Raw genomic sequence first — 72,089 nt, 5'->3', positions numbered from 1 at the left:
AGGCATCCCTAGATTAGACTAATTTGGGAACCCTCATTTTTAAATGCATTTCTGCATGTTGTTGTTCATTTGGAATGTACCACTGTAAGTTATCTTTAGTAAGATTTTTCCTTTTCTGTGAGACTTCATTGCTTCCTGGGCCTAACATATAAGATAGAAGGAACTCGGTTTTCCAGAAATTAAGGATCCCATTTTTACCTAAAATATTGGCTTTACTCTCAGGTGCCTTTGATTAACTTAGCCAATGATTTTTTTTTCTACCTAAGTGTGCAAGAAAATTAAACAAAGGGGTGGAACTCAAAAATCCCTGTGAATTTTCAAAAGCCATATTTTATAATCCCTGCAATATTACCATTTGCTACCAGTTTCTTTCTGACCCAGTCAGATGTAAGAGGCCTCTAACTGGATCCAAACCAGTTAATTCCCAGATCAAATCCATTCCTGGACCCATTCCATTTTCTATTACGACTTCGAAACCCAGTTTGGATCAGAAACTTGCTCAAAGAAACTCAGATAGCTCAAAACACAAATCTGTGGAGCTCTGAAATCCAAGAGAGGAGTTATCATGATCCCCAGCTGCTCTGAGAGAGATCAAGGGACACAAGTGGGTCCTGCAGGTACCTTGCTTGTTCACTCAGTGCTCCTGGGGGTCATTAGAAGCTCTACTTTGAATCCTGCTTCTGACACCATTTGATAAAATAAAAATTTCAGCTGAATTAAACTTAAAAGAGTTTAAACACTGTCGTATGTGAGTTTTTAAAGATTTTTTATCTTAATTGGGTCATATTATGAATGTGTGTGTGTGTCTGTGTATGTCTGTAATTTGGTAAATTCTTTTGTACATGTCAAAGCATCTTCAGATGCCAATAGGTACCAATCAACGCTATTGTTTTAAGGGCTACATAGCATTCCAATGTATAGAAAAAGAAAGTTTTTTGATTGAAATACAAATTGATGTTAAATTACTGTTATAAATAATACAGCAAGAAACATTCTTGTACATGCATTTTCACCACCTATTTCAATATTTCCTAGTGAAAAATATGAAGAAATAGAATTATTGGGCCAAGTAAATTTTTTTGTCTATTAATACATATTGCCTATTTGACCACAAAAAAAGACAGCAGTTCTTAACCCAATCAGAAGTACATGAGAACTCTCACTTCTTTCTTTTCATCTTAATGCTGGATACTATCAATATTTGAACTGTGCCAATTAGATGAGGAAAATGTTTTTTAATATTATTAAACGCTACATTGAGATTATTTAACACATACAGGCACATATTCATGCAGACATTTTCTCCAAAAACTTTTGTTTTAAGTAAACCTGTACTTCTGGTTAGTATGTTTTGTTTAACTTTTTAATAGTTTCCTTTAATATAAATTTATTTTTCTGTATGTCTTGATGTAAAACTGAATTTAGTTTGTTCAGGTTGTTAATTATGGGCTCTAGTGTTATTTATTCAAAAATTATTTTCTCTCAACTAATGTGAAGTGGTATTATTCTCATAACTCTCCCATAAGAGATTAGCCTACACTTCTTAAATCTATACTCAGTTACAGTGACTTCTCTATTTCTGTATAAGTTAAGAAATGTAAAAATTTCAATAACCCAGGGAATTAATTGGTGTAACTTTTCTCACATTTTACTTTATATACAAATGTCCTTTATGCAAATTAAATGTATATTGCATTTATTCACATAAAAAAGTAGGGCTTTAAAATAATGTAATCTTTCAAAGTGGATATAATTTCTAATTTTATAATATCTGAGAAAATAACTTTAGCCCAGATAACTTATTCAATTTAATTTTTAAAATATAAATTCCTAGACTAGAAGGCACTTAAGTATTGGTACTAGCAATGATAGCAGAAGTGATCATTGGAAATAGTAAATAAAAATTAATGAAATTAAATTAGGCAAGATTATTTAAAAACTATTATAATATCTAAAAGTATACAAATTACATAATAATTGTGAGCTAAGATAGTTTCCTAAAAAGAACAGAATTAATACACTATAAGAAAAGTCTCATTTAAATTTTGACAATGCCTGGGATATAGAGAAAAATAATATGATGTGGGTTATGAGTCCTTAGAAGCACAGTATTTCTCTCTTGACTGATACTATTATGACTGTAGTCAATGTAGTGATTAAACAAAGTCTGACATCAGGGCAAGAGAGCCTTTCCTGGGTACAGAAAACTTTGATGTGACATTGACTAGCATTACAGAGAAGAGCCTCTCACTAGATCCAACCTATAAAGACCTGATGGGATCTGCAGGAGGTGGGAAGTTTTTTCCTGTCAGCTTTTTATGTTCAGGAAATAGAAGAACATAAAATATATACAAGTTGTGAATACACAGAGCCCACTAAGAAACGTACCCTGGAGTGTTCGTGAAAAGTATAACACACAGATTGACATGCCTCTGCCATCTTATAAATGAATGGACAAATATCTCCCCATGACTTAAATTTTCACCAGGCCTTTATGTTGACTTGTCATTACTCAATAAGTAATACATTTCTTAAAGTTCTAAGAAATGGAATACTATTTCTGCATATTTGTTTCTGAAAGATGATTAAATCTAGTGGCATGCTAGACAGCTGACATGGACTAATGAGAATAGACTATTAAATATTCAAGAATTCTGCAAATCAGTGGTTAAACCATTGGTTGTTGAAAATCAGCCATTGTAGAAGTATTTATGCCAGAGATATCAGCAGATACTACAAACAAGCACCCCACTTCCACTCGTTAATTTACTAGAACACAACTAACAATTATGTTCTATTGGCCTACGATATGCTTTCTTTTAAAGTTATCTTATTTTTAGGCTTTAATTCAACACATAAGAGAGCAGACTAATTTGCCTGTGTAGAGAATATATTGTGTGGAATTGATGCTATGTTCTAGCTCAGTGTCTTCCAAATGTGTATCTGCTGGTCTGAGTCTGTCTGTGAATAAGACAATGAGATAATGAAGAAATAAGAAAACTGAATACGGAGGAAGTTGGACATTCTCCAGGCAAGTTATGGCTAACAGACCTCCACGTGTTTAAAATATAACCTCTTGTCTATTCTGAACAGTAGCCAACTATGTTAGGAGTACAATTCTGGTCTTGTAGTAAATTTTCTTAAAGTCTCTTTGAAGCTATGTACTAAACTTTTATTACATGTCATGAGAATAAGTAAATATGAATTCGCATCAAAGTTCTAGAAAGTATTGGAGAGATTACAGATTCGGAAGTAAAAATGCTGTTAAAAGTGGAGGAAGAAGGCTGGGTGTGGTGGCTCAAACCTGTAATCCCAGCACTTTGGGAGGCCGAGGCAGGCGGATCACGAGGTCAGAAGATTGAGACCATCCTGGCCAAAATGGTGAAACCCCGTCTCTACCAAAAATAGAAAAATTACCTGGGTGTGGTGGCGCGTGCCTGTAATCTCAGCTACTCAGGAGGCTGAGGCAGGAGAATCGCTTGAACCAGGGAGTCGGAAGCTATAGTGAGCCGACATCACACCACTGCATTCCAGCTTGGCGACAGAAGGAGACTCCGTCTCAAAAAAAAAAAAAAAAAAAAAAGGGAAGAAGAACAAGGACATCCTTAGTGATTTGCTTAATTCTTAATGCAGCTGTTCTTTAGCATGCATGAAAATCACCAGGGTGCCTTGTTAAGAAAAAGTTTCTGATTCAGTAGGTCAGGAATGGAGCCTGGGTTATTTGCATTTCTAACAACTTTATACATTATGCCGGTGCTGCTCGTTAAGATACAATACTTTGAGAACCACTGCCCTAAGGAGAGAAGCTGTTTCTTTCTAATCTTGTATTCTTATCTATCCTAATTAATTAACAAATGTTTGTTGAATTGGGTTTCTCTTGTAAGCCAGGGAATAGAGAAGCTAATGTACTGTACTGAATAAGAAAAAAAACAGGAACAAAAAATAGAATATGCTTAGTTTTTATTGTACAAACGATCAATTACATGTTAGCATATAAATTATCCCAGAACACATTAATATCGATATTTTCATATCCCATAAATGTATGACATAAATATCTTCATATGAAATATAGAATATGTGTTTTTTTCATTTAAGGCTATCAACTGATGAAATATTTAGAATCCAAAGAATGATTCTAATGTATAAGCTGAAAAAGAGACAGATATTTCTACTCAGGAGGCTGAGGCAGGAGAATCACTTGAACTTGGAAGATGGAAGTTGCAGCAGTGAGACGAGATCATGCTACTGCACTCCAGTCTGGGTGACAGAGCAAGACTCCATCTCAAAAAAAAAAAAATCTTATTTACAGAATGATAAATTAAATATTTAATAAAATAAATACTTGTAAACTTGTATAATAAATGAGGGTAATATTAACATGAAAATTCTTTAAAAGGAATGATATAAGAATGCTCAGAGAAAATACTACTAAGGCATCAACATCAAAAATAAGAAAAGATGAAAGGGAAAAGAGGCCAAGAAAAGTGAGATTAATATTTTACAGTAAATTATACCTATATCTGTTGCAATTTTTATTTTTTAAATTTTTAAAGTAATTTTGGGTTTACAGAAGAGTTGTAAGAATAATTCGTTGTTATATGTTTCACTAGCTTCCCTTAATGTTAATATTTTACATAATCATAATACAGTTATCGAAACTAAGCAATTACTATAGATACAACACTATTAACTAAGCAGCAAATTTACTCAAATATCATCAGTTTTTTTGTTAATGACCTTTTTTGTTGTTGTTCCAAAATCCAATCCAGGTTTTCAACACTGTCATACCTCATTAGTTTTCCTCAGTCTGTGACAATTTCTCTGTGTTTTCTGTTTCATTACCTTGATACCTTAGAAGCATACTAGTAACTAATTTTTAGAATGCCCTTCATTATGGACTTGTTTGATACTTTCTCACATTATACTGAGGTTATATATCTTAGGGAAGAATAACTTAGAAGAGATGGTGTGTTTCTTAGCACATTATTTTGGGGATTCATAATCTCAGTATGTGTTATTACTGGTGATTGTAACACTGATCAGTTGATTAAAGTGATGACTGCCAAGTTTCTTCACTAGAAAGCTTTTATTCTTCCCTTAGTATTTTTTAAATTATTGCAGGAGTTATTTTTAGACCATGTAATATCCAATTTTTCTTAAACTTTTGACCATTATTTTAAAACTATCTATCTGTGGATCTTGCCTTTAGCAAATATTACTGTGGTCTTCTAATGATGATTTCCTATTTCTCTCACTTCTGTCATACTTATGAATTTGAAATCTTTCTGTTGGAAAGAATTACGCCCTCATATTTACTTATTCAGTCATTAACATATATAAGTATGGACTCAGGCGTATTGTTTTATTTGGGGGGTGGTTTATAATTTAACACTGTAATTATGTATTTTGTTGTTCAAGTTGTTCCAGTTTTGGCCCTTAGGAGTTCTTCTGAGTGAGCACTGATATTCTTTCTTCATGCACCTACTTTTTGTTTGTTTGTTTTGTTTTTAATTGACAACTTCTTCAGTGAGGCATGTTTTGTTTTGTCCTTGATCCAGCTCTGGATCAACCACTTCTCTAAGGGTTTCTGGATCCTTTTATTAAAAAACTAAGGTCTTTAGAAGCTGACATCTGGGTCCTAGATATGCTCATTGCTTCTGGCATGACACAACTGACAGAGTTAGGAAATATACACATATATGTATCCTCATACATGTATGAAGAGATAATCTATATTGATTTTTGCATCTCTCTGTATGTATATATAAATAAGTTCATACTGAAACCTGCAACATCAAAAGCCCAAGGTTCATTCTAGACTCATCCCTTTGCTCACTTGTAATTTCTTTCTCCAGAAACTTAGCTCTCATTATCTATTACGTATTTTCATGTTCTTCAACCCTAACATATATACATATATCAACTAGTTATAGAACTGCTATCCCATATTGCTGTGGAAAAATTTACTCATTGCTAAATAACAAATGGGATAAAGAAACATAAAAAATGTTTTTTAAAATTGAAGTGAATAAAATGTAACATACAACATAAAATTTGTGGGATGTGCTAAAGGGATGCTTAACATTTTAGCACTAACTGTTTATGTTAGAAAAGAACAAAGGTATAAAATCAATAATCTGGCCAGGTGTGGTGGCTCACACCTGTAAACCCAGCACTTTGAGAGGCCGAGGCAGGCAGATCACCTGAGATCAGGAGTTTGAGACCAGCCTGACCAACATGGAGAAACCCTATCTCTAATAAAAATACAAAATTAGCTGAGCATGGTGACATATGCCTGTAATCCCACCTACTCAGGAGGCTTAGGCAGGAAAATCACTTGAACCTGGGAGACAGAGGTTGTGGTGAGCCAAGATCACGCCATTGCACTCCAACCTGGGCAACAAGAGCAAACATTTCAGGAAAAAAAAAAAAAATCAGTAATTTAAGCTTAAGAAACTAGTAAAAGGGAAGAAAATGAAAAGCAAAGCAAACAGTAAAAATAAATAAAACCAATTCAATTTGAGTGATTTTTATATAACCATCTTCAAGATCACCAATATTTTCCTTGTATGCATCTTATCTATTGATAATCTGTCTGTATCACAGTTCTCTAAAAACAAAACAAAACAAAGCAAAACAAAACAAAAACCCAGAATCAATAGGATACCCATATTGCTATATAGAGAGATATTTCTTATAAGGGATTGGCTGAAGTGATTATGGATGCTAAGAAGTCCCACAGTCTTCAGTCTGCAAGCTGGAGGTCCAGGAAAATTGTTGGAGTAGTTTTAGTCCAAATCTAAGGACCAGAGGAGCCAATTATGTAAGTCCTTGTCAAAGTCCAAAAGCCGGAGAACCAAAAGCAGCAAGGTCCACAGTCAAGCACACGGCAAATTTCTCCTTCCTCTTTCTCTCTCTTTTTTTTTTCAGTTCAGATGATCAATGGTTTGAATGATGCCTACTCACATTAGTAAGGTTAATCTTCTTTACTCAGTCTACCAATTCAAATACTAATCTCTTGGATGTAGCTTTAGAGACACACCCAGAAATAATGTTTTACCCGCTATCTGGGTATCCTTTAGTTCAATCAAGTTCAATTTAGTTCAATCACAAATTATATGTGTCAGGTTGACACATATAATTGACCATAATGCTGTCCAAGACATTCTTCATTTCTACAACTATGTTTTTTCTTTGTAGCATTTCCACTGGATTATTTTTTATAGATGAAAACTATAACTTTGCTCAAATTACTCATCTGGTCTTGCATGCTGTCTGCCTTTTCTACTTGAGCATTTTAAATATTTGGTATGCTTTAAAAACAAAGCAAAAACCTGTCATATATTTCTGTCATGCCTAAGCCTATTTCTCACGATTGTTTTTTCTTGAGGGGCTGATTTATCTTTCCTTTTCATATACTTTATAATGTTTTGGTTGAAAACCAGACGTGTGCAAGGCTGAAGAGACTGAGATAAATAGCTTGCACATGAATACATTATTTTTCTAATGTTAGTTCTTTAGTGAGAGGTTCTGAGTTATTACAATTAGGAGTTGGGTTGGTCTTGGGGTTTTGTTTGTTTGTATGTTATTGTTACCCTTAGCACATCACATGCTTCAAATTCTACTAGCAAAATATTGTATTTATAATGGAAGCTGGTTTGCCAGAGTTGTTTTGTTTGTTTTTAAATACTTCAGTGTTTGACACCCTGTCACCTTTAGTGCTCTTTTTGCACTATGTCACAGAGATGCTTTGTCTCTTGCAATTAACTGTCTACACAATTCTTATTAACCTTGGTTTTTAACTGGCTGGTAGTTGGTCTGTTGATACGAATGGGAGTAGGAGATATTGTCTTTTATTTTATTAAGCCTCACTATCTGGCAGGCAGAGTGTCTCTGGATCTAAGAAGTGTGGCCTTTTCAACGTTCTAGCCCTTCACAGGGTGGTAGCCTGAGTCCAGGATAAATTCTCTCTCTCTCTCTCTCTTTTTTAATTATTATACTTTAAGTTCTGGGATACATGTGCAGAATGTTCAGGTTTGTTACATAGCTATACACGTGTCATGATGGTTTGCTGCATCCATCAACCCATCATCTACAATTAGGTATTTCTCCTAATGCTATCCCTACCCTAGCCCCATAACCCCCATCAGGCCCCAGTGTGTGATGTTTCCCTCCCTGTGTCAATGTATTCTCATTGTTCAACTTCCATTTATCAGTGAGAAAATGTGGTGTTTGGCTTTCTGTTCTTGTGTTAGTTTGCTGAGAATGATGGTTTCCAACTTCATCCATGTCCCTGCAAAGGACAAGAACTCATCCTTCTTTATGGCTGCATAGTATTCCATAGTGTATATGTGCCACATTTCCTTTATCCAGTCTATGACTGATGGGTGTTTGGGTTGGTTCCAAGTTTTTGCTATTGTGAGCAGTGCTGCAGTAAACATATGTGTGCATGTGTCTTTATAGTAGAATGATTTATAATCCTTTGGGTACATACCCAGTAATGGGATTGCTGGGTCAAATAGTATTTCTGGTTCTAGATCCTTGAGGAATCATCACACTGTCTTCCACAATGGTTGAACTAATTTACACTCACACCAACAGTGTAAAAGCGTTCCTGTTTCTCCACATCCTTTCCAGCATCTGTGGCTTCCTGACTTTTAAATGATTGCCATTCTAATTGGCGTGAGATGGTCTCTCATTGTGGTTTTGATTTGCATTTCTCTAATAACCAGTGATGATGAGCTTTTTTTCATATGTTTGTTGGCTGCATAAAAGTCTTATTTTTAGAAGTGTAGGTTCATATCCTTTGCCCAATTATTGATAGGGTAGTTTGTTTTTTTCTTGTTAATTTCTTTAAGTTCTTTGTAAATTCTGGGTATTAGCCCTTTGTCAGTTGGATAGATTGCACAAGTTTTCTTCCATTCTGTAGGTTGCCTGTTCACTCTGATTATAGTTCCTTTTGCTGTGCAGAAAGAAGCCCATTAGTTTAATTAGATCCCATTTGTCAATTTTGGCTTTTGTTGCCACTGCTTTTGGTATTTCAGTTATGAAGTATTTGCCCATGCCTATGTCCTGAATGATATTGCCTAGGTTTGCTTCCAGGGTTTTTATGGTTTTAGGTCTTACGCATTCTTATTTCTCCCTCAAAATCAGACTTTTCTGTTTGTTTATATGATCCCTTACTCTAGCTAAAATAGATACTTATTAGTGCACTAAGTATGACAGTGTTTATTGCCTTTCTTTCCACAGATTAGAGCTTTTCTTTATTAAGAAAACAATCAGTTTGTCAATATCTAAATAAGAGCTTATGAGATAGTAACTGGAATTCCTTTGAATCTATAGATCAACTGAGAAAGAATTGACATGTAAAAAATCTTGAATCTTCCAATTCATGAATGCTAAATATCTATTCATGTATTTACATGTTTGATTTATTTCATCAGAGTTTTGTGTTTTTCTGCATATAGATTCTAAATACATTTTGATAGACTTAAGTTTTTTTCAGTACTAATGTAAACCCTATTTTTTAAATTTAAAATTTCAATTGTTCATTACTGGTATATAGGAATGCATTTGACATTTGGATATCACATTAACACTTTATCTTGGGATGTTGCTATACTCATTTATTAGTTCCCAACATTTTTTTGGAAATTCTTTAGGATTTTCTACATAGATAATAATGTCATCTGTAAAGAAGAACATTTATTTCTTACTCTCTAATTTGTATACTTTTTTATTAGTCTTTCTTGTCTTATTGCACTAGATATGACTTCTAGTGTGGTGATTAATAGAAAATAGTGACAGAAAACATTTTTTCCTTGCTTTCTAAAGGGAGAAGTTACCTATTTTCTCCCTATTAAACGTAATGTTACATGAAGAGTTTTTTCTAGATGTTCTTTTTCTATTTTAAATGTTTATACCTAATTTCCATGAAATTTTTGTTATAAATGAGTGTTGGATTTTGTCAAATGCCTTTGACATCATTTAACATGATCATAAATTTTTTTTTCCTTAGCCTACTGATTTGATGGATTACATTGCTTTATTTTTAAATGTTGAACTAGACTTGTTTATCTAAAATTAATCCTACTTGGCCATCATGTTTACTTCATTTTAGACACTGTCAGATTTTATTTACTAACGTTTTGTTGCAGAATTTTGCATCTGTGTTGATGAGCAATATTCATCTCTGGTTTCCTTTCTTGCAATATCCTTATGGATTTTGGTATTAGGGGAATTCTGGTTTCACAAATGGAATTAGACATTCTTTACTCTGCTGCTATTTTCTAAAAAAATATTGTGGAGAAGATATTTTCGTTCCTTAAATGTTTGGTAAAACTCATGAGTCAATGCATTCAGGCCAGGTGCTTCCTTTTTTTCTTGAAAGTTATTAATAATTGATTTAATATCTTTAGTAGGTGTAAGCCTATTGAATCTATCTATTTCTCCTCATGTATGTTTTGCCAGCTTGTGTCTTTCAAGAAATAGATCCATTTTATCTAAGTTTTCAAATGAGTGGGAAGATATTTTTTGTAGTATACTTTATGATACTAATATTATCAATAATAGTAGTAGCTATCATCTCTGTATCACAAAAGATTTTGTTTTCTTCTCCTTTTTTTTTTTTTGTTGCTCAGCCTGGCTAGATATTAATCAATTGTGATGATCTTTTAAAGAACCGACTTTTAGTTTTGCTGACTTTTAAATTTTTTATTTTCATTTTTCTTGACTTTTGCTAAAATTTTTCATATTCTTCTTTTTACTTTATGCTTGTATCACTCTTCTTTCCCTAGTTTCCTAAGGTGAAATCTTAAGATTGTTGTTTTAGATCTTTCTGGTTATTCGTAATTGTTTTTAATGCTCTACATTTTCCTCTGAGCACTGTTTTTACTATCATCTCTCAAATTTTGATATTTTATTTTGATGTTTATTTAGTTCAAAATATTTTAAAATTTATCTTGAGAGTTTATCTTTGTGTGTTATTTGGGGATATGTTGTTTAATCTTCAAATATTTGAGTATTTTCTATTTTTCTCTTATTGATTTAAAGTTTAGTTCCATTGTGTTTTCAAAATATACTGTCTAAGTTCTATTATTTTGAATTTAAGATCTGTTTTATTTTGTCTAAACTATTATCTCTATTGGTAAATGTTCCAAGTGAGCTTGAGAAAAATGTGTATTATGCCATTTTTGCATGAAGTATCCAATAAATGTCAATTAAATCATGTTGATTCATAATGTTGCTTAGATCAACTTTATCCTTACTGATTTTCTGCCTCCTTAATCTATCAATTGCTGAAAGAAGGATGCTAAAGTCTCCAACTATAATGGTTTATGTCTATTTTTCTTGATGTTCTATTAGAGTTTTTGTTTATATATTTCGTCTATTTTGTTCTTTTTTGCATATTTTGATGATCCATTTTTAGCAGTATAACCAGTAATTGATAGTCTGAAGATTGACCTCTTAATCACTATATAATGCTTCCCTTTGTCCTTCATAACTTTACTTTTCTTACATCTGCTTTGTATGAATTTAATATAGCCACTATGTGTTTATTTTGATTAGTGTAGCATAGTATATCATTCTCTCTTCCTTTATTATTAAAACAGCTTTATTGAGATATAACTCAATATCACTTTACTTTTAACCTATCTTGGCCTTAAAAAAAAAAAAAAACTTTTATTTTAGATTCAGTGGTAAAAATGCAGGTTTTTTATATAGGTAAACTCGTGTCACAGGGATTTGTTGTACAGGTTATTTCATCACCCAGGTACTAAACCTAGTACCCAATAGTTATTATTTTTTTTTTCTGCTCCATTCTGTCCTCCTACCTTCTACTTTTAGGTAGGCCCCAGTGTCAGTTGCCCCCCTCACTGTGTCCATTTATTCATCATTTAGCTCCCAATTATAAGTGAGAACATGTGGCTTTTGTTTTTTTGTCCTTGTGTTAGTTTGCTAAGGATAATAACCTCCAGCTCCATCCATGTTTTGCAAAGGACATGATCTCATTCTGTTTTATGGCCACATAGTATTCCATGGTATATATGTACCACATTTTATGTTTTCACTCTATATCTCAGTCTTTATATTTAAAATGAGTTTCTTACAGACAATATATTATTTGTCTTTCTAAAAATGCTTTATGACAATCTATATTCTTAAATTGGTCTATTTCAAAATTCTTGTTTAAAGTAAGTATTGATAAAGTTGGGTTAGTATTACCATATTTGTAACTGTTTTCTTCTTCCTTTTTTTTTTTTTTGAGACGGAGTCTTGCTCTGTCACCAGGCTGGAGTGCAGTGGCGTGATCTCGACTCACTGCAACCTCTGCCTCCCAGCTTCAAGTGATTATCCTGCCTCCACCTCCCGAGCAGCTGGGACTGCAGACACATGCCACCATACCCAGCTAATTTTTGTATTTTTAGTAGAGATGGGGTTTCACCATGTTGGCCAGAATGGTCTCGATCTCTTGACCTCGTGATCCCAATGCCTTGGCCTCCCATGATGGGATTACAGGCTTGAGCCACCACGCCCAGCCTTCTTCTTTTTTTTTCACATCACTTGTTTTTACTTTTTCTACTGTCTTTGAATTGGGCATTTTCTTCTATTCCATTTTCTTCTATTCTTTTATCACATGAATTGTATTTGCATTTTTCATTTTGAAGAATTCCCTAGAGGTCATAATGTGCTTTTTTACCTAATCCATACAAACCTTCAATTAATACTATGACACTTCATGTGTAGTAAAGATGGCTGATATTGGTGCATTGTCAATTTTTTTCCATTTCTTTTGTCATTGCTTTCATTTATTTTATCTATGCAACTTTACAATCACCTAATATATTACTAGTATTATTACTTTAAATACAGTTATTTTTAGATCAATTAAAAATAAATTTTTTTTTCGTTTCAATTTGAGTTATTTATTCTCAATGATCTTCCTTGAAAGGTGGATATGCTGTCAACACACTCCTATTTTTTTTTTTTTTGTCTCAGAAATTATTTCCCTGCACTTGATAAAGATAATTTCACTGGATATAAAATTCTAGGTTGGCAATTTTTCTTTCAATACTTTAAATATTTCCTTCTATTCTCTCATGATGATATGCTTTTTAATGAAAAGTTCAGTGTAATTCTTAACTTTATTATTTCCTTGTAAGTAAGGTGTTGGACTTTCCTCTGGGTTCTTTAAGATCTTCTCTTTATCTATCTTTGGTTTATTGACATTTGAATATGATATGCCTAGGTTTAGTTTTTTTTTTTTTTTTTTGCATTCATCCTGCTTAGTATTATCTGAGCTTCTTGGACTGTGGTTTGGTATTTGTGATTACATTTGGAAAGTTCTCAGCTATTATTGCTCAAATGGTTCTTCTGCTTGATTCCTTCCTTATGCTCCTTTCAATATTCCAATAAAGCAAATGTTATGCTTTTTGAAATTATCCCACAGTTCTGGATATTTTGTTTGGTTTTGTTGCTGCAGTTTTTGTTTCCATTATTATTCTTTCTTCACTTTGCCTTTTAGTTTGAGAAGTTTGTACTGAAATATCATCAAGCTCAATAATTCTTTTCAAATCCATTTGCTATCTATCTATCTATTTAAGGCATTCTTCATTTCTGTTACAGTGTTTCTGATTTCCTACATTTATTTTGATTGCTTCTTGGAGTTTTTATCTTTTTACTTCATTTCCCATATGTTCTTGAATCTATTTTTTCATTAGACTCCTCAATATATCAATCATAGTTATTATAAATCCCTCTCTGATATTTTCAAAACCTGTGCCATAAGTCATGTTCTGATAGTTAGTTAGTTGTTTTGACCACTCACTCATAATATTTATTTTATTGGTTTTTTTTCCTTCTAATTTTTTATTGAAAAAGGTAATGTAACTAGTAATAGAAATTGAGATCAGTATGCCTTTGCTGTGAGGTTTTATGTTAATATGTATGGTAAGGAGTCTGACTCAAATGTTGATGTTTGACTACTGGCAGCTTTTGTGCCTCATTCTTCCCTGTACCCTGGTGCCATCCATCTGGTCAATCTGATAAGAAATCTTGGATTCTGCTTCTTTTGACACTGATGAGGAACCCATGATTGTGCCCAGGAAGCCTCACCCAGTGTCCACCCACTAGCTGTAATAAAAACCCTGAACCAGTCTCATTTTCTTGCTCTCTTAAGTCATTTCAGACCTCTTTCAGAGTGAAGCATACCAAAATATTTCAAGCCCCAAAATGGCTCCCTGTTATAATGGGTATTTTGAATTAAAGGCCCTTAAACATCAGTAGACACTGGAAAAAATATTTCCTTCATTTACATAGAGACTAGACGGACACCCCAGGGAGAACAATTGTTTTTCCTTCTCGTCTCTGTTATCTGATTATCTATCACAGAGCAGAAGACTGAAGAATGTAACAAGACCTGAATTGACCCTTTCACAAGACAGTGTCTGTCTCTCAGGCTCATTCATTTTCTAAGGAGAACCATTTACAGGTTAATCTCTGTTCCCTGCTTTATTAATTTTTCCTAATAATCATTTATTGCCTCTCAACAGAATTATAAATATTCCCCACCTCCCTTCTCCCTCTAAAACAAGAAATATACAAACTTCTATACCCCACTGGGGATTTGGGGATAATAACTTTGTGGTTCTCCCCCAAACAAACACACGAATAAATTGTATGCCATTTCTCCTATAAATCTCCCTTTTGTCCATTGATTTTTTTTAGCAAATCTTCAGAAGGTGAAGGGAAAGTTTTCCCTTGACCCTTAAAAGAAGTCTATTCTGTTCTCTCCAGAAAACCTCCACCATAAAAGTAATAAATATTTCATATCCTCTTAATGTTTTTATGCTGTCACTCGTTGCGATGTCTGAAGCAAATCTGGGTCAGGTACCATTATACCTATGCAGAGTATCTAAAATAATCATCCTAGGAATTAAACAGCATTTAATGTTTTCTGTATTTGTAGGTCATGGAGGCTTAAAATTTCCCCAGTGTCTTGTTTTGTCTTCTCTGTTGTTTTTAAGCTTCAATAACAACTTTTACAAGAAAACATATATTAAAAATAAAATATATATCTTGCAGATCTTATATCTGTAATCAACTGTTATTATCCTGGAGTACTATTGATACAGAGAATTGTGGAGGATGGAATGTAATTGTCCAATAGGTTCTTCTTGTCCTCTGCACAGATACAGCTGATTTACTAACACAGTCGTATTGCAATACGAAAGAGTTTAATAAACACAGAGTCAGTCAAACAACAGACAGGAGTCCATTACACAATTCAAATTTGGAGGCTAATTTTTTTAAGAATAATAGGATAGGCAGGGGGCTAGAGGATAGGGAATATTCACTGGGTTGGTGATGAAATTATAGGGGATCAAAGTTGTCCTCTTGCACCGAGTCAGTTTCTGGGTGGGATTACAAGACAAGTTGAACCAGTTTAACAGTCTAGTTGGCACCAGCTGGTGTATCAGAATGCAGTTCTTGTTTTTTTTTTTGTTTTTTTTTTGAGATGGAGTCTCGCTCTGTCACCCAGACTAGAGTGCAGTGGCGCGATCTCGGCTCACTGCAAGCTCCGCCTCCTAGGTTCACACCATTCTCCTGCCTCAGCCTCCCGAGTAGCTGGGACTACAGGCGCCCACCACCATGCCTGGTTAATTTTTTTTTTTCATTTTTTTTATTTTTAGTAGAGACGGGGTTTACATGTTAGCCAGGATGGTCTTGATCTCCTGACCCTGTGATTCCTCCTGCCTCGGCCTCCCAAAGTGCTGGGATTACAGGCATGAGCCACCATGCCCAGCCCACATTTCAAGCATGGTGTGGGTGCCCTATTGAGGGAAGGCCATTCTCTCTTTCCTATGAGCCCCTTGTTCTTCACCAAGCAGGGCCCTGGCTAGGGCCTGCAGCACAACTGCCCCACTCCAGGCTGAACCTCCCCATAGGCAGCAGCTTTGTGTCACTCTGGAGTGGAGTTTCCAGAGGCAACTGACAGTCTGTATGTCATTGCCACTGCACCAGTACTTGCCCTTGCTGCTACGGGCCTGAGGAAGGAACAAATAGCCTTAGTTCTTTACTTGCATCTCCAGCATGCCACAGTCACCCTATGGGGAAGAGGCCACATTGCCTGACATCCTCTGCTCTGCACCAGGCAGGGTCCCCCGGCATGTACCAGCAATGCACCCACCCTACCCCCAGCTGATCGTTCTGATTGGCAGTGGCTGCATTTCTCTGAGGTGGAACTCCAAGGGACAAATGAAAGACCCACTGCCATTGCCACTGCCAAGTCCCTTCTCCTGTTGCACCCAAGCTGCAGAGGGAACAAAAAACAAACAAACAAACAAAAAAGCTTTCCCCGGGGCGGGGCTGTGTTGTGCAGCCCAGGAGTGCCAAGCTAGGATCTGCGGCCAGCACCCAAGTGGGAGAGGACACATTCTTAGAGCACTGAGAGAGAGACCATGGCTGTAAACACAAGGAAATACAGAGGAGCCACCCAGCTGAATAAGAACCTACCTACCAGCCATTACACTTAAGTGCCATCTACTGTATCACACCCAAACTTCAACACCAAATACTTTGCTAGTATACTGTCCTATGGAACCAAAGACAATAATTCAGCCATAAATAAGAACCCTGCTCATAGCCTTGGTCCTCTGAAAAAATTAGAAATAAAGCCACTGACTATACTCAAATTACATCACAGTTAAAAGAAGAACAACCTGCCCATATGAGGAAAAAAAGAAAAAGGAAAAACAGCACAAGAACTCTGGCAACTCTAAAAGCCAGAATGTATTCTTACATTCCAATGACTGAACCAGCTCCCCAGCAATAGTTCCTAACCGGAATGAAATGGCTGAAATGACAGGCATAAATTAAGAATTTGGATGGCAACAAAGATCATTGAGATTCAAGAGAAAGTTAAAACCCAATTCAAAGAACCTAAGGAATTCAGTAAAAAGTATCAAGAGATGAAGGACAAAATAGCCATTTTAAGAAAGAACAAAACTGATTTGATCGAGTTGAAAAACTTACTACAAGAATTTCATAATACAATTATAAGTATTAACAGTAGAATAGATCAAGTTGAGGAAAGAATTTCCGAGCTTGAAGAGCAGTTATTTGAATCAACTGAGTCAAGCAAAAATAAAGAAAAAAGAATTTTAACAAATAAAACCTTCCTGAAATATGGGATTATGTAGAGTAACCAAAGTTATGACCCTTTGGCATCCCTGAAAGAGAGGGAGAAAGAGAAAGCAAATTAGAAAACATATTTAAGGATACTGTCTACAAAAGCTTTCTCAACCTTGCAAGAAAGGCCAACATTCAAATTCAGGAAATTCAGAGAACCCCTGCAAGATATGATACAAGACAACCATCCCCAAGACACACATTCATCAGGTTCTTCAAGGTTAAAACAACAGAAAAATTATTAAAGGCAGCTAGAGAGAAAGGACAGGTCACCTACAAAGGGAACCCCATCAGGCTAACATTGGACCGTTCAGCAGAAAGCCTACAATCCAGATGAGATTAGAGGCCTATATTCAGCATCCAAAAAGAAAAAAATAATGCTAACCAAACTATGCTTTATAGGTGAAGGAGAAAAAAGATCCTTTTTAGCCAGGCGCGGTGGCTCACGCTTGTAATCCCAGCACTTTGGGAGGCCGAGGTGGGCAGATCACGAGGTCAGGAGATCGAGACCACGGTGAAACCCCATCTCTACTAAAAATACAAAAAAATTAGCTGAGCGTGGTGGTGGGCGCCTGTAGTCCCAGCTACTCAGGCTGAGGCAGGAGAATGGCGTGAACCCAGGAGGCGGAGCTTGCAGTGAGCAGAGATTGCGCCACTGCACTCCAGCCTGGGCGACAGAGCGAGACTCCGTCTCAGAAAAAAAAAAAAGATCCTTTTTAGACAAGCAAATGCTAACAGAATCCATTACCACCAGAACTTCCTTACAAGAGATCCTGAAGGGAGTGCTAAACATGAAAACAAAAGACCATTACCTTCCACCACAAAAATGAAATTAAGTATATAGGCCACAGGTACTAAAAAACAACTATACAATGAATTCTACTAACAAACAGCTAGTAACACGGTGACAGAATCAAATCTGTATGTATCAATATTAATCTTGAATGTAAACAGGCTAAATGACCAACTTAAAAGGCACAGAGTGGCAGCTGTAGAAAGAAGCAAAACTCCACTGTATACTGTTTTTAAAAGCCCCATTTAACATGCAAGGACACTCATATGTTCAAAATAAAGGAATGGAGAAAGACTTATCAAGCAAAAGAAAAAAAAAAAAAAAAACAGGGTTTGACAGAATTCCAACCAGTAATGATCAAAAAGGACAAAGAAGGGCATTACATAATGATAAATGATTCAATTCAACAAGAAGATTTAATTATCCTAAATATATATGCATCCAACACTAGAACATCCAGATTCATGAAACAAGTTCTTAGAGACTTATGAAGAGACTTAGATAAACACACAATAATAGTGGGAGACTGTAACACCCCACTGAGAATATTAGACAGACCATCGAGATGGAATATGAACAAAGATATTCAGGACTTGAACTCAACATGTGATCAAATGGACTAACAGACATCCACAGAATACCTCATAAGAGAATGTACATTCTTTTCATCTGCACATATCACACACTTTAAAACTGACCACATGCTTGACCATAAAGAAATTATCAACAAATTTAAAAAAAAAAACTGCACACTTGGATCACAGTGCAATAAAAATAGAAATGAGTATCACAGAGATCTCTTAAAACCATACAATTGAGACTCCATCTCAAAAAAAAAAAAAAAAAAAAAACAACCATACAATTATATGGAAATTAAGCAACCCGCTCCCGAATGACTTTTGGGTAAAGAATAAAATTAAGGCTGAAATGAAAAAATTCCTTGAAACTAATGAAAACAAATGTTCAACATACTAGAATCTCTGGAACACCACTAACACAGTGTAAAGAGGAGGGCTTATATTACTAAACACCTACATCAAAAAAGTTAGGAAGATCTCATATTAACAACCTTATGTCACAACTAGAGGAAAAAGAAAAACAAAAGCAAACCAACCCCAAAGCTAGCAGAAGAAAATAAATAATCAAAATGAGTTGAACTGAGCAAAATGTAGATGAGAAAAGCCATACAAAGGGGAAATGAACCAAAAGTTGTTCTGTGAAAGAAAAAATAAGTCTGGTATAACACAAGCTAGACTACTACAGAAAAAAGAAAAAAAGAAAAATAAACAAAATCAGAAATTATAAAGGGGACATTACCACCGATCTCACAGAAATACAAACAAACAAAAAACCTCATAGACTAATGTGAACACCTGTATGCATACAAGCTAAAAGAAACTAGAGGAAATGGATAAATTCCTGGAAACATACAGTCACTCAAGATCGAACCAGTAAGAAACTGAAACCTTCAACAGGCTAATAACAAGTTCTGAAATGGAAACAGTAATAAAATAATCTGCTCACCAGAACAGATTTATAGCCAAATTCTACCAGATGTGTAATGAAATGCTGGTAACAATTCTATTGAAACTATTCCACAGATCAAGGAGATGAGACTCCTCCTTAACTCATGCTGTGAGGCCAACATCATTCTGATACCAAAACCTGGCAGAGACACAATAAAAAAAAAAAAAGAAAACCTCAGGCCAATATTCCTTAAGAAAATAGATGCAAAAATCTTCAACAAAATAATAGCAAACCAAATCCAGCAGTCCATCAAAAAGCTAATCCACTACAACGAAGTAGGCTACATTCCTGGTATGTGAGTCTGGTTCAACATTCACAAATAAATAAATGTAATTCATCACATATAGAGCTAAAAGCAAAAACCATATGATCTTCTCAATAAATGCAGAAAGGACGTTCAATAAAATTCAACATCCCTTTATTCTAAAAACTCTCAACAAACTAGGAATGGAAGAAACATATCTTAAAATAGTAAGGGCCATGTATGACAGACCCACAGCAAACATCATACTGAATGGGCAAAAGCTGAAAGCATTCCCCTTGAAAATCTGAACAAGACAAGGATGCCCACTCTCACCACTCTTATTCAACATAGTATTAAAAGACCTCGCCAGAGCAATCCAGCAAGAGAAAGAAAGAAAAGGCATCCAAGGGCCAGGCACGGTAGCTCACACCTGTAATCCCAACACTTTAGGAGGCTGAAGTAGGTGTATCACCTGAGGTCAGGAGTTCGAGATCAGCCTGGCCAACATGGTGAAACTCCATTTTTATTAAAAATATAAAAATTAGCTAGGTGTGGTGGCAGATGCCTGTAATCCCAGATACTTGGGAGCCTGAGGCAGAAGAATCGTTGGAACCCGGGAGGTGGAGGTTGCAGTCAGTGAGCCAAGATCGCACCATTGCACTCACTCCAGCCTGAGCAATAAGAGCAAAACTCCATCATCAAAAAAAAAAAAAAAAAAAAGCATCCAAATAGAAGTCAAACAATCTCTTTTTGCAGATGATGTGATTATATACCCAGAAAAAGAAATGTGTATGTAAGACGCCTAGTTAAGACAAAATGGTCAAAAGTGGGGCTTGTTTAGACCAATGTTCTCTATTATTATATGAATTTCTAGTGGTTTTCCTTTATAGGTATAAATTTTTTAAAGAGTTTCAAAAGAGCCAGATAAATGCCAGGAAAGGGTATTTTGAAAACTGATTTGGTTCAATATTTTCAATTTAGTTTGTGTCTTAACTGCATTACTGACTTTAAGATGCAGCTCATTAACTAATGGGGCAAAAGAAGCATTTTAAATACTGAAACTCAGTGTGGATATTTCTAAAAAAGAAGACACAAACTTGCTTTACCTGAGGGCCAAACTTTTATGCATACTTCATGTAGCTTTCCTTTCACCTTTGGGGTGGAATAGTAACTAAGTGAAAAGGTTAGTGGATTCCATTTTTCTAATCAGTTGCTTAAGCTTTTCATCTGTTTCTTGTAAAGAGTCTTTTAAAAAGAGAAAATAACAGTTTTTTGAAAAATGTTTAGAAGTTTCTGCACATGAATAGGCATCCCTGGATGGGCCTGATCTGGGAGCCCTCATTTTTAGAGGCATTTTTTAAAGTGTTGAGTTGTTTATCTGGAATTTCCACATAACGGCCATCTTAATTTTAAATTGTCTTTGGTGATATTTCATCATTTTTGTAATTGTTTTCTGCTTCCCGAACCTAATACTTACACATGTAAAAGGCAAGCATAGCTGGAAAATAGATTACTTAATTCTATAGAAATCAAGGATTTTATTTTTACATTGAATCTTCGGTGCCTTCCAGCCAATATAAAACCCCAAGAGGGAAACACCACAGGGTTGGGTCATGTAATGCTTTTACAGTAAACCTCACTGCAGGAACATTTTCTTCAGGCTGTTGGGTGTTATCAAGCTCTGTGTCTAGTTTATCCTCCCACAGCAGTCTAATTTTTGGTATTATGTGCTCTAATAGCTTATAAGTGCCTGAATCTTGCCCACCAGTCAAGTTCTGGCTTGTGCCTGAGATCTGCTTGACTAACTTGGCCAATAATTTCCCCCTAGCTTAACATGCAAAAAAAAAAAGGAACAAAAAAGATATAATTCAAATTGCTGTGAATTTCAAAAGTCATAGTTCACAGACCCTGCAACTTAGCACAGCCACAGCAAATTACCTTTAAAACTAAAGCTCTTGCCAGTGACTCATCAGCCACTACAAATCCCAAAAGGTCATATGTTCTCTCACAAAACAAACTAACCCTCAGTATACAACCCAAGGTCATGCAATCTCACAACACAAGCTAACCCTCAGGACACACCCCAAGGTCATGTGCTCTCTCACAGTAAAATCTAACACTCAGTATGGTATATACACCAAGATCATGCATTCTCTCACAGCACAAACTAACCCTGGATTTGAAAATAAAAATTACTGGGGGGCTTACTCCTGAAAGAGAAGAGTTTGACTTCGTGAAAATTTTGAAATAAAAATAAAATCCTGAAGCCCACAACCGACTGAATGGACCTTCTTTTGGCCAAGAAGTCCAGAGAGAACCCTTAAAAACTGAGTTCCCAGACATGCCTCTGTATGCCCCTTCCTTATTAATTTTGAATCAGAATTATTATTTTCTAAGGAGTAAGCAAAATCTAACTCTAGAAAACAAGAAACTGATGTCTCATTCCTTTATCTCCTTTAGCAAGTCATCTGAGGCTGTGAGTGGTCGCCCCCTCCCTCTTTGCAGTTATGATGTGACATTTCACTTGTTTCACAATCCATCTCTTTGTAAAAACTGACTACCATCTCTGGACTGGTTTTGGCTGACTGGTAGAGCATGCCCAGTGAGGGTTTCTTGTCCTCTGTTCACCTTTTGATATCAGAGGGCTGAAAACTCCACCCTTGGATCATGCTAATGACATCATTTTTTGAACATGTGACCCACGATGAGGCATGAAGCTCAATTGCACATAAACATTCCTCCTTTTGTAAATATTCATGGCTCCTCCTATAGCTTATTGAATATGCATGCTTAGCCGAAGCATGTAGCATAAATTCCTGTCTTATCTTTCCCTCTCTCAAAGTGCTTGCACTCAGCTTCTGACAGGAGGCTACCCTTCCCAGGCTTCCAGGGAGCAGGCTGCAGGATGTCCAACCTGCAGGCTGCAACGCTTTATAAGAAATAAAGCTGTTCTTTCCAAATTTAGACACCTCATGATGCTTCAGTTGACACCACCCTCACGGCTTCATGAGGAAGACAGGGGATCTCAGAAAGGGGTCAAAGGCGCCTCTCCTCCATTCCTCAAAGAGTCTTTGGGGTTGTCAGAAGTGTCCTTTAGGTTTCTTTGTCAATCTCCAAAACTGCCAAAAGACAAAATTACAACAAATTTAGTTTAAAGAACTTAATTGAGTTCTATTTGCAATTCTGGAATTGGGCAATACCTTATTCTATAAAACAGAATGCCCTAATAAGCAATGCAAAGAAATTTGGCTTTATAGACAGAAAGGGATAGGGAAAGCAGAAACATATAACAAAAAACACATTGGTTGTTTCAAAATTGCTTTGCTTATAAAAGTTAAGGTCCAATGGACTCTCTTATATGCCAGTAAAAACCGGCCTTTCTGGGGATTTGGCTATTTTTCTCTCCTGATTTCTTAGGTCAGATAAACAGTTTTGGCTTGGTGGTGTGGAATGTCAGAATGAGCAACTCCATTTTGGTTTGCTCTGCTGGACCTAGTGCAGAAAGCTCAGTCCAAATCATTGGTCTCCTATAAATTATATTTAACAGAATGCAAAAGTATCTCTTAAATTAGCATTGGTTCATTGGGGCAATCCCTTTGGTGTTAGTAACGTTGCTATATTATTGAGTATTTTGTCCATTAGTAGCCACTTTATATTTTAATTGCATTATATGAAATGGTAATAAGAAGGGATTCAGAAGAAATTGTGACCTTTTGAGAAATTCTTGGCTGTTTAAAACATTAGCTGTGGTTCTCAGAGCAAATGTGTACAAAAGATTATTCATCAGCTATGACACACAAATGAAGGAAGTGATGAATTGTGATTTTAAATGACGCTCTAGGATTACTAAATGTGTATTTACCAGAAGTGGAGATAATCACTTATCTTTAATTCTGCAATATTTAAATTCATATTTCCCATATTCTTCCATATTTTTCTTATTTTGTTGGCTGCCTTTATATAGATGCTAGCAATTGTTTTCTTATTCATCCATCCACTCATTCCTTCACTCATTTTGGTTCATAAAGATGTGCCCTAAACACCAGAAAAAGAGAGCAGTTTAATAGAGAAAAGCCACCCATTTTGTCGCTTCTCTGCCTTTTGGCTAAGATCAAGTGTGAGAAAAGCCACCCATTTTATAGAAAATGGTAGATGACTGTAACTACTAATAGTATTCATCAGCATTTTAGCTCAGCTAACCGAGTGATGACTGTTTGAAAAGGGCCTTTTTTTTATCCTCTCTACCCACCTCCCTCTACTATTTCTATATCATATAGAAAAACAGAATGAAAAAGGACATGTTCTATATGAAATACATGAACATGTTCTTCCTCATTCTTTTTCCGTTTTTCTACTAAAAGAATATAGAAACAGAATGCCTTTCTTTCTTAATGAAGCATCATTTCCATCATGAAGTTTTAATGGGGGGGACAGAATAAGTTTTTAACACACAGACATACAGACACACACACACACACACACACACACACACACAGACACACAGACACAATCTAAGGAGTATTCTCTACATCCTGGGGACTATCAACTATGTACTCTCCTTGACTCTCCTGGACATCAGTTTTAATGAAGTTGCCACTCTTAGAATGCTGCAGAGATCACTGTAGGGGTATGACCTTTATCTAAGTAAAGGTTTTAGTCTGTGGCCTTTTTGTGATCTGCCGTCATTCTTGGTCATCCTGACATTTTCCCAAAGGCCAAGGATCTCAGTTGCTGATTTTTACACCTGAGGATCATTTGTCTTTTGCTGTCATTTTCTAGCTACTGATGTCAATGTTAACACTGGTACAAATAGACATTGCCTCAAGAAAACACACAAATCATTTCTGGTTAAAAGGAGACTATATGTTTGCTAAAACTGCCTCTGCATCACTTGTCTATGGGAATTGCTGACAGGATTATTTTTTCTTTGTACCCTTGGGAAAATAACTCTTCTACATCCTGAATATCCTTTGAAGTCAGTAGTAAACATAAATAGAGTGCTAAAAGAAATAACATTCTAATCTTTTATAATGCACTTAATAGTATATTATGATACAGCTCTGTAAAAAAAATTTATAGAACAGTGAATGGCATAAGAAGCATGCTGAAACACTGAATGAGAAGTAGATTAAGCATCTCTCAGGCTTCCCTCTTTTAAAAACATATAAAGTAACATTTTTGTAGTAGGTTGCACCATAATTAATAATTTTTTTAAAATATGATTTTCATTGGATTTATGTCTCCTTATAAATGAGTCAATGAGATTTTTTAATTCAGTTTTCTTTAACAGAGTATTTCCATCTCTAAACATAAACTTCTTTTTTAAACTAAAAATGCTTTAAAAGTTGTACCTCCTCCTTCTTATTCCATTATTTCTTATCTCAATATATTGGAAAGGAGCTTATTGTAAAGGAAAGAAGTTCTGTTTCACTATGTCTAGGATTGGTGGGTATATTTGTAGATCTAGGAAAAAATAATAGAAAAAGAGAAATTTAAAATAAAGTTAAAAGAAAAATAAGCGATGAAGGAAGACTCACATCAAATTGGGAGAACACTCATAGCCAGAAAGGTCAGTCTTACTTAGTAGAAACACTTGATATTGGGTGACAATATAAAATAAAAGGAGCAAGAGAGAATGGAAGAGACCATACGCAAGGAAAGAAAAAATCGTAGCCAAGAAAGTAAATATGATTTTTCTTTAATTTTTCAATAAATTAGAAATGAAATCTACTGCAGTTGAGGTAGTCTATGGTGTTAAGGTTGTGGATTTGAGATTATTAATTTTTATGAAACTGTGTAATGAAGTTTGTGTGAACAAAGTTATAACTGAAAAAGGGATACCTTACAATTTATTCAATTGTTAAGTTTTACTGGAGACAGAAAGCAAGGCTGTATACTTTGCACCAGAGCTCATGCAACTTTGCAAATAGGAATGAAGAAATAAGACATTGATAGTTACCCAGAGTAAGGACCAATGAGGGGGACGGAAGAGACTTCAATGATAAGGCGAAACAATTATTAATTAGTATATTATAAATATCATATGTTTTTACTAATTTAAATACCCAAGATATTTCCAAGAGAAGTCCTCATAAAGTTTAATACATTTATATGCCTGGTCTATTTTCTAGAATCACATTAAATGATGGTATGTGAGCATGATTATTGTATTTATAATCGAGTAATAAATGATTCCTTTAATGATGTTTTGTATTTTTATCTCAAATGTGGTTACTGCCTCTACAAAATTTTATATATGCCAATACTTATGATGTTATTAAATATCATTTTCCTCAAATTATATATACTTCAATGATGGAAATATCTGTATACGAATTTAAAAGTCTCATTTTACCTGCTTGAAGGGACTAACTTTTTTTAAATAATTGCATTCTGGATATAATCAATTTTAATGCATTGCTGGACTCAAAAAGAGTAAAAAATATATATCCACCACATGTACACTGGCCCCTCAAAAGAAAAAGTGAATGAAAAGGAGAAGAGGAAGCAGTAAGCAGAATGCAGACACTAGAGGTATCTTATGATGCATAGTGACACCAGTGTTGCTATTAATGAGACAGTTAAACCCAGGGCCATTTGCAAATTGTAGGAAATGAATAAGAGACTCCATTATTAAGCAAAGGATTTTCAAGGTGGCGTAAGAAGTCCTAGGTAGTTCGTGTATTCTGGGCACCAGAAAAAAAACATATATAGCATCAATTCAGAAAATAAATTGAAACTCAAGAATACATTTCTAAATATCTCAAAGATAACAGGATAAATTGTAATGCAAATTTAAAAGACACAGAAAAGTGAAATGTAATTTTAACACTATTGCATTTTGTTAAATATGGTAAATTTGGATAGATAAAAGTAAATTTACAACTTCAAATGCTTAAATTAGAAAATAATTACCTAAGAAAATAAAAGAGCTTAAAATTAATGAGTGTCTAACTCAGAAGTTAAAAACAAGAAAACAACAGATGTAAACTTAGAAGATAATTTTAAAATAAATGAACAAACACAATGGCAAATAAACCCAACACAAAATTGAGAATCAACAAGTCCACACTTGAAATGTATAATAAAATATCATACTTTCAGTGAGATTAAAGAGAGAAAGAGAACCTGGAGAGAGAGATGGACACAGAAAGACCGAGACGCAGAGAGAGAACACAGATAAACTGAATTGAGAGTAAAAACATATGGTACAGCAGAGATTGTAGAGAAATTACCATGATTGATTTTTATACTAGTGCATGTTAAACTATATGTGTGGAAAATTACTAGGAAATATTACTTTCAGAATCTATCCCTAAAAGAAAGAGAAAGCTGCACTGTTAAACTATCAAAGAAATGTAAACAATAGTTTAGTGGGAGTACCAGCTAATCTCTTTTTAAGAACAGATCATTTCAGACATAAAAAAGACATCTTTTGGTGAATAGATAATTGAAAAAAAAAGCATACCCCCACTTTTTCTATGAGGACAGTCTAACTTTTACATCAGAATTCACAAGGACAGTGTTATCAGGGCAATACTACTAGAAAATGTAGATGAAGCTATGACAATTCATATGGGAATAAGATAAACAAAGATAAAACTCCTGGGCCTAAGTATATTTATCCTAAAATGTAAGATGTGTCTATTATTAGAAAATGTGTAACTGCTATACACCACAGTAAGAAATTGTGTGTGTCTTTGTGCGTGTGTGTGTGTATTTCCTTTGATGGTTAAAAAAAGTGACAAAGTTCAAAGCATAATTTTGGGAAAAATGTTATTCTAGGAATAGATTGAAAGGAATTTGGTAATAGGTTCTACAATAAATCTACAATGAAATATGGTAATAGGTTGGTAAACTAAACTTGGTAATAGTTTCTATGAGAAATCTACAGTGAAATATGTCATCAATGAAGAAAAATTAGTAACATTCCCTTTAAAATTATAAGCATGTTAAATATCACCACTTTCATTTCATCATCTTGACCCATGTATAGTGAAGAAATAAAGGAGGAAAAAGGCAAGTAAAGGCAAAAATATTGAAAGAAAAAATAAGTGTCTTTATTTTAAAATGACTTAAATTCCCATGTAGAAAATTCCCAGAAAGTCCTCATATACATTGTTAGAAATACACAAAATTTAGGAACTTGTCTGTATTCAAGTTTAATAGGCAAAAATCTATTTTTTTCTGTATAACATCAAAAGCAGAAAATATAAGTTAAAAATAAGTCAATTTTGTATAGCCATAATGACCATTAGGTACTAGAAAGAAACGTGAGAAAATATAGTGAGGATGGTTACAAAAAACTATGAATTTTCTTGAAAAATTAGCAGCAAGATATCTCAGCTATATTTGTATAAAATACAATATTACAAGATAGAAATTCTGCCAAATAAATAATGCATACATCTAATACAATTTAAATTAAAATAAAAAAGCATTTTATCTAGTATTTGGTAAGGTGACATTAACATTTATATTGAAAAGTAATTAAACCACCAAGAGTAGGAAAATCCATTTGAAAAAGAAGAGTAACTTCTTCTATGATACAATTAATACTTAATCACAAGTGTGCCAAGGTTGGTGTGAGGAATGGTTTTCCTTGGTTGCAGGCAATAAAGTATGCATTATCTGTAAAGGATTTAAATTAACAGTTAAACCAAGTAAATGTACTTTTGTTCTTAAATTACCAACATGATTGGCAATTCTAAACTGTAACAGAGATAAAATTCTCCTCCATGTTAAGGTCAATCCCTCCCAAAACCTCTTCCTTAGTATTTTACTGCTTAATCATAAAGTCAGCATATGTAAGTCAGTACAGTATTGGGGCAGACAAAAAAATTAAATTGATTGGTAAAACAGAGCTCTCAGATATAGATAGAGCCATTCTTACATTGATACATGAAAGTGGTAGCATTACCGGGCAGTGCATGGATCCACTTGTGTTGGAAGAAAATAAATGAAACCATCAACATTTTAATTGAGAAGAGTTTAACGAAAGGAATATTTCCAGAGTTGCCAGCAGGGCCAAGGAGACAAAAAATTGATTATCAAGCTTGTAAAGACCATCATTAGACCTGAAAGACAAGAAGAGGGAGAATGTTACCTGAACCTCTTGTAGCCACAGTGGAAGATAGGCTTTCAGGAGCTGTAGCCTTTAAGAGAGAGAGAGAGAGAGAGAGAGAGAAAAAAAAAAAAAAAACCTCAACCCAAATGACAGAGAAAAAGGCAAGGGAGAGAGACCAACGCCTCTACATCTCTCTCTTCTCACTTTGATGCCCAGCCTGCAGTTACCATTCTTCAAATTAAACCAGAAGCCAGGGGGCAAATTTGCTTAGGCAGTGCACTTCGTAGAGGTGAGCATTCCAGGACACAGAGCAGAGAAGCGCTGAGGAATGATTTGATAAAAGGAGAACCAGCACACAAACCTTTTTATCACTCAAGCTTCAGTGTTATGATTTGCTTGGATTAGTTGTCAGCAGATATTTTCTATAAAACAGTCAGTATTTTTGATGGGCATAAAAGTCTGTGTTATAACTACACAATTCTGTTGTTAAACAAAAGCAGCCATTCATTCATATTCACACCTAAAGCCTCAGTTGCAACATTATCTAACACTACTGCTCACTGTAAAAGGTAGCAGGGATAAGAAGTAAACAAACAGGGAAAAAAGTAATTATTAAAAATAATAGTCATGAAGCCTAATTAGTAATTATAGTTTTCTGCTACTCTATGGCAGCATTTCTTATTATTGTCTTCAGCCTAAGGACAAAAAACATGACAAAGATTTTTAATACATTTCAACTATGCTGTCCTTCTTCTCATTAGCGTATTGCATAATGCTTTAATACAGGGGTGTCCAGGAACACTTCTGCATGGTATTATTTAGAAGATACCTGACAGATATAGAGGACCTACACCAACATTTGTGATTCTTGATTATTGGGATTCCTTCCTCTACAAGATGATCAGGAAGTTCACTGATACAAGGACATTGCTTCTCAAATTTTAATATACAGACAACTATCTTGGATATTCATTACTAGCTAGGAAAGCAGTAAAAGTTTATTTAATATTAATTATCTAAAAACAAGACAAACATGAGTTGGAAGACAGACTAATTCAGTAGCTGTAGGGTGAAACCTTAAATTCTGTGTTGCTAAAGCTCCCAAATAATGCTCCTAGTTGATCCTCTGACCACTCTTGGAGTCAAAAAGCTGTAGACCACTATTAAGTTCAGGCTCAAATTACCCAGTCTGGCAGACTCTTAACACCACTCCCAATACATTGCATCCCTAATCTCTAGGGCAGTGAACTCATATCATTACATTTGTCTGATCCAAACTTATAAGTATTCACTTATTCAGTGTTTAATTCTTTTCTGTTCTGCCACTTAAGGGCATTTCTTTAACGTTCTACAAAACCTTCTTGATTCTTTCCTTGAGCCTGTATTTGGAAATGCAAAGCTTGTTTATTGTATTTCTACAGGTATGTACTTAAAGGCAGCCAGAAGCAGACAGCAAGTCTGCCCCAAAGTCTTCGTAGTCATCAGTTGTGACCAATCATCTTCAAAGTTACTAAGTGCCATAACCATTTAATCTTTCAACGCTTTTCTTTCTACCTGTATACCACCCATATGACAAACCATAATAATGTGAATTTGATTTCACTGTATACTACATTTCACCAACATCACATATGTTGCCAAAAAGGAGGTTAGCCTAGAACTCATCAAATATCCAAACTACTAACTCTCAAAATTTCATGTTCTACTCGGGAAAATTTCCCTTAATACTATGCTTCATGGCTACCTCAAAGTTGGACTGTAATGTAACCTCAGTTCACATGTATTGAGCCAAACCATTTGAATTCACTGTTAACCCAGGTGTTATAAAATTAACCACCATATGATACTGGTCATCTGCTGAATATCAAAAACCTACAATTACTCTAATTTGGGTAATCTCTCCTAAATTCAGAAAAGATATACAAGATAGAAAAATTACTTGTCATAAAAATGTCAAAGATTTATATCAAGCAAAAATAGATGATAAACATGATGTTTAAAACTATGTAATAAATTATCATTTTAATCCTACCAGATTAATGTTAAAGTGATGGATAAGAGTTTACATATTATTACATGTAAACTACAAGAATGAATAAATATTTGCATATATTAATATGCAAGTAATGTACATAAAATTAACTTTGGATTTTGGAAATATGGATGTAATTTTATTTCCTTTCCTATTGTTCATTATTAGTCTGAAGAGAAAATAATTTACAAGTCGCTTTGAGTATCCCAGTTAAATTTAATTGGTTCTCTTTTGATTAACCTTTGTCTAAAATTTCTTCTTTCCTCAGAGTTTCTAAGGTTATGGAATTGCCAATGAGTTCTTTTTAATCTTGCAAAAGTCTTAAATCAGGAAATACTGTTTTCTAAATCTATACAAGTTCCAATTCATCTTAATAATCCATGAAGCTGCAAATGCAGTAGATAATTATGTTTCTCTCAAGATAACAAAGCCCATAGGTCATTCTGTTTAGGTAGAAATTGAAACAACTGTACTGCAGTATTGGAAGCCAAAACAATTAGTGGAATAATTCTGCACCATCTGCATTATTTCTTGTCTTCCAACTCATGTTTGTCTTGTTTTTGGATAATTAACATTAAAATAAATACACTTTTACTGCTTTCCTAGCCAGTAATGAATTTTTACCATGATAGGCTAAGCAGGGCATTTTGGAGAAATTCAAGCATTGTTGCATTTACAATTATCTGCCTTGATAGAATCAAATAGTGCAAAGCTTGATGAATAGTTAATACAATTATCTTGTTGCTAAAGCTGACGCCTCCAAATAGCAATAAAGTCATCTGATGTTGGAGGCATACTTTAGCTTTTGTTCCAAGGACAAATATCAGTGCAGGCAATGAGGGTAAAAAGAAGAACTTTATTCCATGAAAATACAAAAACAATGAATGCTGAATCTATCAGAAGTGAGAAATTAGGGAAAAATATAACTGATGTCTTTTGATGAATGGCAATTTACTTTTGCTATGCTTTGTTATTGGCACCATATTGTTGAAAACAAAATAATTTTACTTCTAAAGATGTATTCATATCTTCCAACAAGAAAAAAAAGGTTTAGAGTGAAATATTAACTCAAGCATATTTCTTAGCATTTTATTAGAATAGATTTTTTCCTTGAGTCTATATTAATGAAGAAAAACATTAATTAATGTGAGCATAAAAACTAAAGTTTTAAAATTCTTAATAAGCTAGATACCCAAGGTTACCTTACAGCAAATAATGAGCTTCAAAACCATGAGCTTTCTTCCTCTCTCCACCCCCACCCTCAGCTTCCCATCCGAAGAGGCTAGTAGCTTGAGCTTCTGAGGCGAGAGAAAAATTATCCCTTTTCTCCCTGCTTTTACTAGATTTAAGCCAGTAGTCATATGTATTTTGAGCTTATAAGCAATAAATAATATCCAAACTCTTGCTTAAATTCATTTAATATTGTGGAAACTGACTACCAGTTTAGAATGAATTGTTCTAATTCTACCTAATTCTAAACTACCAGTTTACCTCATTCTAAACTACCAGTCTACCTCATTCTAAACTACCAGTTTAGAATGAATTGTTCTAATTCACTGCTCTGACTACCAATTTAGAATGAATTGTTCTTTATCTATGTTTTCATAGACTAAAGTGCTGAAGCAGCAACCTTAGATTGTAATTAAATGGAATCTTTGCTGTTTACACTCTCAAGAATGTGCCTATTTGGAAATCTGAAACATCTAATACTGCAAAGGCTGGAGTTGAATAAATAGTACTAAATCCACAAGTAGATCACTGGGAATGACAAGTGGAGCAACTCCAGCTTCCAGACTTTGAATTCTGGACTCATATATTCTGTTCTGTTTGGGACACAGCATTATATAAATGTCTTTGCTTTAGTTTGTATACTGAAACCTGTAGAACATCAATCCATCTTTACAGTTTGTTTCAGTTCTTAGTGTTTTCATATTGTTTCAGTTCTTAGTGTTTCAGTTGTATCTGGAGAAGGCAATCTCAGTACTCTATCAAGCCAGCTATTTCTGTTCAATGCAAAACATAATATGAGCAATGTATCCTATGGTTATATGATATGGCTAATGGATCCTATAATTATGGGCCCACTCCCTCACTTCCTTCACAGTCCAGTAGATCCTTGTTTGGATTCTACGGTGTGTGGAATTTCATGCATGAAAATCAGGCATTCAGTAAACCTTCAGATAATATTTTTGGTTGAGGCTTTGTGGGCAAGAAAGACAAACTCACATCTGGGATAAATGTTCATTCCTGTGCAAAAACTGTCTACACTTTAAGGACCTAGTGAGCACAGTCAGTGATACAGTCAGTCAACTTGCCATGAAATGCCCAGTTGCTTTCCATAAGTAATAATGTCATACAGATATCTTAGAATTGGTGCCTGTTGCAGACTAGTTTACACTTAGGTGTGTCACTAGATAGATTGCTGTTAATAACTATTTCATCAAGCTATTAAGTCTGATTATAACTTCCATCTCTGCCATCATGAAAATGTAATGTGTGTGTCCATAATGTCATTGGTGTTCCCACTGAACAAAGGTCAAGGATTTTTTTTTCTATTATCTAGTGGTTATTTTATGGTGGTTGCTTTCCGGTGAGTGTTAACATGATGAAAAGAATGTCACACTTTGTGCCCACTGCCATGTGTTCATTCACATGCTTTCTTCCCCAAATTGTCTAGTTTAAGCTTGACCAGATGTATAGCTTCTAATTTACCATGGAATGGTGCCAGGCACAATCTGATTTATGTCTTGATGAATCCAATAAGATGTCATTAATAGTGGACAGTTACAAAGTCATGTTCACTTGATGCTTCATGGTCAGATGTTCAATTGGAACAGAGCCCAGTAGCATACCAAGAGTTTTTCTTAATGAGTGTGTAAGGACTAAATAGTAAGGAATGACTCCTGAAATCCAGGGGCCTATACTATGATTCTCCTATTAAGACTTGCTGTGAACTCCACTTGGCATCAGTTTCTACCATCGACACCTCTGTCAAAATAGACATTCTGGTTCTTATGGCCCATGTAGCAAGGCTTGGGATATTAAGCCTGGTACAGCATCCTTTTCTTCTTCAGACTTCACCCAATAGGGGAAGATTTTGTGTTACCCAATATATTTACAAGAGCAGTATTTATAGTAGGTAGTATTATGCATTGCCTCTAGTATCCGAAGAGACCCAAAGGCTGCTGTGCTTTCTTACTTGTAGTAGAGGATGCAAAAGTATGCAAGTTATCTTTTACTTTGAAGGGGATGTCCTGGGTTTCCCTACCATTAGAACATTAAAACGTTTAATGAAATGGATAATCCTTGAATCTTTGTAGAGTTTGTTTCCAACTCTCTGAAATATATTCATGATACCAAGGGTTCCAACATATAAGACATCTCTTATCATACTTATTGAGCATGCTGTTATTGATGCAATAAATCAATTCGATATATTTTGGAAGTTCAGATGGCCCAGAAGTCTTTGAACTATGTCAACAAAGAGTTTGCTAACTTAACAGCCCTGAGGTCAAATTGCAAATGTGTATTTTTGTCCATTTTATATAAACGTAAGCCTTTTCAGATCCATTTTTCTGGTTGTGATAGGAAAGTATATATTAACTAAAACTATATTCTAGAATATGCATTAATCTTCTCTAGCAACAATCATAACTCGCATGAAAGATACTCTCAGGGCAACTGTTTGGTTGAGATTGTGATAGTCTACAACTGTTCTCTCATTTATCCGTTTTCTACAGGTATATTATGGTATATTCAAAAGAGATATGACAGGGACCACCACCATTGCATCCTTTGCATCTTTAAAGGTGGCACTAACCTCTCCCATCCACCCAAGATGTGATATTCATTTTTTTATCCTGTCTTTGTGGGGCAGCAGTCATAGAGACTCCCACTTGCTCTTTTCCACTATGATAGCTTTAATCTTACATATAGATGGTGATCCAACATCAAGTCTTCTCCAAATGCTAAGTATATCAGTCTGAATTATACATTCAAGGGCTGAGGAAATTACACCAGTGTAATATTAGGTAGCTGGACTTTGACCAAGATTCTACTTTTTCCTTGGCCTCCATTCTAACAGGGAAACCATAATGATGGTTTTGTTCTCAATGTATTAATGTGAACTCAGACTCTATTTCCAATAGTATTCAAAATATCTGAGTATTTCTTTTTTACCAATATATAGTTAGCTATAGGAAAAGAAAGGGGGCTTGTTGCTGTATATTTTTGTTATGACATCTTAGGCTTCCTCTTCCTGTAGACTCAGTTATCTTTTCAGTCAATGGACAGAACAATGGCTCAGATCTGGGAAAAGTACAAGTGATTATGACTTTTTACTGAGAAAATGGCTTCAGTTTTATGCTCATCCACTTTATTTATTGTTTTCTGCATATTTATTTTGCTGTTGAAGATGCAAGGTTTTATTAATCATCTTCACAACTCTCTATAGGTTAAACCTCATTGTTTTGCTCTCCAACCTTACTGGCCATTTTCATAACTGTGATCCTTTAGCTTTTGAAATTTAAGCATTGCCACTGATGTCAATTGATTCAAAGCCCACCATTTCTGTTGGTATCACCCAGCAAAGCTCTAAAACTGCCTCTTCTCCTAGCATCCCTGGTTTGCAGCAGAAAGCTACTGCTGAACATCTTCCTGATGACAGTGTCCCTCTTATTCACACATTTCTAATAGCTTGGTGACTGGTGAGTACTCTGGGCCTTCCTATGAAACAAATATTCCAGTGTGGTGAGGCACTTATCATGTAATACATCCACGTCAACATCATTGCTTCCCTGATTATTTTAATAGCTACCTGCACCTGAAATTTCAGGAATTTCAACTTTGCTCAGCAAGGGTCATTGCTTTCTCTAAGCCTCTAGAAGCCAACATAGGACTAACTTTTTATCATCTCCTAGTGTCTTTGCCAGGGTGCCATATCCTGTAAAATGAGGGAATGCCTAAAATTTAATAAACTCTTCCTTAGTATTATAGTCTTACCCCTTGATCAGGTACTGTCAAAGTTTGGTAGCAAGAATATTCTCTTGGCTACTGCTGGTACAGGCTGGATAATTCTCATAGCTCCTTTGCTATCTGATCCTTTTATTCCCTTATCAGGTTTATAATGTACCATGCTGGGATTTTCTATAAACAAACCCTAGTTATTGACATGAAATCCAGAAAAAGGTGGGGCAGATCTTGAAGAGAACCCCTTTTGCCTTATCAGAAAGAGATGTCTGCATTCTTTCAGTGGGGAGGGAATATACTCATTATATAAACAGTAAGGTATGTATTTAAGTAAATTTTATATACTTTCTTGTGAAGTAACTTCTGCATTAGTAGCAACAAAACTTTTTCAGAGCATTTACATTTAGGTAATTCCATATTTATACACTGTCAATAACTTTACAGTAATTATTCTGTTTTTGGCTAAAACCAAATCATTGTATTTTCTTTTCTTGTGTTATTTTTAATGTGGATCTATGTAATACTATTTTTAGTAAGCTTATGTAGGCAATGTTTTTGTTTAGTTTGCTGCTCATTTTAACACTCAAATGAATGCCATAAATAGTTACCTAATAATCATAACTAAATTCCCAGAAGTGTGAACATCACAATACTAAAGATTTCTATTTAATAACACAGATTTAATCCTCTTCTGGGTGGCCCATCGTTAACAATCTTTTTTTATAGTGCTGCTTTCTTTATTTTATTTTTTCCAGCTTTAATAAGATATAATTGACAAATAGAACTTGAACATATTTACCCAGTATAATGTAATGTTTTGATATAGGTACATGTTGTGAAATGATTACCACACAGCAGCTAATTAACCTATCAATCACCTCACATAATTATCTTTTTACTGTGGTGAGAATATTCAAGACACACCTCCTAGACAAATTTCAAGTACAGCAGGTGCTCAAATAACATTGATTTGTTCAACATTGTTTCACTATAATGTCAATGAGAAAAAAAAAAATTACTCTGGCCAGGGCTCCTGCCTGTGTGAAGTTTGCACTTTCTCCCCATGTCTATGCAGGTTTTCTCCAGGTACTCTGATTTCCTTCCATATTCCCAAAATGATCTCATTAGGTTCATCGGTGTGTCTAATTGCCCCTATCTGAGTGTGTGTGTGTGCGTGTGCACACATGTGTGTGAATGTGCTTTGTAATGGAATGGCCTCCTGTCCAGGGCTAGTTGCTGCCTTGCATCCGGAGCTGCTGCAATAAGCTCCAGCCACCTGTGACCCTGAACTGGAATAACTGGCTAAATAATTATCTTACATGTTTTTATCGATCTTTCTATGTGAAATAAATGATATCTCATATTTATTTCAATTCTTAATATTTACATGTTGTGATCTTTATTTAGAAGTTTGGAGGTGTTTTTGTGACCGGAAATATGCCCTAGGAACTTTACTTGTTTAAATCAATTACCCTATGGTAAAACTGGCTTTGTTATATGTTCTTTCACTTAAAGTTAGTGTTTCCAAGAAAATGTGGACAATATTAAGTGAGGTCTTACTATATACAATGCAGTATTGTTAACTATAGTCACCGTGCTATATATTATATCCCCCCAAAGTTACTCATCTTTTTTTTTAATACTTTAAGTTCTAGGGTACATGTGCACAATGTGCAGGTTTGTATACGTACACTATGTATACATGTGCCATGTTGGTGTGCTGCACCGATTAACTCGTCATTTACATTAGGTATATCTCCTAATGCTATCCCTCCCCCCTTGCCCCACCCCAGAGAGGCCCCAGTATGTGATGTTCCCCTTCCTGTGTCCAAATGTTCTCATTGTTCAATTCCCACCTATGAGTGAGAACATGCGGTGTTTGGTTTTCTGTCCTTGATATAATTTGCTCAGAGTGATAGTTTCCAGCTTCATCCATGTGCCTACAAAGGACATGAACTCATCCTTTTTTATGGCTGCATAGTATTCCATGGTGTATATGTGCCACATTTTCTTAATCCAGTCTATCATTGATGGACATTTGGGTTGGTTCCAAGTCTTTCCTACTGTGAATAGTGCAGCAATAAACATACATGTGCATGTGTCTTTATAGCAGCATGATTTATAATCCTTTGGGTATATACCCAGTAATGAGATGGTTGGGTCAAATGGGATTTCTAGTTCTAGATCCTTGAGGAATCACCACACTGTCTTCCACAATGGTTGAACTAGTTTACAGTTCCACCAACAGTGTAAAAGTGTTCCCATTTCTCCACAACCTCTCTAGCACCTGTTGTTTCCTGACTTTTTAATGATTGCCATTCTAACTGATGTGAGATGGTATCTCATTGTGGTTTTGATTTGCATTTCTCTGATGGCCAGTGATGATGAGCATTTTTTCATGTGTCTTTTGGTTGCATAAATGTCTTCTTTTGAGAAGTGTCTGTTCATGTCCTTCACCCACTTGTTGATGGAGTTGTTTGTTTTTTTCTTGTAAATTAGTTTGAGTTCTTTGTAGATTCTGGATATTAACCCTTTGTCAGATGAGTAGATTGCAAAAATTGTCTCCTATTCTGTAGGTTGCCTGTTCACTCTTATGGTAGTTTCTTTTGCTCTGCAGAGGCTCTTTAGTTCAATTAGATCCCATTTGTCAATTTTGGCTTTTGTTGCCATTGCTTTTGGTGTTTTGGACATGAAGTCCTTGCCCATGCCTATGTCCTGAATGGTATTGCCTAGGTTTTCTTCCACGGTTTTTATGGTTTTAAGTCTAACATGTAAGTCTTTAATCCATCTTGAATTAATTTTCATATAAGGTGTAAGGAAGGGATCCATTTTCAGCTTTCTACATATGGCTAGCCAGTTTTCCCAGCAATATTTATTAAATAGGGAATCCTTTCCCCATTTCTTGTTTTTGTCAGGTTTGTCAAAGATCAGATGGTTGTAGATGTGTGGTATTATTTCTGAGGGCTCTGTTCTGTTCCACTGATCTATACCTCTGTTTTGGTACCAGTACCATGCTGTTTTGGTTACTGTAGCCTTGTAGTATAGTTTGAAGTCAGGTAGTGTGATGCTTCCAGCTTTGTTCTTTTGGCTTAGGATTGTCTTGGCAATGCAGGCCCTTTTTTGGTTCCATATGAACTTTAAAGTAGTTTTTTTCCAATTCTGTGAAGAAAGTCATTGGTAGCTTGATGGGGATGGCATTGAATCTCTAAATTACCTTGGGCAGTATGGCCATTTTCACAATATTGATTCTTCCTATCCATGAGCATGGAATGTTCTTCCATTTGTTTGTGTCCTCTTTTATTTTGTTGAGCAGTGGTCTGTAGTTCTCCTTGAAGAAGTCCTTCATATCCCTTATAAGTTGGATTCCCAGGTATTTTATTCTCTTTGAAGCAATTGTGAATGGGAATTCACTCATGATTTGGCTTTCTGTTTGTCTGTTATTGGTGTATAAGAATGTGATTTTTTTGCACATTGATTTTGTACCCTGAGACTTTGCTGAAGTTGCTTATCAGCTTAAGGAGATTTTTGGCTGAGACGATGGGGTGTTCTAAATATACAATCATGTCATCTGCAAACAGGGACAATTTGACTTCTTCTTTTCCCAAGTGAATACCCTTTATTTCTTTCTCCTGCCTGATTGCCCTGGCCAGAACTTCCAACACTATGTTGAATAGGAGTGGTGAGAGAGGGCATCCCTCTTTTGTGCCAGTTTTCAAAGGAAATGCTTACAGTTTTTGCCTATTCAGTATGATATTGGCTGTGGGTTTGTCATAAATAGCTCTTATTATTTTGAGATACATCCCATCAATACCAAATTTATTGAGAGTTTTTAGCATGAAGAGCTGTTGAATTTTGTCAAAGGCCTTTTCTGCATCTATAGAGATAACCATGTGGTTTTTGTCTTTGGTTCTGTTTATATGCTGGGTTACATATATTGATTTGTGTATGTTGAACCAGCCTTGCATCCCAGGGATGAAGCCCACTTGATCATAGTGGATAAGCTTTTTGATGTGCTGCTGGATTCAGTTTGCCAGTATTTTATTGAGGATTTTTGCATTGATGTTCATCAGGGATATTGGTCTAAAATTCTCTTTTTTTGTTGTGTCTCTGTCAGGCTTTTGTATCAGGATGATGTTGGCCTCATAAAATGAGTTAGGGAGGATTCTCTCTTTTTCTATTGATTGGAAAAGTTTCAGAAGGAATGGTAGCAGCTACTCCTTGTACCTCTGGTACAATTCGGCTGTGAATCCGTCTGGTCTTGGACTTTTTTTGGTTGGTAGGCTATTAATTACTGCCTCAATTTCAGAGCCTGTTATTGGTCTATTCAGGAATTCAACTTTTTCCTGGTTTAGTCTTGGGAGGGTGTATGTGTCCATGAATTTATTTCTTCTTGATTTTCTAGTTTATTTGTGTAGAGGTGTTTATAGTATTCTCTGATGGTAGTTTGTATTTCTGTGGGATCAGTGGTGATATCCCCTTTATCATTTTATATTGCATCTATTTAATTCTTCTCTCTTTTCTTCTTTATTAGTCTTGCTAGCAGTCTATCAATTTTGTTGATCTTTTCAAAAAACCAGCTCCTGGATTCATTGATTTTTTGAAGGCTTTTTTTGTGTCTCTGTCTCCTTCAGTTCTGCTCTGATCTTAGTCATTTCTTGCCTTCTGCTAGCTTTTGAATGTGTTTGCCATTGCTTCTCTAGTTCTTTTAATTGTGATGTTAGGGTGTCAATTTTAGATCTTTCCTGCTTTCTCTTGTGGGCATTTAGTGCTATAATTTTCCCTCTACACACTGCTTTAAATGTGTCCCAGAGATTCTGGTATGTTGTGTCTTTGTTCTCATTGGTTTCAAAGAACATCTTTATTTCTGCCTTCATTTCGTTATGTACCCAGTAGTCATTCGGGAGCAGGTTGTTCAGTTTCCATGTAGTTGAGTGGTTTCAAGTGAGTTTCTTAAGCCTGATTTCTAGTTTGATTGCACTGTGGTCTGAGAGACAGTTTGTTATAATTTCTGTTCTTTTACATTTGCCAAGGAGTGCTTTACTTCCAACTATGTGGTCAGTTTTGGAATAAGTGCAATGCGATGCTGAGAAGAATGTATATTCCGTTGATTTGGGGTGGAGAGTTCTGTAGATGTCTATTAGGTCTGCTTGGTGCAGAGCTGAGTTCAATTCCTGGATATCCTTGTTAACTTTCTGTCTCATTGATCTGTCTAATGTTGACAGTGAGGTGTTAAAGTCTCCCATTATTATTGTGTGGGAGTCTAAGTCTCTTTGTAAGTCTCTAAGGACTTGCTTTATGAATCTGGGTGCTCCTGTATTGGGTGCATATATATTTAGGATATATATATGCACTTCTTGTTAGCTCTTCTCATTGAATTGATCCCTTTACCATTATGTAATGGCCTTCTTTGTCTCTTTTGATCCTTGTTGGTTTAAAGTCTGTTTTATCAGAGACTAGCATTGCAACCCTTGCCTTTTTTTGTTTTCCATTTGCTTGGTAGATCTTCCTCTATTCCTTTATTTTCAGCCTATGTGTGTCTCTGCACGTGAGATGGGTTTCCTGAATACAGCACACTGATGGGTCTTGACTCCTTATCCAGTTTGCCAGTCTGTGTCTTTTAATTGGAGCATTTAGCCCATTTACATTTAAAGTTAATATTGTTATGTGTGAATTTGATCCTGTCATTATGATGTTAGCTGGTTATTTTGCTCATTAGTTGATGCAGTTTCTTCCTAGCCTCTATGGTCTTTACAATTTGGCATGTTTTTGCAGTGGCTGGTACCGGTTGTTCCTTTCCATGTTTAGTGCTTCCTTCAGGAGCTCTTTTAGGGCAGGTCTGGTGGTGACAAAATCTCTCAGCATTTGCTTGTCTGTAAAGTATTTTATTTCTCCTTCACTTATGAAGCTTAGTTTGGCTGGATATGAAATTCTGGGTTGAAAATTCTTTTCTTTAAGAATGTTGAATATTGGTACCCACTCTCTTCTGGCTTGTATAGTTTCTGCCGAGTGATCAGCTGTTAGTCTGATGGGCTTCCCTTTATGGGTAACCCAACCTTTCTCTCTGGCTGCCCTTAACATTTTTTCCTTTATTTCAACTTTGGTGAATCTGACAATTATGTGTCTTGGAGTTGCTCTTCTCGAGGAGTATCTTTGTGGCATTCTCTGTATTTCCTGAATTTGAATGTTGGCCTTACTTGCTAGGTTGGGGAAGTTCTCTTGGATAATATCCTGCAGAATGTTTTCCAACTTGGTTCCATTCTCCCTGTCACTTTCAGGTACACCAATCAGATATAGATTTGGTCTTTTCACATAGTCTCATATTTCTTGGAGGCTTTGTTCATTTCTTTTTACTTTTTTCTCTAAACTTCTCTTCTCGCTTCATTTCATTCATTTGATCTTCAATCACTGATACTCTCTTCTAGTTGATCGAATCGGCTACTGAACCTTGTGCATTTGTCACATAGTTCTCATGCCATGGTTTTCAGCTCCATCAGGTCATTTAAGGACTTCTCTACACTGGTTATTATAGTTAGCCATTTGTCTAATCTTTTTTCAAGGTTTTTAGCTTCTTTGCGATGGGTTCGAACTGCCTCCTTTAACTCAGAGAAGTTTGATCGTCTGAAGCCTTCTTCTTTCAACTCGTCAAAGTCATTCTCCATCCAGCTTTGTTCCATTGCTGGCAAGGAGCTGCCTTCCTTTGGAGGGGGAGAGGCACTCTGATTTTTAGAATTTTCAGCTTTTCTTCTCTGGTTTTTTTCCCCATCTTTATGGTTTTATCTACCTTTGGTCTTTGTCAGAACTCTCAGCTGCAGGTCTATTGGAGTTTGCTGGAGGTCCACTCCAGACCCTGTTTGCCTGGATATCAGCAGTGGATGCTGCAGAGCAGCGAATATTGCTGAACAGCAAATGTTGCTACCTGATCGTTCCTCTGGAAACTTCATCTCAGAGGGGTACCTGGCCGTGTGAGGTGTCAGTCTACCCCTACTGGGGGGTGCCTCTCAGATAGGCTACTCGGGGGTCAGAGACCCACTTGAGGAGGCAGTCTTTCCGTTCTCAGATCTCAAACTCCATGCTGGGAGAACCACTACTCTCTTCAAAGCTGCAAACAGGGACATTTAAATCTGCAGAGGTTTCTGCTGCCTTTTGTTCGGCTATGCCCTGCCCCTAGAGGTGGGGTCTACAGAGGCAAGAAGGCCTCCTTGAGCTGAGGTGGGCTCCACTCAGTTCAAGCTTCCTGACCACTTTGTTTACCTACTCAAGCCTCAGCAATGGCGGGCACCCCTTCCCCAGCCTTGCTGACCCCTTGCAGTTAGATCTCAGACTGCTGTGCTAGCAAGGAGCATGGCTCCTTGGGTGTGGGACCCTCTGGGCCAGGTGTGGGATATAATCTCCTGGTGTGCCATTTGCTAAGACCCTTGGAAAAGTGCAGTATTAGGGTGGTAGTGAACCAATTTTCCAGACGCTGTCTGTCACGGCTTCCCTTGGCTAGGAAAGGGAATTCCCTGACCCCTTGTGCTTCCTGGGTGAGGCGATGCCTCTCCCTGCTTTGGCTCACCCTCGGTGGGCTGCACCCACTGTCCGACAAGCCCCAGTGAAATGAACCTGGTACCTCAGTTGGAAATGCAGAAATCACCCATCTTCTGTGTCAGTCATGCTGGGAGCTGTAGACTGGAGCTGTTCCTATCCAGCCATCTTGGAACCGCCCAAACTTACTCATCTTATAACTGAAAATTATTCCCTACAACCAACATGTCCCTATTTCGCCCTCCACTCAGCCGTTGGCGGCCGTCGTTCTAATTCTACTGTTTCTATGAGTTCAACTTTTTTAGATTCCACACATAAGTGATACCATACCTTATTTGTCTTTCTCTGAATTATTTATGGCACTTGACAAAATGCCCTCAAGATTCATCCATGTTGTTGCAAATGTCAGAACTTTTATGTGGCTGCAAAACATTCCATTGTACAGATACACATCACAATTAATTACAATTAATTATTAATTATTAATGTACTATTAATTGTAGTATTAATGTACAATTAATCATTTATAGTGAATAACCTCATAATACAAATAATTGAGCTAATGTCTGTCCAAATAAGATTCATTAATACAATGTTCAGGCAAATGCATCTTATTCTACATATATTTCCCTTTCAACTCCACTCAATACTACCCAACTCAAGTATTTTCAAAATGAACTTGATAAAAACCCAGTGTAAAACACATGATATACTCACATAAATGAAATTCAACAGCAAAAATATGAGTTTTAAAAAAGGCAGAAAGTTAAATTTACAGAAAAATCTGTCTTTTTGTCCTAGCATGATTCAGAGTTCTCAGGTACATTTATTCACAAGAATGAGAATTAGATACTTGGCTGCAGCCTATAGAAATTTGTTGTGAAGTGGCCAGGCACAGTGGCTCACACCTGTAATCCCAGCAATTTGGGAGGCTGAGGAGGGTGGATCACCTGAGGTCAGGATTTCGAGAGCAGCCTGACTAATATGATGAAACCCTGTCTCTACTAAAAATACAAAAATTAGCTGGGCATGGTGGCATGCACCTGTAATCCCAGCTACTTGGGAGGTTGAGACAGGAGAATTACTTGAACCCAGAAGGCAAAGGTTGCAGTGAGCTGAGGTTGTGTCATTGCACTCCAGCCTGGGCAACAAGAGTAAAACTCCATCACAAAAAAAAAAAAAAAAGAAAGAAAAGAAAGAAATTTGGTGTGAAGTTAGAATTCCATGTGTTGTCTATTTATGTCCATGTTTGGGACACTAAATTATAGCCTCCTTGCTAGTTTGGCTGCTTCAGAGAGAGCAAAGTGATTTAGCCCAGTTCAATTTCAGCAAGTTGATAAGTTTGCCCTTGTACATCAGTTATCTTGAATCGCAGCTGACTCTGTTAGGTGCCATGTCATTCTACATTTCACTCTGTTTGTTGAAAACCTGGATTTGGTATAATGTCGTCTGGCTTTCTGTGTAAGCTGGACGATGTTAGACAGAAATAATGAACATTTAGCAGGATCTAGGTCTAATTTATAGTGAAATGTTGGTGCACACAGTCCCTGACAGCTTCTCCTGAATTTTGTTACTCTGGAAATCAAAATCAACCAAATGAGTCACATAAGATCGAGAGAAACTCAGAGAAAACTGAACTGGTATTAGTGCTATGCAATTTCCTTTAATTATGTTTATTTCTTATAATACAGAACCAAATGTCATAAGACTTTCATGATTGATCTAACTACAGAATATTAAAATTGCCACCTTAGGTTTTTGTGTTTGAAAAACCTAAATTTGTAGGTAGACAGAATCAAATGTGAACATTTTAATAGAAAAAATAGTCTGAAAACATGGTGTGCCTACTCTGTATTCAGATCTGTATTCAGAGGTAAGTTTCTATGACATTTAGTTTACACCTCATGAAAAATATTCTTAAATGCAATGGCATACATTAGTTTTGTTCAGGACTGTGAGATTTTTATGCATTATGTTTTTGTTCATAACAAAAAAGGAAAGAAGAAATTCATGTTTTATTGGTAAATGTTCTAATGGTTGTTTACAAACTCCAATACTAAAGTTAACCATATTTGATAAGAGAAAATATTTAAAAATTCAAAGTATCTATTTTTTTGGAATATTATAAGTTAATATCTCTTAGGTTTGGAATATTCTCCAATTTTTTTTCTGAAGAGCAGAAAATATCCATCCTTGATCTCCCTATAGTCAATTTTACCAGATGAATAGAGACTAATTTTATCTGCAAACAACTGATTTCCTGTTGTTTTGTTCCTCTTTGCCACTCCTGATGAGGAAAAGCTGGAGAATATGTTACTCCTGCCCATGTTAATATCTTAGGCTGATATAAAAAATTACCAGAGATGTGGTGCCTTAAACAACATATATTTATTCCTCACAGTTCCGGAGGCTGGAAAATCCAACTTTAAGGTACTAATGGATATGTGTTGGGTAAACGTCTTGTCCCTTGTTGGCAGAATGTACCTTTCACATGGTGGAGAACAGAAGGGGCAAGCTTTCATGTGTCTTCTTATAAAGGCACTAATCTCAAGGATAAGGGCTCTACCCTTGTGGCCTAATTATCTCCAAAGACCTTACCTCCAAATACCATCACACTGGGGGTTAGGATTCCAGCATATGGTTTTTTTTTTTTTTTTGGTGGAAGAGCACAAACATTCAGTTTATAACAGTGGTATTTTCAACTGTTCTCTAGAATAGCAGCTCCCTCCCCTTTTTACTTGATACCACATTGAACATGTGATTACATGTATGCATGCATAAACAATGTATTTCTTTTATTTTAGAAAATACTTTTGAATTCTATGATTTTTCAGTTTTCTGTCTTCTAGTATTTAGCATCTTTTGTGTAAGACTTAACAAGTGCTTCTGCGAGATAACATGGGCTACTGGTTATGCACAATTCTTAGCAGTTGGCCAATGGTATCATTTTTACTTTTACTGATCTTAAGTGTATCAATATCTTAAGACACTCTAGCTATGAATCACTATCTTAAAGTTTTTCTTCTGTACATACGACTTGTCTACAGAAAAATGCTTATGATTAATTGTGACTGAACAGACAAAACAAACAAAGCGTGTCCACTACACAGAGAGCCCTGTCAGTCTTTCTTTTTCCTAGACAAAAGGGTGATGGGTAACTTGCCCAGCAGGGATAAAGAGGCTTGTCAAAAAAATATTTGTTCAGAGACAGGGAGACAGAGAGACAAGGATACAGGGAGATGAGAAACAGAGAGAAGTACCCAGAGAGCGTGACTGACACAGAGAAGAAAATATGAAGAAGGAAGTAGAGAGTAAAATAATTTTCAAAGGAAGAAGGAAGTGGGTCTAATGCCATGCTTTTGTATAATTGGAATAAAATATTATAATACAGTTTTTACATGATTCACAGAGACAGAAATCTTGGCAATGGCAAAAATATATAGGCAGAACAATTTTCAGAGTTCATACAGGCTGGAAATAAGTTGCTTTCTTACCAGATGAAGAGATTTCACCATATGTAGGGCATTAGGTATAGTCTTCAAGAAGATCATGTCTTAGATCAGAAATTATGCAGGCCAAAAGGCAATGAAAATAAGAATTTTAAGTGCTACTCAAAGAAATCAAACTATATATGCTTAGTGAAAATATTTTTTCAAAAATAAAATATATTTTCAAATATATAAAAAACTGAGAAAATTTATGGTAAGGAGAATTGTTTCAAAAAAAGTCTAAAGAATTTAGACAGGCAAAATAAAAATTGTGATAGATGGGAAACTGGGTAGAGATAATCTAATGTCTATATATAGTTCTTATGAGGGGCAATATACTTTAGACTCACTCATATTCCCTGAGTTCTCACCCATCCTTATTCTTTACTTGGTTGTCCCTAGACTAATTGTTTATGACTTGAGGTCGTGGAGGCTTTAAAAAGTGCTGCCTAATATTTCATCATCGTAGCTGCCTCTTCTGGAATGAAACACATTCTTAGAGGTAAGGCAGCCACAAAAGCTGTTCTCACTTCTCTAGTGTCTCTCTTTTCATACTTATTGGCACTATAATTTTTCATTATCTAATATCTTCAATTGGATTGTTTAAAATAATTTTTTTAGGGAGAGCACGGAGGTTTTGTTAGAGCAGTGAAACTATTATGAATATTACCACAGGGATACATGTCATTATATATGTTAAAACTCATAGAATGTACAATACCAGGAGTGAATTCTAATGTAAATTATGGACTTTGGGTGATAATAATGTCAATGTCAGTTCATCAGTTGTAACAAATATGCCTTTCTGGTCTGGAATGTTATTAATGGATAATGTGCACGTGGGGGCACAGGGTGTATATCGGAAAGTGCATGTACTTTCTGGTTAACTTTACTGTGAAATTAAAACTACTCTAAAAATATAAAGTCTGTTAAAAGTTACAGATTTTCAGTTATACTCCAATTAACAGAGTGGTTCAAACTACTTATTTATCAATGGAAATTATTATTTATATATTTCATATTGATCAGTAAATGCCCCAGTAACAATAAGGCTTACAATTAAGAACACATATACAGCATTCTGCTCCTCTCCTTCTTTTTACCTCTTGATCTCTATCTCTATTACTGCCTTTCCAATTTCTTACCTTCTAGTAGTGCATAATTGTAGCATTTTTAAAATTAAAATGAAATATTTTTCAATAGGGAAACAAGTGCATTTCCTTTAGTTTGTTACTTTTCTTTTTTTTCTAGATGTAATAATTGTTATCTACCCAACCTCCACCCTCCCTTTTTCCCCCACCCCTAACTCCACCCTTAAGCTCTCTCTCCCAGAATACTTTGTCCCCAAACTCCAAGCTGGCCTAGTAATTTTCCTTGCTTATTACAGAGTTGTTATCCTGAGAATTTGCTTTATCACTTTTATTAGAGTCTCTACATCCTGGATCCCATGGCTTGTTTTATTGACTTCAATTTTTTTAATTTTTTATTTTTTGAGACAGAGTCTCGCTCTGTCACCCAGGCTGGAGTACAGTGGCACAATTTCAGCTCACTGCAACCTCTGTCTCCCAGATTCAAGCAATTCTCCTGCCTCAGCCTCCTGAGTAGCTGGGATTACAGGTGAGAGCCACCATGCCCGGCTAATTTTTGTATTTTTAGTAGAAATGGGGTTTCGCCATATTGGCCAGGCTGGTCTGGAACTCCTGAACCCAAGTAATCCACCTGCCTCGGCCTCCCAAAGTGCTGGGATTACAGGCGTTGAGCCACCATGCCTGGCCGATTTTAATTTCTATTTTGAGCAACACACAGCCTCTGGTGGGTTAAGAGAAAAAATGTACAGGTAGTTACGTTTTTGAAATAAAGGATATCTCAAAATGCCTTAAAAGAATCTCACATTGCTTTAAAACAAAAGTAAACAAATATACACAAATGAACAAAAAATCCTTTATACCTAATAGAGATATTAACTAAGAAAGGTTGCACCTGATTTCTTTCCAGACTTCTGGAGGCAGTATATTTACTGCCTTCTCTCATCTATCTTTGCTGCTGAGAATGCTATTCCAATTCCTGTTCACTGCTGCTTTTTCTATCTCCTTCTCTCCTTGGAAATTTCTCTACTGCTGTGAAATTTCATAATAATGTAATTTTATTTATTTTTATTCATTGGTAAGATACTCAGTGTACTATTTCAACATGGATACCTATGCTTATATTTCTGGGAATTTTTTATATTATTTATTTGATTTATTTTCAGTTTTTCCATTTTCGGTTCCAGGAATTTTTATTAGTTGAATATAGGATCACTGTAGGGTCTGTAACTTTTAAAGATTTTTTATACTTCTATATTTTTCTGTCATACTCTCATCTGTAAATCTCTTAAAATTTAGCCCTCAACATCCTTAATCTCTGTCCTATATTTGATATCTGAAGGATACTTTTTAAATCATTTTATTCATTATAAATCCCATTGAGGTTTTATGATGAATGTCGACTTATCTGATTATGCCATTTCTAATTTTAAAATATTTATTATACTTTATTTCTTGTTTTTCCTTCGTCTGTGTTTCTTTCTCTCTCTCTCTCCCAAGTGTTTACCTTTCATTTTAAATTCTTTGCTCAAATGGCAGGTAATTGTTAACCAACCAATCATATTTAAAACTGAGACACCAAGTCATTGACTGGAATTTCTTTGTACGGGATTTACTAAGTGGTGGGTTTTCTCATGGAGTGAGCTGATGGGAGTTCCACTATTTCATTGGAATATGGACAGATTTTAGAATGTATAGATGTTGTCTTTGCCTGCTTAGATTCTTCAAAGAAGAAGCCACAGTTTCCTCTAGGATAAATGTGTTTGTGTGTGTGTCTGCACACTTGCACGTGAGTGTGTGTGTGTGTCTGTGTGTTGGCAGGGGGAGGAAGAGGGTGATGTGGGACTCTGAAGAATACCCAGTGCTCTTGGAGATTTGCAACAAGAGAAGGCTGCCTGGCCACCATTCATTTAAAAACTTGGCTTTTAATTAATGTATCTGTTCTCTCTAAAACGTATTTCCCTGTCCTCTGTTATTCATGATTTGCCTGACTCTGAATGATTTATAGTTTAATAAAATATCTGTCTCTCAGTAGAAAGGGGGTGCAGAGAATTGGCTCACAGTGTTAGATGTAGGAAAAGATTTGAGGTTCTAATTGCTCTTTGACTTTCAACCAATTTCTTACGATTCCCCCATTCCTCTCTTTCAAAGACACTTGATCCTTTTAATTCCTGCACATTATCAGCATGTTTCCTGTTATAAGAACTTGCTTTTTTCTCTTGCAAGCATTTGGAATTAAACTTTCTCAACTCCAGGGCTTCTTTGGATGTTTTCAATCTTCTCTAAACTTGTTGATGTCTTTTATAGGACTTTCCCTCTCAGTTTATATTGAATATTGGGTTAATAACAGTTTACTGCTTTAGTCTAATTTATTGCTAATACAAGATAGAAAGAGAAAAAATGTATTTCTAATTCAATGTATTTCACCAGAAGTCAAATATAATACATTTTATCTTTTATACAAGCTAAATCATTAAAACATTTTTCTCTCTTTACTGTTCTTTATTGAATTTAACTTATTGTTTTGGTACACATTTAATAATTATTTGCAAACATATTGTCAGAATACCTTACAGCTACATGACTTTAGTTGGTGTGTTCTATTATTAAAAAGAGCACTACATTTTGAGGAATTTATTGCCAACCAGATTAATTTAGTGAGAAGGCACAAAAATAGTTCAGTTATTGAAGAGACAAATTAAAATGGGTAAATGAAATATGCTCAATCCATGCTTTAAGAAGATCAGTAGGATGTTATTATATAAATATAAATATTTAAATAAAGGCAATGTATTTATATAATAAAACATTGTTTAAATATGAATGATGAAAAGAGAGTACAAGGATAAGAACATAATATAGAATAAAATAACACTTTATCAGTATTATACATTAGATAGTGAAATAGGTTTTTCCTAGAAATAATATTCTAGCAATCCACATCATTCATCATAGAGAAGGCCATGAGTTGAGCTCAATGTATTCGTTATCAATAATGTTATACTTTAGAGTTTTGCAAAAACTTTGTTATGTTTAAACTTTTATATTATGCAGGGTGAAATAGTTTAGTTTTATACAACTATGAGCTGATAAAATTTGCAATATGATGGATCGTTTCTTTTTGTCCCAACCAGGAACTGAAGCTCTCTTTTATTATTAAACTTATATTGAGTAAAAATTCAATTTTAATAATTTCAATATGCCATTCTTCCTAAAGCAAACTTCATTTATTATAGTCAAAAACTACTGTAAATGTGTGATATTGGGAGTACAGCACCTTTGTGAATGATTCATTGTTTAGTACCTTAACTTGTGAAAAAGGGAATTAGACCCATAATTCTTCTATATCTAACTCAAAACTTATTTTTGTATAAGGAGAATATAAATGATATTGTTGTATTTCATAAATCATAAATAACAGAATGATTAATGGTCAAATCAAATAAATCTGAAATGGTTAAAAAAATGCTTAAAATTTGTTTCTAGTTTTCTTTGCTCACCAAATTGTTAAATAGTTCATTTCATATCAAAGGACCATTCTATAATTTTATATGTCAATAGAAATTTTGCAATTTTTGACTTACAAATAAGTAATTTCAATCTCAGAATGTTAAGATACATTTGCATTAGGAAAATTAAAACTAAATTGATTTTTATGCATTTATTAAAATCTAGCCCTTGAATGTTTGTTTTATGATTAGTTTCAAAATGATACAGAATCTGTAGTGCAGAGTGCATTGATTTTTCCTTCATCAATCCTCTTCTTGTAGGAGATCCAATCAACCACTGACTTTTGTTGATTCTTTCTCAGAAGAGTCTAGACTTCATTGTTTACATTTCAAATGATCCCTTCCAGTGGTGTTCTGAAGTATCACCCCATTTTACAAAAACATAAATTTAAAGTATTTGGAATAGTTTCAAAATCTTCTATGATCTAGTTCCTATCTATTTTTTTAAGTTCATATCCCATTAATTCTTCACAGAATCCTTCAATCCAGTTTTTACAACGTAGTTCTGTAAACAAAACACGATATTCTCACTTGTACATATTGTTACAGAGCACTGGTGATGCACCCATTACATGTATGATGGATGAATGAAAGGCTGAGTGAAATTTGACTCTATTATCACCTCTTTTGTAAAATGTTTGCTGATGTGTTACTCACTTAACTGTCCTCTATTCCAATGACATTTTGAATTTACATCAGTATGCTGCTTATAACATTCTTAGAGCTAATTGCACATGAATTTATCACTAATCATCTCTTGGCAGTGTACTTATAAATGCATGCCATCTCTTATTTGCCACTGAATTGCTTACTTCATTGGCGCCGTTAGATTCAGGTATTTATAACTTAAGAGCAACTACCCCCAAAATTTAGTGACTTAAATCATTCCAAAACTAAGTGGCTTAATACAACAGCCATTTTATTTTATCTTATGGATCAGGAATTTGAAGAAGCTTAATTAGGATGGGTTTTCTCTGCTCCCTATTGAGGGTGGAGTATCATTATTACTTCATATATCTGACCCGATAACTAGGATGGCTGGAGTGCTGAAACCTCTCTTTCCTCATAGGCTCTTATCCTTCAGAGCTTTTCTCTCCTTGTAGTTTTGCATCCTACCAACCTTCAGGGTATTTATTTCCATCGAGCCTCACCAGCATGACAGTCTAGATTGCTTTATATGGTAGCTGAGCCTTCCTAAGGGAGTGAAAAAGGAAGTTACAAGGACTCTGAAAACTTACTCTCAGAAGTGATTTCTGCCTCATTCTATTGGTAAAAGCAAATCAAATGGCCAACCAAGATTCAATAGAGGAAAAATAGATTCCACCTGTTATTCGAAGAAACGACAAATTCCATTGCAAAAGGGCAAGTAGGATGGGAATAATTCTTACAGCTGTCTTTGAAAGCAATCATCAACAGATGCTTAGTGCTTAATAATTAATCTGCTACTTAGTTAATATTTCTCATCTGAAAGAGAGAGATTTGGAATAATCGATTTCTAAGATACATTTCTGCTCTAAAATATTGAGTAAATTCTTTGGACCTAATGAACATGTATAATAAACAGAAAGTATGAATTTTTACTTGTCTTTTCTGGTACAGCTCTTTTTAAAGAGTGGTGCAGCTGCTTTTTAAAGATGCTTAATAAATAACCAAGACAATAATAAAAAGAGCATCACTCCTGCTTCATTTTAAATATAAATAAAAAATGAATATCCTGAAGTTGCAAAAATTGCTTTATACTATGTTTTATTTCTATCAACATAACTTAGTAGGATTATCTTCTCTACTATGAAGTTAACAAGTTGTATATACATTATCCCTGAGAATCGCGTTGTCAATTCAACTCACACTTGACAAATTAACAAGCAAGAAGTCAGGTAATTTGTCACACTAAAGTCTTTTAATATTGATACATACTTTTTATCAGTGTTAATATAGGTGTTTTATAAAAGGAACTTCTATTTAATTCAGAAGATATGCTTACTTGTAATTGTGGAATCACAGTATGTTGGGATGTGATAGGGATTCTTGTTGTCAACTGCATATAAGCACTCTTTCAATAAAAAACATGTATCTTTTTTCTAATTATCTTTTCATTTTCCCTATGTTATGTTTATTCTGATTATATTCATTGGGAAATAGGTGGGAAGTTTTTGAATTTACTGGTAACATTTTGGCTTGTATTTTGTATATATTTTAAAATTTTATTCTTTTAGCAATTCATTTTAATGCACTAAAAAAATCGGTTTTTGACTAATAGGGAATTTTTTGCCCCTACAATAGTTATATAAGAAGCTCTATGTCAGGATACGTCAAGCTGGGACAGTGAGGAGTTGACACATGCATTACAGTTGCTAAACTATTTTTGAGTGTTTATCTCCTCCTCAGAATTTATTATTACTCATTTGATGAACAATGACTTTAGAAGAGGAGAAAAAAATGATAAGCTTCTGGTCCCACACATCTTAGTAATGGCTATATGACTGTCTTACTCAGTTGAGAAATACATTGATTCATGCACCCCGCTTGAATATTTAAAAAGTTGGATTCGATTTAGAAGACATTTCTCCATGCACACATGCCACCTAAACAAGAATTTATTTTTCATCTTGTGTCCTCATTAACATGACATTTTAGGCTGTGTTTTAAATCATTATCTTTTACATTTTATAGAGCTGAATTTGTTACTTTATACTTTATACAGTCCTGCTTCCATTGACTTTAACATCTTTATTTGCGTTCTTTGGAGGAGGTAGAATTCAAGAAGCTCAGATAGCAAGTAAGTTACTTGACAGAATTTAAAGCTCAAGATTTTAGGATTGATATAAACCTTAGATAATGGAACTATTTACTAGTAAATTAAATAACTGGAAGAGATTGGAAGTTTGTCCCATTAATCTGAAGAAATCTTTACCTGCAAACTATTCTGTTACTATCAATACAAAAAAAATCCAACACTGCTTGAAGTTTCAACAAAAAGTCAGCTGCAGAACTATATTTTTCTTTCATTTTTCTTTATATATTTTATATTTTACTTATTATTTAGCTAAATTTTGTTTGAGTTTTGTTTTTTAAATCAATGATATTTTATTTATATATGAAGTAGATTATAATCCTAAAATTTCCTTTGTACTTCATAGTTTCCATTATAAATTTAGTAGTTATACTAAAATAACTTACTAGGCTAATATGCAAATCTGAAGGCAAATATTTATGGTATATATATGTTAGGAGTTGAAGAGATGAATAAGAAAAAATATGAACTCGGTGGAGCCAAGATGGCCAAATAGGAACAGCTCCGGTCTCCAGCTCCCAGCCCGAGCGACACAGAAGACTGGTGATTTCTGCATTTCTGCTTGAGGTACCGGTTTCATCTCACTAGGGAGTGCCAAACAGTCGGTGCAGGACAGTCGGTGAAGCGCACCGTGCGCGAGCCAAAGCAGGGCGAGGCACTGCCTCACTCGGGAAGCGCAAGGGGTCAGGGAGTTCCCTTTCCTAGTCAAAGAAAGGGGTAACAGACTGCACTTGGATAATCGGGTCAGTCCCACCCTCATACTGCGCTTTCCCAATGGGCCTGGAAAACGGCACACTAGGAGATTGTGTCCTGCATCTGGCTCGGAGGGTCCTATGTCCACGGAGTCTGGCTGATTGCTAGCACAGCAGTCTGAGATCAAGCTGCAAGGCGGCAGCCAGGCTGGGGGAGGGGCGCCCGCCATTGCCCAGGCTTGCTTAGGTAAACAAAGCAGCCAGGAAGCTCGAACTGGGTGGAGCCCAGCACAGCTCAAGGAGGCCTGTCTGCCTCTGTAGGCTCCACCTCTGGGGGCAGGGCACAGACAAACAAAAAGTCAGCAGGAAATTCCAGAGACTTAAATGTCCCTGTCGGACTGACAGCTTTGAAGAGAGTAGTGGTTCTCCCAGCACGCAGCTGGAGATCTGAGAATGGGCAGACTCCCTCCTAAAGTGGGTCCCTCACCCCTGAGCAGCCTAACTGGGAGGCACCCCCACCAGTACGGACAGACTGACACCTCACTCGGCCGGGTACTCCTCTGAGACAAAACTTCCAGAGGAACTATCAGACAGCTGAATTTGTGGTCCCACGAAAATCTGCTGTTCTGCAGCCACCGCTGCTGACACCCAGCCGAACAGGGTCTGGAGTGGACCTCTAGTAAACTCCAACAGACCTGCAGCTGAGGGTCCTGTCTGGTAGAAGGAAAACTAACAAACAGAAAGGACATCCACACCAAAAACCCATCTGTACATCACCATCATCAAAGACCAAAAGTAGATAAAACCGCAAAGATGGGGAAAAAACAGAGCAGAAAAACTGGAAACTCTAAAAAGCAGAGCACCTCTCCTCCTCCAAAGGAACGCAGTTCCTCACCAGCAACGGAACGAAGCTGGATGGAGGATGACTTTGACAAGTTGAGAGAAGAAGGCGTCAGACGATCAAACTACTCTGAGCTACGGGAGGAAATTCAAAACAATAGCAAAGAAAGAAGTTAAAAACTTTGAAAAAAAATTAGAAGAATGGATAACTAGAATAACCAATGGAGAGAAGGGCTTAAAGGAGATGATGGAGCTGAAAGCCAAGTTTGGAGAACTACGTGAAGATTGCAGAAGCCTCAGTAGCAGATGCGATCAACTGGAAGAAAGGGTATCGCTGATGGAAGATGAAATGAATGAAATGAAGCGAGAAGGGAAGTCTAGAGAAAAAAGAATAAAAAGAAATGAACAAAGCCTCCAAGAAATTTGGGACTACGTGAAACGACCAAACCTACGTCTGATTGGTGTACCTGAAAATGACGGGGAGAATGGAACCAAGTTGGAAAACACTCTGCAAGATATTATCCAGGAGAACTTCCCCAATCTAGCAAGGCAGGCCAACATTCAGATTCAGGAAATACAGAGAACGCCACAAAGATACTCCTCGAGAAGAGCAACTCCAAGACACATAATTGTCAGATTGACCAAAGTTGAAATGAAGGAAAAAATGTTAAGGGCAGCCAGAGAGAAAGGTCAGGTTACCCACAAAGGGAAGCCCATCAGACTAACAGCTGATCTCTCAGCAGAAACTCTACAAGCCAGAAGAGAGTGGGGGCTGATATTCAACATTCTTAAAGAAAAGAATTTTCAACCCAGAATTTCATATCCAGCCAAACTAAGCTTCATAAGTGAAGGAGAAATAAAATACTTTACAGACAAGCAAACGCTGAGTGATTTTGTCACCACCAGACCTGCCCTAAAAGAGCTCCTGAAGGAAGCACTAAACATGGAAAGGAACAACTGGTACCAGCCACTGCAAAAACATGCCAAATTGTAAAGACCATCGAGGCTAGGAGGAAACTGCATCAAATAATGAGCAAAATAACCAACTAACATCATAATGACAGGATCAGATTCACACATAACAATATTAACGTTTAATGTAAATGGGCTAAATGCTCCAATTAAAAGACACAGACTGGCAAACTGAATAAGGAGTCAGGACCCATCAGTGTGCTGTATTCAGGAAACCCATCTCACGTGCAGAGACACACATAGAATCAAAATAAAGGGATGGAGGAAGATCTATCAAGCAAATGGAAAACAAAAAAAGGCAGGGGTTGCAATCCTAGTCTCTGATAAAATAGACTTTAAACCAACAAAGATCAAAAGAGACAAAGAAGGCCATTACATAATGGTAAAGGGATCAATTCAACAAGAAGAGCTAACTATCCTAAATATATATGCACCCAACACAGGAGCACCCGGATTCATAAAGCAAATCCTGAGTGACCTACAAAGGGACTTAAACTCCCACACAATAGTAATGGGAGATTTTAACACCCCACTGTCGACATTAGACAGATCAACGAGACAGAAAGTTAACAAGGATATCCAGGAATTGAACTCAGCTCTAAACAAAGTGGACCTAATAGACATCTACAGAACTCTCCACCCCAAATCAACAGAATATACATTTTTTTCAGCACCACATCACACCTATTCCAAAATTGACCACATAGTTGGAAGTAAAGCTCTCCTCAGCAAATGTAAAAGAACAGAAATTATAACAAACTATCTCTCAGACCACAGTCCAATCAAACTAGAACTCAGGATTAAAAAACTCACTCAAAACTGCTCAACTACATGGAAACTGAACAACCTGCTCCTGAATGACTATTGGGTACATAATGAAATGAAGGCAGAAATAAAGATGTTCTTTGAAACCAACGAGAACAAAGACACAACATACCAGAATCTCTGGGACACATTCAAAGCAGTGTGTAGAGGGAAATTTATAGCACTAAATGCCCACAAGAGAAAGCAGGAAAGATCCAAAATTGACATCCTAACGTCACAATTAAAAGAACTAGAAAAGCAAGAGCAAACACATTCAAAAGCTAGCAGAAGGCTAGAAATAACTAAAATCAGAGCAGAACTGAAGGAAATAGAGACACAAAAAACCCTTCAAAAAATTAATGAATCCAGGAGCTGGTTTTTTGAGAAGATCAACAAAATTGATAGACCGCTAGCAAGACTAATAAAGAAGAAAAGAGAGAAGAATCAAATAGATGCAATAAAAAATGAAAAAGGGGATATCACCACCGATCCCACAGAAATACAGTCTACCATCAGAGAATACTACAAACACCTCTATGCAAATAAACTAGAAAATCTAGAAGAGATGGATAAATTCCTCGACAAATACACCCTCCCAAGACTAAATCAGGAAGAAGTCGAATCTCTGAATAGACCAATAACAGGTTCTGAAATTGGGGCAATAATCAATAGCTTACCAACCAAAAAGAGTCCAGGACCTGATGGATTCACAGCTGAATTCTACCAGAGGTACAAGGAGGAACTGGTACCATTCCTTCTGAAACTATTCCAATAGATAGAAAAAGAGGGAATCCTCCCTAACACATTTTACGAAGCCAGCATCGTCCTGATACCAAAGCCAGGCAGAGACACAACCAAAAAAGAGAATTTTAGACCAATATCCTTGATGAACATTGATGCAAAAATCCTCAATAAAATACTGGCAAACCGAATCCAGCAGCACATCAAAAACCTTATACACCATGATCAAGTGGGCTTCATCCCTGGGATGCAAGGCTGGTTCAACATACACAAATCAATAAATGTAATCCAGCATATAAACAGAACCAAAGACAAAAACCACATGATTATCTCAATAGATGCAGAAAAGGCCTTTGATAAAATTCAACAACCCTTCATGCTAAAAATTCTCAATAAATTAGGTATTGATGGGACATATCTCAAAACAATAAGAGCTATATACGACAAACCCACAGCCAATATCATACTGAATAGGCAAAAACTGGAAGCATTCCCTTCGAAAACTGGCACAAGACAGGGATGCCCTCTCTCACCGCTCCTATTCAACATAGTGCTGGAAGTTCTGGCCAGAGCAATCAGGCAGGAGAAGGAAATAAAGGGTATTCAATTAGGAAAAGAGGAAGTCAAACTGTCCCTGTTTGCAGATGACATGATTGTATATCTAGAAAATCCCATTGTCTCAGCCCAAAATCTCCTTAAGCTGATTAGCAACTTCAGCAAAGTCTCAGGATACAAAATCAATGTACAAAAATCACAAGCATTCTTGTACACCAATCACAGACAAACAGAGCCAAATCATGAGTGAACTCCCATTCACAATTGCTTCAAAGAGAATAAAATACCTAGGAATCCAACTTACAAGGGATGTGAAGGACCTCTTCAAGGAGAACTACAAACCACTGCTCAATGAAATAAAAGAGGATACAAACAAATGGAAGAACATTCCATGCTCATGGGTTGGAAGAATCAATATCGTGAAAATGGCCATACTGCCCAAAGTAATTTAGAGATTCAATGCCATCCCCATCAAGCTACCAATGACTTTCTTCACAGAATTGGAAAAAACTACTTGAAAGTTCATATGGAACCAAAAAAGAGCCCGCATCGCCAAGTCAATCCTAAGCCAAAAGAACAAAGCTGGAGGCATCACGCTACCTGACTTCGAACTATACTACAAGGCTACAGTAACCAAAACAGCATGGTACTGGTACCACAACAGAGATATAGATCAATGGAACAGAACAGAGCCCTCAGAAATGATGCCGCATATCTACAACTATCTGATCTTTGACAAACCTGACAAAAACAAGAAATGGGGAAAGGATTCCCTATTTAATAAATGGTGCTGGGAAAACTGGCTAGCCATATGTAGAAAGCTGAAACTGGATCCCTTCCTTACACCTTATACAAAAATTAATTCAAGATGGATTAAAGACTTAAATGTTAGACCTAAAACCATTAAAATCCTACCAGAAAACCTAGGCAATACCATTCAGGACATAGGCATGGGCAAGGACTTCATGTCTAAAACACCAAAAGCAATGGCAACAAAAGCCAAAATTGACAAATGGGATCTAATTAAACTAAGGAGCTTCTGCACAGCAAAAGAAACCACCATCAGAGTGAACAGGCAACCTACAGAATGGGAGAAAATTTTTGCAACCTACTCATCTGACAAAGGGCTAATATCCAGAATCTACAATGAACTCAAACAAATTTACAAGAAAAAAACAACCCCATCCAAAGGTGGGCAAAGGACATGAACAGACATTTCTCAAAAGAAGACATTTATGCAGCCAAAAAACACATGAATAAATGCTCATCATCACTGGCCATCAGAGAAATGCAAATCAAAACCACAGTGAGATACCATCTCACACCAGTTAGAATGGCCATCATTAAAAAAATAGGAAACAACAGGTGCTGGAGAGGATGTGGAGAAATAGGAACACTTTTACACTGTTGGTGGGACTGTAAACTAGTTCAACCATTGTGGAAGTCAGTGTGGCAATTCCTCAGGGATCTAGAACTAGAAATACCATTTGACCCAGCCATCCCATTACTGGGTATATACCCAAAGGACTATAAATCATGCTGCTATAAAGACACATGCACACGTATGTTTATTGCGGCACTATTCAGAATAGCAAAGAGTTGGAACCAACACAAATGTCCAACAACGATAGACTGGATTAAGAAAATGTGGCACATATACACCATGGAATACTATGCAGCCATAAAATATGATGAGTTTGTGTCCTTTGTAGGGACATGGATGAAACTGGAAAACATCATTCTCAGTAAACTATCGCAAGGACAAAAAACCAAACACCGCATGTTCTCACTCATAGGTGGGAATTGAACAATGAGAACTTATGGACACAGGAAGGGGAACATCACATTCCAGGGACTGTTGTGGGGTGGGGGGAGGGGGGAGGCACAGCATTAGGAGATATACCTAATGCTAAATGACGAGTTAATGGGTGCAGGAAATCAACATGGCACATGGATACATATGTAACCTGCACATTGTGCACATGTACCCTAAAACCTAAAGTATAATAAAAAAAAAAAAGGAAAAATATGAACTCAATAAAAATGATATTAAAATGTACACTTCTATTTTTTATTATAGATATTAATTGATGAAAGGTCAATATTTTAATAAATATAACCAGAATATTTTTAAAGAACATAATTATAAAATAATTTTTTATAAATCAATTTTAAAAGGATTTCATCATTTTAAAGTATAATCTAAATTTGTAATTATAAGATTTTAGCTTTAAAATCATCACCAATGGATAGTATAATTACTTTTCTGTGGATATGAGACTAATTTATTTTGATATCAATAGAGAAGTTTTATTTAGTAGTCATGCACTAAATGAGAATATATATTTATTGATTTTTTTTGTTCCAAACAACTCAGTGAAATATATCCACTATCAAATATTTACTATAAAAGTGATTTGGGGGTTAGAATTACTATTATTTCATTCCAAAGAAAGAATTATATCAAAAAGATATTTTAGTGCATTTTCATTTGACAACGATTTAAGAGACATAAATGGGTTCTTGAAAATGTATACACACACATACATATTGATAAATGAAGCACGTCAGTACTATATGAGAAACACTTATAGAATATATGTCAGTTTGAGTGAGAGCAATTAAGAATTAATCATTTTTACTTCTGCAGCACTGTCTGAAGAACACAAAATAAGTGTTGAGGGTTAAAGAATATAACTAAGGTCTGCCATATAGCATGTATTGTAAAAGCATGCAATGGACATATTTAAGATATACAGAGAGAAATTTCTGTAGAAACAGAAAAAAATTGAATTCTAAAGGCATGTATATAGGATAATATAATATATATATTATATGAAAAATACAACCCCATGATGATTGCTAATAATCATTTCTGAAATTGGAAATGCTAACTATTAAATTAATTTATACTAGCACTAAAGTGATTCATTTACAAAAATATGGCTTTTGTTTTAACAAGACTTAGGGGAAATTAGACATCTCTCTCTTTTACACTCTATATATACACATATATGTATAAATATATATGTATACATACATGCATATAATAGATAGATAAATAGTTAGAAGTGAGAACATAGTGGTGCACTTTTAACATACTGGTAAATAGTCCCATAGCTGATTACAGAAAATATGACATTTAGTTTGTGAACGTTTTAATGAAGAGATGTCTTTCATGTCAATAAATGGGTAAGATTTTAACACAGAGAGCTGGCATGCAAATAAAAGGCTTAACTAAAATTGTGAGCAAGTGGAGATGAAAGTGAAACTTATTCACTATTCCCCTAATATTCCCTCCATGTGAAGGTATGTTCTTTAGTATGACACTCTACTTTCTTATTATTAATCAGAGTGTTGAGTTAAGAGTAAAGAACTGAGCCTAGCTAGTTCTACCTCCTTCTCAATTGCTTGTCTAAATTGTTAGCTTAAACATAAAGCCCCTGCTCTGACTGGATTAGAAGTAGAAGTGGGCTAAGGTGGTATAGTAATATTTGTTACTGCATTGGGAAGTCTGTCTAATTCTAGGACTTTGGGCTAGGATCAATTTGCGCATTCATATAAGCCCCACTTTCCAATGTCTGCTTTATTGGGTGAAAAGGTAAATCTGATCTGTGAAGATGGCCAACTAGAGGCAACTAGTGTACACAGCTTTCATGGAGAGGAATAGAAGGGGAGAGTGAATACACACCTTCAACTGAAACACCCTTGGGACTAATCATGCCTTGGGACTGATCAAGAAAACAACTTGACCCATGGAGAACAGAGAAAAGCAAGGCTGGACGATGGCTCACCCAGGAGTAACATGGAGCCAGGGGAACCTCTGCCACCCGGGGAAGCAGTGAGTGAATGTGCAACTCCAGGAATCTACACTTCTCCCATGGATCTTTGCAATCCTTTGGTCGGGAGATACGCTTGTGAACCCACTCCACCAGAGCCTTCAGTCTGACACACACAACTACATGGAGTCTCAGCAAAGCAGCCACCAAGACACACAGAGAGCAGGGAGCCTTAGATACCCAGGCTTTCTGGGCTTCCCAGAAAAAGTAGCTGCAACCCTGGCAAAGCAGGAAGTTAGACCCCTGTACATACCCCTAAGAAAGAGCTGAATCCAGGAAGCTCAGCAGCAACAGTCTACAGGCCCTGCTTCCACAGCACCTCACTGGATAAGACCCATTGGTTTGAAATTCCAGCCAGTCACTGGTAGTAGCTTTGCACCTCCCAGAGACAGAGTTCTCAGCGGGATGAGTGGCCACCATCTTTGCAGTTTGGGTGATTTAATTGTTCCTGCCTTCTGGGTTTGGAGAGTCCAAGCCTACTGAGGGCTGAAACGATCCCCAGCACAGCACAACTGCTCTACAGAAATGTGGTCAGACTGCTTTTTTAAGCAGGTCCTTGGTCCTATTCCTCTTCTCTAGGTGGAACCTCTCAACTGGAGTCTCCAGCCACTCACACTGGTGTTTTCTGGCCAACAGAGATTTGAAACCTCTCTGGGACAAAACTCCCAGAGAGAGGCAGGCCACTATCTTTGCCGTTTGGGTGATTTAGCCATTTCATTCTTCAGGCTTTGGAGAGTCCAAGCCAACTGAGGGGAGAAATGATATCCTAGCACAGCACACCTGCTCTATGAAAACATAGTCAGACTACTATTACTTTCTGAAGAAGGCCCTCAATCCCATTCCTCCTCACTGGAAAGGACCTCCCAACTGAGGTTTACAGCCACCTCCTATAGGTGCATTCGAGCCAACAATAGGTTCATACTTCCCTTGGATAGAGATCCCAAAGGGAGAGACAGACTACCATATTTGCTGTTTTGAAGCCTTCACCGTTGATACCTCCAGGTATTGGAAAATCTGAGGTGACTAAAGACTGTAGTGGGCCCCCAGAATACTTCAGAAGCCCTACAAAAAAGTGGTCAGACTGTTACATGGGTGATTGTTCCCATATCTCCTTATTGGGCAGGTCCTCCAGGCCGCCAGCCTCCCCCTGCCAGAGCTATGAGCTAGTAGCAGCTCTGCAAGTTACTGGACAGAACCCAGGAACAACTGAAAGCCTCTCTGCCACTGCCTCTGTAGTGGAACTGCCCTTGCCACCCTTGAACTAACGAAGGAGGAAATATCCTAAATGCCTTATCCACACCTACAAACAGCTGCAGTAGACACAAGGAGAGAAGGCCAGTTCATCTCCCATGGGTCCCACTTACCCCCACCTGCTTATCACCAAACAGGGAGCCCCCAGCTTGGGCCTACAGCACAGATTCTCCATCCTGGACTGATTGCACTGAGCAATTGCTGACCTGCGACTCCCTGGCTTAGAACCCTTGGGAGACAAGCAAAAGATCTTTGGTCACAGCCACTACTAAGGTTCCTTACTCTCGCCTCCAAGTTGGGGAAGAAACATAAACACTGAAACCACCTCAGAGCTACAGTGGGCAGCCCAGGTTTGCCAGGTCACGAGCTATAGCCAGCACTGGAGAAGAACCCACATTTTTAGAGCACTGAGAGTGAACATGGCTACAACTGAGAAAATATAGGGGAGTCACAACTGAGCACGAGTCTAATAACTGAACAAATGCCTAAGTGTCATTTACTGGATCACACTCCAAAGATTCAATACCAAAAATACCTCACTAACATGTCCCCCTCTGAATCCAGAGACAAGAAGTCAGCTTCAAATAAAGACCCTGCACAAAACATCAGCCCTGTGAAAATGTCCAGAAAAGAAGGCTAGTAACTATACTCATTCTACGCCGCAGTAAAAAGAACATCCACATGCAGAGATGAGAAACAACCAGTGAAAACTCTGGTAACTCAAATAGCCAGAGTGTTGTATGTCCTCCAAACAACCACATCAGTTCTCCACCAAGAGTTCTTAACCAGGCTGGGCTGGCTGAAATGACAGGAATAAAATTCAGAATATGGATAGAAATGAATATCACTGAGACTCAGGAGAATGGCAAAACTCAATCCAAGGAAACTAAAAGTCACAATAAAACAATACAGGAGCTGAAGGATGAAATAGCCAGTATGAAAAGGAACCCAGTGGATCTAACAGAGCTGAATAACACAATACGAGAGTTTCACATGAATCACAAGTATTAACAGCAGAATAAACCAAGTTGAAGGAAGAATCCCAGAACTTGAAAAATGGTTCTCTGAAATAACACAGTAAGACAAAAATAAAGAAAAAAAAAAAAGGAATAAACAAAACCTCCAAAAAGTATGGGATTATGTGAATAGGTCAAATCTATGAATCACTGGCATCCCTGGAAGGGAGGGACAAAAAGTAAACAACTTGGAAAACATATTTCAAGACATCATTCATGGAACATACTTTAAAACTGACCACATTATGGGACATAAAACAATCCTCAGCAAATGCAAAAGAATAGAAATCATACCTAATAGTCTTAGACCACAGCACAATAAAAATAGAAGTCAAGAATAAGAAAATCACTCCAAATCATGCAATTGCAAGGAAATTAAACAACATGCTCCTGAATAATTTTGGGGTAAATAATGAAATTAAGGCAGAAATCAAGATGTTCTTTGAAACTAATGAGACCAAAGATACAACTTACCAGAATCTTTGGGACACAGCTAATGCAGTGTTAAGAGGGAAATTCATAGCACTAAATGCCCACATAAAAAATGAGAAAGATCTAAAATTAACAACTTAATATCAAAACTGAAAGAATTAGAGAAACAAGAACAAATCAAACCCAAAGCTAGCAGAAAACAAGAAATAACAAAAATCAGAGCTGAATTGAAGGAAATGGAGACACAAAAAAAACCATTGAAAAGATCTACAAATTTAGGAGTTAGCTTTTTGAAAAACTTAATAAAGTGGATAAGCCACTAGCTAGACTAATAAATAAGAGAGAGGATCCAAATAAACACAATTACCACTGACCCCATAGAAATAAAAATAACCGTCAGAAACTACTACAAACACCTCTAAACACAAAAACTAGAAAACCTAGAAAAGATGGATAAATTCCTGGACACATACACACTCCCAAGACTGAACTAGGAACAAACTGATTTCCTGAATAGACCAATAATGAATTTTGATATTGAATTAATAAAAAATAGCCTACCAACCAAAAAAAAGTCCAGGGCCTGATGGATTCACAGTCAAATTCTTCCAGATGTACAAAGACTAGCTGGTACTATTTTGACTGAAACTATTCCAAAAAGTTGAGGAAGAGGGACTCCTCCCAAACTCATTCTATGATGCCAGCATCTTCCTGATACCAAAACCTGTCAGAGATACACACACACAAATAAAAATTCAGGCCGATATACTTGATGAACTTTGATGCAAAGTAATTATCAAACAAATTCCTTGCAAACTGAGTCCAGCAGCACATCAAAAAGCTAGTCCATCATGATCAAAATGGCTTTACCCCTGGGATGCAAGTTTGGTTCAACATATACAAATCAATAAGTGTGATTCATCACATAAACAGAAAAGACAAAAAGCAAATGATTATCGCAAAAGATGCAGAAAAACTTTTTAATAACATTCAACACTCCTTCATGTTAAAAACTCTCAATAAATTCGGTATTGAAGGAATGTACCTCAAAAGAATAAGAGCCATTTATGGCAAACCCATAGCCACCATCATACTAAATGGGCAAAAGCTGGAAGCATTCCTCTTGAAAGAAAGCACAAGACAAGGACGCCCCATCTCACCACTCCTATTCAACATTATATTGGAAGTCCTAGCCAGAACAATCAGGCAAGAGAAATAAACAAAGGGAATCCAAATAGAAAGAGAGGAAGTCACACCATCCTTGTTTGTAGATGACATGATTCTATATCTAGAAAATCTCATAGTCTCAGCCACAGAGCTCCTTCAATTCATAAACACCTTCAGCAAAAATTCCAGATACAAAATCAATGTACAAAAATCACTAGCATTCCTATACATCAGCAACAGCCAAGCCGAAAGCCAAATCAGGAAGGCAATCCCATTCACAACTGCCACAAAAAGAATAAAATACCTATGAATATAGCTAACTAGGGAGGTAAAAGACCTCTACACTGAGAATTACAAAACACTACTCTAAGGAAACAGAGGAGACACAAACAAATGGAAAAATATTCCATGCTAATGGATAGGAAGAATCAATATTATTAAAATGGCTATATTGAACAAAGCAATGTATAGATTCAATGTTATTCCCATCAAAATACCAATGACATTCTTCACAGAATTAGAAAAAAACTGTTTTAAAATTTATAGGGAACCAAAAAAGAACTGAAATAGCCAAGGCAATACTAAGAAAAAAGAACAAAGCTAGAGGCATCAATTTACCCAATTTCAAACTACACTACAGGGCCTCAGTAACCAAAACAGCATGATACCAGCACAAACACAGGCGCATAGACCAACAGAACAGAATAGAGAGCCTAGAAATAAGGCCACACATCTATGATTATTTGATCTTAGATAAAGCTGACAAAAAAACAAGCAATGGGGAAAAGGCTTTCTAGTCTTAATGGTCTTGGGATAACTGGGTATCCATGTACAGAAGATTGAAGCTGAACCTTATCCTTACAGCATTTACAAAAATCAACTCAAGATTGATTAAGACTTAAATGTAAAACCCAACACTATAAAAACCCTGCAACAAAATCTAGGCAATACTATCCTGGGTGTAGGAATGGGCATAGATTTCATGACAAAGACACCCAACACAACCACAACAAAGACAAAATTGACAAATAGAATCCAAATAAACTTAAGACCTTCTGCATAGCAAAAGAAACTATTGACAGAGTAAACAGACAATCTACAGAATGGAAGAAAATATTTACAAACTATACATGTGACAAACGTCTAATATCCAGCATCTCCAAAGAACTTAAACATATTTATAAGAGAAAAACAAACAACCTCATTAAGAAGTGGCCAAAGGACATGAACAAACACTTTCCATAATAAGACATACATGCATACAACAAGTATATATTTAAAAAAGCTCAATATCACTGATTATTAGAGAAATGCAAATCAAAATCCCAATGAGATACCATCTCACACCAGTCAGAATGGCTTATTAAAAAGTAAAAAAATAACAGATGCTGGCAAGGTTGTGGAGAAAAAGGAGAACTTATAACCTGTTGGTCAGACTGTAAATTAGTTCAACCATTGTGTAATGCAGTGTGAATTTCTCAAAGAGCTAAAAGCAGAACTACCATTTGACCCAACAATACCATTACTCGGTATGTACCCAGAAGAATAGAAATTGTTCTACCATAAAGACATATGCACACAAATATTCATTGCAGCACTATTCACAATAGCAGAGACATGGAATCAACCTAAATGCCCATCAATGACAGATTTTATAAAGAAAATATGGTACATGTTACACCATAGAATACTACGGAGCCATAAAAATAAATGAGATCATGTCTTTTGCTGGGACATGGGTGAAGCTGGAGGCTATTGTCCTTAGCAAACTAACGCAGTAACAGAAAACCAAATATCACTTGTTTTCACTTATAAGTGAGAGCAAAGTGATGAACAAAAGTCTTGAACACAAGGACGGGAACAACAGACACTGGGGTCTGCTTAAGAGTGGAGGGTGGAAGGAAGGAGAGGAGCAGAAAAGATAGCTATTGGGTACTGGGCTTAATACCTGACTGATGAAATAACCTGTACAACAAACACTCATGACATAAGTGTACCTATATTAGATACCTTCACATGTACCCTGATATGGTTTGGATTTGTATCCCTGCCTAAATCTTGTGTGGAATTATAATCCTCAATGTTGGAGAAGGTGCTGGTGGGAGGTGATTGGATCATGGGGCCAGATTTCTCCGTTGCTGTTCTTATGATAGTGAGTGAATTCTCATGAGATCTGGTTGTCTAAAAGTAGATAGTACCTCCCCTTCTTGCTCTTTTTCTTCTTCTATAGCCATGTAAGATGTGCCTGCCACCATATTTGTAAGTTTCTCTAGGCCTCCTCAGCCATGCTTCCTGTACAGCCTGCAGAAATGTGAGTCAATTAAACCTATTTTCTTTATAAATTACCCTGTATCATGTAGTTCTTTATAACAATGTGAGAACAGACTAATACATCCCTAAACCTAAAATAACAGTTTAAAAATCTGATTTGCTCTACTCTTTTTATATATTTCTGAGTTTATTCGTATATCAAATGAGACAAAGATTGCTATTAGGGCTTTTTTTGAACATCCAATGTTCATCAACAATTTGGGTTGTTGATGACTTCACTCAAAATGAAGGATTGTTCACATTAATAATAATGCTTATTTGAGTTTTCATTTCACCTCACTTAATCTAGGCCTAGCTAATATAGATTCTCGAGATTAGTCTTTCTAGTTGTTGACAATGTAAAGATTTTTAGATGAGATTATTCAAACTTGAAGAGAGAAAAATCTCATCTCAGAAGCTGTTAATAATTTTTGAGTTGTTATATCACGATGCTTCTACTAAAGAATGTAAAACAACTGATATGACTCAGTCACAGTTACTAAATAATTCCTTGTTTGCTTCCCCAAGATCAGGAATCATGTTTGGTGAATAGTAATAATGTAGCTTTATCACTGTAAAAACTGATCCCTATATATATTTTTACAACAATTAAATCTCATGCTGAAGTTATTTATCATTTTCTTTCTCTCAACATCTTGTACTTAATTGGCTCGGTTGTAACCAATAAGTCAAACTATGAAAAAAATACAGGAAAACATGTAATGTAAGTAAATCTGGACGCATATTTTTGTTCTGTAGTCAAGAATGCATTGGACTGAAAAGGGCAAGACTTTGAAAGTGTAGTTACTTTATAACTTCTGAAGTTGCCAGTTTAATTATATCGTTATGCAGCATTACTCCCCACAATTTTTTAAAAAAGTAAGACCCCTGTTTACAATGAAAGGTTTATGAAAAATGCACCGTTATGAATAGACTATATGAATATAATTTACATTTATAATCTGTTTTTCCCTTAAAGTTTGAAAATAACTGGGAACACCAGAATGTGTTGGGTCAAATAATGTTCAGAAGAAGGATGGTAAAATTATTTTTTTGATTTATAAAGTCTCTTAGAGATATCACCTCAAATTAGAAAACTCAATCTTGACTCATATTTGCCAAATTATCTTCTAATAGTAGGATGAAATGAAAAAAGCTTTGCTTAAAAGGATCGATTTCAAGTAACTCAGGTTCAAACTTCACGTTCTACTCTGACTGACAATCTACCAACGTCAATTTATATACCAGAAAATTTATACCCAAGTTTATAATATAATTTTCTAGAAAAATCTGTAGAAAAGGAGTTTAAGGTGTTTCAAATATAGAATATTACCATTGACTGAACATTTGTTCCCCCTTCTCCAATTCGCATGTCAAAGTGGAGGCTTTTTGAGGGAATTACTGGCAGATTAGGTTGTTAGGATAGGGCTCTTGCACTATGATTAATGTTTTTTAACAAGAAGAGATGATTAGGGAACTCTGTCTCTCTGTATGGGTATGCCAAGACCAAGGGAGATCTTGTGAGGACATAACCAGGAAGAGAGCCTTCACCTAGAACCCAGTTATGCTGGCATCCTGATCTTTGACTTTCAGCCTCCAGATCCATGAGAAATGTTTGTTGTTTAAGAACACCACTCTATGGTAATTTATTGTAGCAACCTGAACTAAGTCAAATATAAAGAAAATAGTCCCATTTTTTTTCACTTTTATTTTCAATTAGAGTGACCTTTACCAGAGGAGAGTATAGTCTATTCTGACCTAAATTTCATAAACTTCTTAAAAAATATTTCTGATCATTTTATTCTGTGCAGCTGAAGATTAATGGGTACATATTTTAAGTGCACAAAGAATGGTGTAGTTTTAAGGGGTGTGTGATTCCAAAGGAAGAGGACATAACAGTTGTTTAAGAGGGATACTTAGAGAAACATAAATATGTGGGCTAAATGAGGCTGCTTCCTTGTCACAGATGAGCTATCTACAATTCTGTTATTTTACTTAGAAATTTATTAATACAGAACATTGACATAGTCTTTTCCCTTTACTCATCCATAAATGTATTAAGAGTCCATAGGTATCTGACATAATCTGTCCAAGGTTATTTCCCTTTCTCCCTTTTTCAAATAACACTTATGCCATACTGCTGACATAAGAAGATCATGATTGATGTTTGTCCCTAAAAAACAGCATTGACATTTACTGAGGAGCACACATATACCTGGGCTGTAATATCCCTGGGATTTTGCTGGAGCTCATTATTCTGTCAGAAATGGATCAACCTCCAGCTTCTCTTTGCCCTCTCTGGGGTGTCCCCAAAAAGCAGAGGGCAATATCAGAGATTCAATATATGCTCCCCTATGATTTGTCAAAGATATGAAAATTTACATTGTAACTATATACTTTCATATGATGTTTCATGAAAACATCTGATGCCTTTTGGGGCAAAAACATAATACAATTATAATAACTTTTTTTTTTTTTTTTTTGAGACAGAGTCTCACTCTGTCGCCCAGGCTGGAGTGCAGTGGCATGATCTTGGCTGAATGCAACCTCCGCATCCTAGGTTCAAGTGATTCTCCTGCCTCAGCCTACAGAGTAGCTGGGATTGCAGGGGCCTGCCACCACACCTGGCTAATTTTTTTTTGTATTTTTAGTAGAGATGGGATTTCACCATGTTGGCCAGGCTGGTCTCAAACTCCTGACCTCAAGTGATCCACCCACCTCAGCCTCCCAAAGTGCAGGGATTACAGGCATGAGCCTGTAAAATAACTTTAAAAAGAATTGGAAATATCAATTGAGTCCAAAATAAATGTGCCACATTTATTTTTCAACAGAAAATCTACCCTGTTTGCTGCAAGAAGTTGAAGTTCATAGTTGAATATTCATTTTTCACTATGTAATTTGTGAATGAAATCATATGACAGATTTTCAGAGCTTTGTAACTTCTCTAATGGCTATGTCTAAAATATTCTAGTTTCACAAATTATAGTACAATGTGCTATCTCTTTGTTGCTGACTTTATTGGATATATCTTTAGTTATCTCTTTTTTAAATTTGAATTATTGACATCATTAATATTCTTGACTAGTCTCTTTTTTAATAATCCTCTTTCACCTTTTTAGGCATCATAGTTTTCTAGTTTTCATATTGTTTCTCTGACAATGCCTCTCAATCTCTTGTCAAACATCTCATATCCTTTAAATGCTAGTGACATTTACATTCTGTTGTCTTATGTGGCTTTGCTATATA

Source organism: Nomascus leucogenys, chromosome 2 (genome assembly GCF_006542625.1).
Source record: "Nomascus leucogenys isolate Asia chromosome 2, Asia_NLE_v1, whole genome shotgun sequence".
Classification (NCBI taxonomy): Eukaryota; Metazoa; Chordata; class Mammalia; order Primates; family Hylobatidae; genus Nomascus; species Nomascus leucogenys.
Note: the sequence above shows the minus strand (reverse complement) of the source record.